Below are 59189 nucleotides of genomic sequence, written 5' to 3'. Positions count from 1 at the left end.
AAAAAAAAAAAGATAGATTTTTCTTTTATGCCAAAAAAAATCATGAGGATATAAAGTCAAGATCATGTTCCATTAAAATATTTTTGTAAATTTCCTACAGTAAATACATCAAAACCTAATTTTTTATAAGTAAAATATGCATTGCACTCATTTGGACGACTTTAATAAAAAGCTCCATATAAAAATTCTATATTTCAGAAAGTTATATCTCGGTCAGATATTGTCCTATCCTAACATACATCAAGGGAAGCTTATTTATTCAGCTTATAGATGATGTATAAATTCTCAATTTCTAAGAAAAGACCCTTATGACTGGTTTTGTGGTCCCAGGGTCACAAATATCTGATTTTATGAGATGTGCTCTCTTTTGTGTGATTGCGAAATCGAAAGTAAAAAAGTAAACCGCGCAAATATAAAAACATTTAAATACACGGCATCCTGAGCAGCTCATGATGCGGCAAAATTATAAAATATTAGAATGTTTAAAGGAATTAACACGAAAGCAATGGTCAGAGGAAACAGCCGAATCTTGGACATTTTGGCGATAAGAAATCTCCGCCTGACGCAATTTTGTAGGTCCAAAAAGAGGACATGTCTGGGGAAAAGAGGACGTATGGTCACCCTCTAGTTCTAGTTTAGTGAAGGGATAACATAATGCATATAAAGTCTCACAAGTAAACATTTGTCACAGTCTCACAGATAAATAGGCCTATTTGCTCTTTTGGAAATCAAACAGAAAAAATTTTGGTAAAATATCACCTTTTTTTCAAGTTTCAAGATTTTTACACAGCATGAAATGTAAATTCAATTCTGTTTTAAAATATTTTATTTTCTAAATATTATTTCACTATTTCTATATCTAAGCAGATAAATACCAGTCTGGTGTCCTCTGGTGGTGAGTGTTTCTTGTTGTAATCACAGGAACTGATGTGCAGTTTCCATCTGCTCCACTAGAGACAGAAGAGACTTCACTTTCAGATCATTGACAACATGAAAACACTTTCAGTTTCAGTTCAGATATTACAGATGACAGCTCTGTCACAGACTCTTCATATTACAAAACAAAACACAATTATTTATTGCCTCTATGCTGAATCTGTCAAATGTTTAAATGTAAATGTTTACAGTATCACACTTACTGTACAGGAATAATTCAATACTGTAGAAGTGAGCAGCTCGTATTGCTGACTTTAGACACAGACACCTTACAACAGACAGCAGTGATCTGCTGAAATCTCTCCTGCTTTTCAGCTTCTGTCAGTATCTGGGCAAGAAAACCTTCCTTATTTGAAGTAAACTGTTAAACTGAATTTCAGAACATGAGAAATATAACCGTAACACAATGTTGTTATACAGTATAATATCTCGAAATAGTAAGAATGCAAAAGATGAGAAGACAAAAAGCATGTCTCCTGCACAAGGTTTTTAATTTTTAATGTGATTCAACATGTATGACTGTATGGAGAAATTATTATCAAACATGAACACTGGATCTCACATGATTTGTTTCCATCAGATATAAAGAAATGTGTTGAATATTCAGCTTCAGACTGATTTGCATATTTCTCAGCCTGGCTACTGTTACTGAGTTCTGTCTAAAGGAGAAGTGGTGAATCTCTAATATGAGCTAAATTGTGTCGTTTTCACACACAGTTCTCCCTCCGTTTAGTGTAGAAGCGTCAGCTTGAGCTCTGTCTTCAACTCTCTTCTCTGGTAAGACACTTACACACAACACACTCAAACTCACACTCACTCCTGTAGCTTTCAGATTCTGAAACGTTAAGGTTTGAAACACGTTCAAGATAAGAATGACCTGTTTTTAAAATCTTTAGTATTGGTCTGTATTCTAGTAAATATTTTGAAATAAAAACAAATATGAAACTTTAATCTAGAAATGATTAGATTATATCAACAAAAGTGCTATAAATTCATACACCTTAAACAATTTTTTCATTCTATAAAATGTCTTCATTTGTTGTTTCTTCTGCTGTAAGGTGAATGTAAATGATGGAAACATTGGTGACGTTCCTCCTCACTGATCTCTGATACAAGGTCTCATTCTTAGATTATTCCTCTGTTTAACAAGATTAATTATTATTATGAAAGCACTTTCATGTGACCTTCATGAGATAAAGAGCAATAAGTTCTGCAGAAGTGTGTTCTGCTTGTATCCTCTGATCGTTTACTTCCTTCGATCTGTTTGTCTGTGTTTTAGGTGTTTTGTGTGGCTTTAATATCAATCTGCCGAATAAAGTAGAAGCTCTGAAAGGATCCTGTGTTTTCATCCCCTGCACATTTGATATTGATCAACGATATGAAGATGATCTCACTGACAGTGCAAAGAGAATGTGGGTTAAAGTTGAAAACCCTCCCGTTATAGTGTTTGACTCCAGCAGCCCCAACACTGGACTGTTAAAAGGAGAAATATTTGGCACTGCTACACAGAAAAACTGCACCACACGATTCGATAATGTTGATCAGAGACATAATGGGTCATATTACTTCAGAATCGAAACCAGTGGTAAATTGAAATATAACTACAGAGGACCTACATACTCTCAAGTTGAAATTGTCGTCTTAGGTGAGTGTCATATTGTTCATGCTGCTTCTATAGTGTGACTGGACATGAAAAAGACATCTACTGTACATTATATATCTTTATTATTTGATATATTAATCGATATGATCTGGTAATATTTGATGTCTCTGTCTGTGTTTCAGGATCTCCACCCAAACCTACGCTGATTGTCTTTAAGGATCAGCAGAAGGTGATGAAGAAGAAGGTGGAGGTGATTGAGGGAAGTTCAGTGAGTCTGCGCTGCTCTACTAAGATCTTCTGTCCGTCTCGTCCACCATCTCTCACATGGAGCTCGTCTCTCATCGAGAGCGTCACAGGACAACAGTATCAGAACAAACTGAGCTCATCTCTGATCTGAACTTCACTGTTTCTCACCGTCATCACAGAGTCACTTTCACCTGCACTGCAACACACCAGATACAGCAACAGAAAAAAACACACAAGCTGAAGCAGATCACAAAAAAAGAGTCCCTTCATCTACTCGTTCAGTGTAAGACAGGAATTATTTCAATCTGTGCTGAATGATCATCTATAATTAGTGCTGGAAATCATACAGTAATCGTCTGAATGATTTTCTCCTCCACTAGATGCTCCTAAAAACACATCGGTGAGGATAAATCCAGCTGGTTTAGTTCTGGAGGGTCGTTCAGTGACTCTGATCTGCAGCAGTGATGCAAACCCAGCAGTGAACTACACCTGGTACAGAGACACTGAGAGACCTCTGAATCCAGTTCAGACCGGACCAAACCTGACCATCAACAACACCGACCCGACACACAGCGGACGATACTACTGTACAGCTGAGAACAAACACGGCACACAGAACTCATCAGTGCTGCTGGACGTCCAGTGTGAGTGTTACGAGTCTTTACTAACTTTTACATTTAATTTACACACACACACACATTTTAAAATCTGGAATCTGAGGTAGCAAAAAAACGAAATACTGAGAAACTCTCCTTTAAAGTTGTCCAAATGAATTCTTAGCGATGCATATTACTAATACAAAATGTAATTTTGATATATGTAAAGTAGTAAATTTACAAAATATCTTCATGGAACATGTTTTTTACTTAATATCCTAATGAATTTTGGTATAAAAGAAAAATCTATCATTTTTTTACCCATACAATGTTTTTTGGCCATTGCTACAAATATATCACAGTGACTTAAGACTGCCTTTGTGGCTCCAAGTTCGTTCACACACACATATACATAAAACATTTATATATGTGAGTATGTGCGCACTGAACAAATTATTTTTATTTTATTGCCCCAATTTTTCATGAGCTGAACTCAAAGATCTAAGACTTTTTCTATGTACACAAAGGCCTATTTCCCTCAAATATTGTTCACAAATCTGTCTAAATCTGTGTTAGAGAGCACTTAACTCCTTTGCTGAGTGTGGCGGCGGAGGCGTGGTTCAGCGAGATCTGCGACGGGAGAGAGAGTGAGGAGACGAGCGGTGGTAAGTGGCTCAAGTGAGAAACAAGTAACACCTGCTTCTCGTTGCAGTGATTGGCGTGGGGAATCGGCATTTAAGCCGCCCGCGAACTGGCAGAGAGAGAGAGAGCTGAGGACTCGTGGGAGAAAGCAGCAGACGTGCGGGAGAGACCGTAAACCAGAATAGTGTTCAGTGAACGTGATTGATGCACATGTGGCGCAAGTTTTGTTTTCTTTTTGAGCTAATAAATATTCCCACGAGCCTCAGAACGCCGACTCCGTTCTCCTTCCTTCTCAGTTGATCTTGAGCTTAATATCTCTACACCGAGATAATCCATCCACTTCACAGGTGTGGCATATCAAGATGATGATTAGACAGCATGATTATTGCACTGGTGTGCCTTAGGCTGGACACAGTAAAAGACCAATCTAAAATGTCCAGTTTTATCACACAGCACAATGCAACAGATGTCGCAAGTTTTGAGGGAGCATGCTGACTGCAGGAATCTTCACCAGAGCTGTTGCCCATGAATTAAATGTTCATTTCTCTACCATAAGCCGTCTCCAAATGGTTTCAGAGAATTTGGCAGTATATCCAACCGGCCTCACAACCGCAGACCACGTGTAACCACACCAGCCCAGGACCTCCACATCCAGCATCTTCACCTCCAAGATCGTCTGAGACCAGGCACCTGGACAACTGTTGCAACAATCAGTTTGCATAACCTAAGGCACACCAGTGCAATAATCAGGCTGTCTAATCATCATCTTGATACAGTATGTCACACCTGAGAGGAGGATGGATTATCTCGGCGAAGAAGAAGTGCTCACTAACACAGATTTAGACAGATTTGTGAATGATATTTGAGACAAATAGGCCTTTTGTGTAGAAAAAGTCTTAGATCTTTGAGTTAAGCTCATGAAAAATGAGGGCAAAAAAAAAAAAGTGTATAATTTTGTTCAGTATAGCACCTATGTATACATTGGGGAAGTCGTAGCCTAACGGTTAGGCGGGAATTGTGGGTGGGGGGAGTGCATGTACAGTTCTCTCTCCACCTTCAATACCACGACTTAGGTGTCCTTGAGCAAGGCATCGAACCCCCAACTGCTCCCCGGGCGCCGCAGCATAAATGGCTGCCCACTGCTCCGGGTGTGTGCTCACAGTGTGTGTGCATTTCGAATGGGTTAAATGCAGAGCACGAATTCTGAGTATGGGTCACCATACTTGGCTGAATGTCACGTCACTTTCACTTTCACACATTAAATTACTTCAAGCACGAATTAATGGAGACGTTGAACAGTGTTCGTATCTCAACTTCACGTGCTGCACTATTTACCACCTGTGACTGTCACAGGATTGCGCTCATGCTCAATTCATCTTACTGACACATTTTTTGAGCAGTTGATGTGTGATCTCTCTTCAGTATTCGTGCCTAGTAATGTTAAAGTGAAGCAGTTTTACTTTTCTGTAGTTTTTCAATGGCTCTAGATCACACCGATGACATGAGCAGTCCAAGGCTGTGCATTTATTGCATGAACAGAGCAAAAAATTTAAGTGTCTAAATTATACACAAAGTTGCATTGAATGATAAATGTGTTTTAACAATGTCGTTAAACTGAATGTACAAAGGGAAGTGATTAAACTAACCACAGCATTAACATCAACCTTGAAATAAGAGTGTGAGGTTTATCTGATAATCAGATGCATAGAGTTTGTTGCATAGAGTTATTCTTCATTTGTGGTGGCAAGAAGTGTCCCTTTACTTTACAACAGTTGAAATAAACTTTAAATTCCAATAAATCAATGTAAAATATTATTAAATGTAAATCATCAAATTTTTATATTTTGTAGGGTAAACACAATTTGCGCTGTGTTAATAGTATTTTTGTTTTAAAATACATATTTAAATGAGTTTGAGTGATTGCACTGGTATCAAAATATGCCATACCTCAGATAGCTATCATGGAGTGTAATTGCAACAATATAAATAAAAACATATTTTGTTTTATTTAGGAGAAATATTGTCTCCCTCAAATTCATGTCTGTGGTGTTAGAACAATGGATGTCGCCCCTATAATAAAAGGGAGAATTCTATTTGAACTACTTCCTGTGTGTAAAGGTCATTGCAGATGCTGGTTGATCTGAGAGCTGCATGGGGAGCTCAGTCTTTCTTATAAATTTTCTAAAAGTTAGCTCAATTTCTGATAATTTCAAGTGCCATACTTTATTAGTGTCTGTGGTGTAATGCTGATAACTTGTAGATGTGACATATTTCAATACAAATTTTGATAAGTACATAATTATTAACATTTCCAAAATGTCCCCAGATCTTAAAATCATCATGACCTCTATTTCAGAAAAGTCTGGGTTTGGGCTGATTTGTCTGTGGTGTTGTGTCTTTCCTGGTAACAACACAGACTCTATAGTAACTTGCAATATGAAGACTGTGGTGTTACTTCAAAATGTATCTGAAATTTCTTTCCTTCAGAACCATTTTATCTTATAATTTAATGTTTTTAGACTGTAAAATGTTTTAATATTTTAGAATAAAGACTATAAAGGTACCGCAGACCATTTTTCCTTTCTCCTTAAACATTTCTTTTAAAAACTGAAATTAAAATGATTAGTGAAACTGAATCCTTAAAGTAACTTATTAATTATTACTAGGGATGCACCGAAATTTCGGCCACCGAAAATTTTCGGCCGAAAATGGCCTTTTCGGTTTTCGGCCGATAGACTTTTATCACCGAAACAACACGGCCGAAATGTTGTGATGACGCAAACAGAAACCGCGACCTGCACGTGCACCTGCATAGCGCAGACCACGAGCTCCACGCGATATTCACTTAACACCAGTGAGAACATTCTCTCTCTTCTTACACCTTTATTCGCAGCACTAAAACGTCTCCTAACAAAGAGATTAAGACGGACCACGAAGTAAAAACAAAGAAAAGTACAGTCTTATAGAGTCTGTTAGCACACGTCTCACTGAGATCTTTTCGGATCCTCTGCACTTCATCGCGAATGTGCTTGATCCGCGTTATAAAGACCATTACTTGGATGCGGAAATAAGGCAGCGCGCACGAGAAATGACCCAGGCCGCGCTGGATGCGGAGAACCCGCGTGGAGACGGAGAAGCGCCAAGTGCAGGAGACAGATCAGAGCGCAGAAAAAAGACTGGTCTCTGCACCAGATGAGTGGCATGCACCATCGCTGTCTGATATGTTCAGTGGAATTCTGCAAGAAAGTGCCTCAAGTAATAAGAATACGTTGGCTATTTTGTTCTTAGGCTACTATACACACACACACACACACACACACAAACATATATACATACATAATATCAGATTGTAGCCATATTTATGCTAGATTTTCTGCTAGATTTCTGCTTTAATTTGATAAAAATGTTTATTTATGCCCTGGCCCTATTTAAATACACTCTCTCAAATATTTCTCAAATGTCAGGCAGATGACAAGCTCAACTGCTCAACAGCTATATGGTTATCTGTCTGAAGTCCCCATCCCCAGAAGTGATAACAGTCTTGCCAACTGGAGAAGTAATGCACTTTCTAGTCCTACATAGAAAAATTTCAAATGCACTTCACCTAAATGCACTTTGTTTTTATGAGAGAACTGTTCATTTTAAAACCTTTCTGCAGGCCAGTAGGCCTGTTCATTATTATTAAATATACACGAGTGGGATACATTTTTAGTTTGAATTTTATTTTCTACTGTGCATTGTTGCAATGTGCTTAATAAATATTTGCATCATTTGTAATTATGTATTTTTATGTTTTTTTTTTTTAAATAAGTTATGTAATTGTAATTATTTCTGAAACTTTAATATTAATTTATGCAATTGCAATGTCTTAATTTTAGTAAAGTTAGTACACGGTCATAGCAATAAATGCAACGGTACTAATAATTGGCATATTTTCTTTCGGTGTTTCGGTTTTCGGCCTTGGTTTTCTCTTTTTCGGTTTTCGGTTTCGGTGAATCCCTAGAAGGTTGCATATCCCTGCTCATTTCAGAACAAAACAAAATTTTACTTTAAATATTGGTAACACCATAGACACAATTGGTCTTCGCCAGTGTTTGATTGAAATCATCTAAAAATCAAAATGTTCTTATGCTTCTATTTTAATTGATATAGAATATTAAACTAATTTTAAATGCTTAGCAATACATTTTATTAAAAACAAACAAGCATTTTTACAAATTCTGCCTCTCATTTTCCATCCCAATTGAGGAACGACCCTACTATAGCAAACTGACATCAGTCTTGTTTTCTTTCAGAATAGTCATTCGCCGATGGAGAGGGAAAGTTAAATACTATAGCATTTTATTTAATGAAAATGAAATAGATGTTTTCTCACTGAAAGAGAAGTAATCTTGCGCTCATAGACGTGCCAGATATCTGCAGCTAATCTGAATAAAAAGCAGAATGAACTGATTTAACGTTAAGGAGTGTGTCAGATACTTAGCCTAATCAACACAGGTGGACCATAATCAAGTGATCAATCCCATAGTATAAATATCGCTGACTTACCTCTATCCATTGGCGGTTTATCAGCATCCCTCCTCCACCCCATCTCCTCATTTTGAGTTCACTTTATAAATAGACGGGGAAGGGGGGGGTACTCTAGGTTCGGGCAATTCCCCAGACAGCATGCCAAATACGCATACCATACCTCAGCTAATTATATGTAAGCGTGAACTCGTGAAATACAATTTATTAATGATGCAGGGCTAATTGACATATGATTTATTACAGTACAGAAACTATAAAGTAAATTTTATAAGTTATTCTGTGCAGAAAATTTTAATAATTGTTTGTAGTACGTATATAAAATAATCATAAATTGCCACTAGGAAAAAAATAATGACGAAATGCACCTGGTGTAATAAAAATTTAGCTTATACTTAATTCTTTTTAAGCTCTTTTTTAAAATCTTGGCTTACATTAATTTCTTCATATGCTATAGCATCATTAAGCTAACATCTAACAAATGGACAAAAGTGTTTTTTTTTTCTTTCTGTAACCTATTATTCTCTAAACATTAAGGCTGCTGTGTAATTTGCCCCTTGACTAAGCAGTTAAAAAATCCTGTGAATGCACTTAAAGAACGCAGAATCAAACTGTTAAACGAATCAAACTGAATTGAATCATGAATTGAATTGAATCGTTATGAATTTCCAAAAATTGTGCTTGAATCGAATTGAAAACCTATGAATCATGAATCGAATCTTTTCACTGTCTACCCAAAGATTCACAGCCCTAATTACAAGTCTTTATTCATACAAATATTAAAAAAATTTAAGTCACTTGTTTTGCACAGTGAAGCATTACCAACCTCTATACTGCATATAACAGATTGTAAAATATGACTATATATTGTGTCTGGCTACATTCTTTTCTATTCATTTAGATGCTCCTAAAAACACGTTGGTGAGGATAAATCCAGCTGGTTTAGTTCTGGAGGGTCGTTCAGTGACTCTGATCTGCAGCAGTGATGCAAACCCAGCAGTGAACTACACCTGGTACAGAGACACTGAGAGACCTCTGAATCCAGTTCAGACCGGACCAAACCTGACCATCAACAACACCGACCCGACACACAGCGGACGATATTACTGTACAGCTGAGAACAAACACGGCACACAGAACTCATCAGTGCTGCTGGACGTCCAGTGTGAGTGTTAAAGGGGACATCAGATGCAAAAAAAATTCTTGCATATAAATGTGTCTTAGTAGTGTGAGGAAACATCCACCCTAAATTCATGTCCACCCTCCTACAGTTCTACGCTGTCTGCAGTTTTATCAACAATCAAGCAGCTGTAGAGATAGCAATGTTTCATGAGCAATACAGGTGTTTTGTAGCTGAATTTAAAAGTTCACATAAGACTCTTCAATTGAATCTGATAAACTTAATCTGATCCTTGATAACATTAATACAGTGAATATAGTGCCATTACAACAGTAACTGCAGCAAACACATAACAATGCTCTAGACAGCACTGAATGTAAAGTGTATAGTTTATAGTGAAGATAAATGTAAATTGCAATGCAAACAGAGATAATCATCTTTTAAAATTCTGGATGTTTAATGCCTACAAAAGAAGAGAAGATAAGAAGAAGAGAAAACTAGGGGTGCACGTAAAAGTCTGTGCATATATTAATCACGAATCTTCATTAATGCTTGCACAGGTTCGGAGCGATCCTCTCCATTAATATCCTCTGCCTCAATCAGGCTTAAATTAATAAGCAATATAGAGGACATCACTGTTTACAATATAACCAGAGCATATTCTGAGCTTGAGGGGCGGGAGGTTCAGATGCACTCGAGGAGGTTTAGCCAATCACAACACACTGAGCCAGCTGACCAATCTCAGCCCATCGAGTATTTCTGAGGGAGGGGCTTTATTATAGGAAATAAATTGAGGTGTTTGTCAGAGAAGGGACATATCGGTGTGGAATAATTTAAAGTATATGAAAAATAATGCGTAAAAAAAAAAAAAAAAACTGAAGGATGAACACGTTAGACTACACCCCACAAACACAATCAATCCTAGATAAAAAAAAAAACCTTTAAAGTTACAATATAGCATTTTGAAATGCACGATTTTGATATAAATTCTTTATAAAACTGCACTTAAACAATGAAATTGCAATCAGCAACTCTTCTGTAAAGCCAATGCAGTGATCAAACTCTGGGGAATGAGTCAATGTAATGCAAATATGTTCATAAATAATTTTAGTCATGACAACTTAATTATAATTTAATTTGTACCATAAACAAATCAGTATTATTGTGTTAACAGCTCAAAATAATAAAAATAAATTTGCACATAAAATGAAAATTGCCCTTGTTCCAAACCGGCATGACTTAGTTTTCTGAGAAAGATATTTTGAGAAATGTCTCGGTATCTTTTCATTCATACAATGGAAGTCAATTGGGTCCAAAGTTGTTCCCAACATTCTTCAAAATATCTTTTTGAAATAAAGTCATAAAGGTTTGGTGAGTAAATTACAGAATATACATTTTTGGGTGAAGACTTTTTATAACCGAGTACTACTGTAGTCAGAAGAGTAAAATGAGTTCTTCAGCACAATAATGTCACTTTCACCAGTGTGGTGTTTTGTAGACAGAACTAACCCTAACTTAATCATTCTGGCTTGTTCTTCTTTTCTACTTTAGCAAACTATTAGCTTACAGCCAGAAAGACCATGAGCAGTAATCATCTTGACATTAAATAAGAGAGAAAGACAAAAGTTAGTTGTTTCCTTAACAGTCCTCTTTGTTGTCTTTAAATACACATAAACATTTGTAATTCAAAACACTTTAAATCTCAAATTGATTCATAAACATGTTGGCAAAAAATACTACACACTGTATAGATCAAATAAACAATAAATAAATAAATAAATTATTGCAACCTTATCAACCTCAACCTGTACCAAATGTACAGGAATTAAAAAAATATAAGAAACTGATTCATAATATTAATAAAGCTATTTTAGTATCTCAGTGATGATGAATACTAATTATATGACACTTTAAATAATTAAATAGCAGCTTTATCATTACAGAAGAAATACAAATGTAACCCTTATTTGGTGTTGGGGAGGTTTTTGTCCACTAAAGGGTAATGTTGAGTTTTAATTTGGCCACAACTTTCTCTGTGTTTCAGCAAATGGAATGATTTTTGGTGACAAATCTTATTTTAATATGTATTTTGGGGAAATGTTTTGAACAATTTTAAAACATGTGGGAAAATTCACTACCCTTTAATTTTGTTTGTGGATTTAAACATCCACTAAATTAAACTGCTGTAAAAATGTATCATATATATATATATATATATATATATATATATATATATATATATATATATATATATATATATATATATATATATATATATATATATATATATCTGAAACATTTTTACAGCAGTGTAATTGCCATGTCCATAAATTATGTCACTGATTTGGGGAAGAAAAAAATTACTTGTTTTCAATATAAATAGTCATTGTGGAGTGTATTATTATTATTTTTTTACCTTTTATAACAGTCTTGGGCATGTCAAAGATTAGTAACAACATTGGCTTTGATGCATTGCTAGTTTTTGTGCAGCATTAGATTCTTATTTTTTCTCCCTCATTTATTGTTCGTGGCTGCTTTTGCCCCATTGACTTCCATTATAACGACATTTTGATTGCAAAGCCATGACACAATAAAATCATGCATTCTTGATGGTTGGTGGATTTCCCTGTTGGGAAGAGGAAAAATTTTAATTTTTACAGTTGATCGCTAGGTGGGACCATTTAGTTTAGCTTAGTTTCTGGCTTGTATATGGAGTTATATGGAGTATAACAGCATAACCCACAAGGGTTAATAAATACATTAAATATCTTGTTAGATCTCTTCTGTATCATAACGATTATATTTTCTCTTTCAGTTGCACCCAATATCTCCATCTCTTGCAGTCGAAGCAGTGTAACGGAGTGTGTGTGTGAGGCTCATGGGAATCCCTGTCCTACACTAGAGTGGCGTCTGTCTGGACGTGTGATCACTAACTCTACAGAAACCTCCATCAGTGAGGAGACGTTAGGAAGCACAGGAGTGAAGAGCGTCCTGAACATCCATCAGTCCCTCACAGACACGGACGTCCTGCAGTGTTTCAGCACAAACAAATACAGCAGCGCCAGTCAACAGTTTCAGGACGTCCTGGACTATTATTGTATGATTTTAAGAGTATAAAGCATAAAAAAACTTAAACTTCTAAATAAAATTAATTCTTTACCATATAAATGTTATCTGAAAAAAGTACTGCAATAACTAATTTAACTAAAATGAATAAAAAAAAAAAAACTATTTACATTTAAAGGAATATTACAAAAACACAAAAAAGTTACAAAATTACTCAAACGAAAGTAAAAAAGAAAAAATTATCTAAAGTTTTGTGTACTTTTTATTGCTATAGTAAATATTTTAACTTTAAACTTAATATCAAATCAGTGTTATTTCACCAAGATACCAAGTTTTTATTGATATATTTAATCACTTACATTTTTTATATTATCATATTAAATTGTGACGTTTTAGTTATTTTGCGTTTTGTAATTTCTAGTGTTTATTATGTATATATGTGTGTCTGTATATTTTTTATTATTGATTTTTATGTCAGTTTGAGTTATTTTAGTACATCAGTTTAAACTAAGTGAAATTTTTTCCTCAGAAACTTGCTGAAATAAAACATAGATTTAACAAAACTTTTTTTAATGGTTTTGGTTTTAGTTTTAGTTAGCTATAATAATCCTGAATCTTTTCATTATTCCTCCATCGACTTCTCAAACGCTGACCCGCCGTCAGGAGAGATCAGAAACACAGAGAACAACACCTCAACATCTGAGACAGAGCCCAAAAAACCAGACATGACAGCAACGATCATAGACACGTCCTCACCGGCATCAGAAGACGTGATTTATGAAAACACGAGCCATCGCTACAGACAGAAGGAAGCACTGGTCAGCGCAGATGATGCAGAAAAACAAGACTGAACCAAAACCTTTGAATCTTTGAGCAACAATTTAAGAGATCCTTCATCTAAAAATAACAATTACAAACCTACAGAACTTTCTTTCATCTGCGGAACATTAAAGAAGATATTTTAAGTGTTTATTCCTCATCGTTTTAACAGGAGAGATCACTCAAAAAGGCAAATTTGCTGTTAATGTCATCACCATCAGGCCATTAACGATGAAGATTACTTTTTTTATCTATTTTATTTTCTTGGTGATTTATAAGATGCAAAGCCGCAGCTACGGTCACTCTGAAAGGCAAAAAAAGCAACAAAAAAAAAAAAAAAGTTCTTATGAAGCGAAACGATTTTAGAGTTCTGTATAGTTTAGGGTGACCATATTATAGTGTTTCAAAAAGAGGAAAGTAGGGGAGGAGTTTGTGGGTGGGGCTTCATCTAACAGTATACAGGTGCTTCTCAATAAATTTGAATGTTGTGGAGAGGTTCCTTTATTTCCGTAATTCAACTCGAGTTGTGAAACTTGTGTATTAAATATATCCAATGGACACTGACTGAAGTAGTTTAAAGGGTTAGTTCACTCAAAAATCAAAATTATGTCATTGATAACTCACCCTAATGTTGTTCCAAACCCGTGAGACCTCCGTTCATCTTCAGAACACAGTTTACGATATTTTAGATTTAGTCCGAGAGCTCTCAGTCCCTCCATTGAAGCTGTGTGTACGGTATACTGTCCATGTCTACAAAGGTAAGAAAAACATCATCAAAGTAGTCCATGTGACATCAGAGGGTCAGATAGAATTTTTTGAAGCATCGAAAATACATTTTTGTCCAAAAATAGCAAAAACTACGACTTTATTCAGCATTGTCTGAATAAAGACAATCAGACTGAGATGATTCTGGCTCACATTTAACAAAAACCTCAACAATCTCAACAAATTAGAATACTAAGACCAATAAAAAATATTTTTACTGAACTGTTGCCCTTTTGGAAAGTATGTTCATTTATTGTACATGTACTCAATACTTGGTAGGAGCTCCTTTTGCTTTAATTACTGCCTCAATTCAGCGTGGCATGGAGGTGATCAGTTTGTGGCACTGCTGAGGTGGCCTGGAAGCCCAGGTTTCTTTGACAGTGGCCTTCAGCTCATATGCATTGTTTAATCCCTTGTTTCTCATTTTCCTCTTGACGATAATCCATAGTTTCTCTCTGGGGTTCAGGTCTTGTGAGTTTGCTGTACAGTCAATCACACCAACACCATGGTCATTTAACCAACTTTTGGTGCTTTTGGCAGTGTGGGCAGGTGCCAAATCCTGCTGGAAAATGAAATCAGCATCTTCAAAAAGCTGGTCAGCAGAAGGAAGCATGAGGTGCTCAAACATTTCTTGGTAAACTAGTGTGGTGACTTTGGTTTTCAAAAAACACAATGGACCAACACCAGCAGATGACATTGCACCCCAAATCATCACAGACTCCAGGATCTTGGTTTCCAAAATGAAATACAAAACTTGCATCTGAAAAGAGGACTTTGGACCATTGGACAACATTCCAGTTCTTCTTCTCCTGAGCCCAAGTAAGACGCCTCTGACATTGTCTGTGGTTCAGCAAAGTCCTTGACACGTCTCTGTGTGGTGGCTCTTGATGCCTTGACCCCAGCCTCAGTCCATTCCTTCACTAAAATTATTGAATTGATTTTGCTTGACAATCCTCATAAGGATACAGTTAAATCAGGACCACTACCATCAAGTATATTTATGACAATTATAATTGCATACAGTTAGTGTTGGCGGTATGGTTATGTTCTGGGCAACGCTCCACACGCCTTCCATGCAGCCATGCTTAGATAGAGTGGGGAGAGCAGCAAGACAAACCCTCCTGGGGTAAAGAACATAACCATTATAAGCAGACATAATTACAATTCACAATTACATGAGTTGTAAATTAATGTTATAGAGACTGCTTCCAATGAAGAGACTGTAAAGAAAGAACAAAGTTAGATTACAGGTTCAGTTGGTGGAGTTGGGGTTGGATGAGGGAGTTAATTGCAAGCAGCGATGCGATGGAAGAGACGCTGAAGAATGGGAATTTAAATAGAACGAATGTGATAAGTGTCAAGACTGGATTGGTACACGTCAGGAACAGCTGACTGTCGGCTAATGCAAGCGTGACTAACGTGGCCTGACTGAACTAACGTAATGCTGAATTTCTCTCGGTTGGTTGTGCATCTTTTTCTTCCACACTTTTTCCTTCCACTCAACTTTCTGTTAACATGCTTGGATACAGCACTCTGTGAACAGCCAGCTTCTTTGGCAATGAATGTTTGTGGCTTAACCTCCTTGCGAAGGGTACAAATGATTGTCTTCTGGACAACTGTCAGATCAGCAGTCTTCACCATGATTGTGTAACCTACTGAACGAAACTGAGACCATTTTGAAGGCTCAGGAAACCTTTACAAGTGTTTTGAGTTGATTAACTGATTGGCATGTCACCATACTAATTTGTTGAGATGTGAATTGGTCGGTTTTTGTTAAATGGGAGCCAAAATCATCACAATTAAAAGAACCAAAGACTTAAACTACTTCAGTCTGTGTGCATATGAATTTATAAATCTCAATTTCAATTTTTACCCTTATGACTGGTTTTGTGGTCCAAGGTCACAAATATCAGATTTTTAAAGATGTGCTGACTTTACACAGTGCTGTGATCTGAAATCGAAAGTGAAAGTAAACAGCGCCAATGCTCATTTAAAAACATTTAAATACACCGCATCGATGGACACTATCCCGGCTGAGCCCTGCCCGCAGAGCTCCTCAAAGATAGACCGTGATATATCAAAACAGCTAATAGATTCAGCACCCAAGGACGGGTTTCTGGAAAACAGCCAGGGAAGCCAGGACATCATATCACAGCCACCAGAAACACTAGACACAGCCCATCTCACCAGACACATTATCCCTCTCTCCCGCATCTCCACTTCTGTGCTTCTCACAGAAAATGGAGGAATTGGTGTATGCTGGTACTAAACTCTCCCACTCATTCGCTGCTAGCCCTCTGATACCAACAAAACAACGGCGGGCCCCCCACCACCAAAGCATGTGGGGCCTGTTCCTATGAGAGCTCTCCGACCACTGCCACAACGCCAGGGCTCAAACCCTCTGTGATAGCAGCTCTCAGTGATATTTGTCGGGTCCCCGCTATAATAGCAGCAACATTCACAAATGCTTACAGAACAAGCAGAACCCAGGGTGCCTGTAGCTTTCTCTATTTCAGTTTTATCACGTAATGGAAAGTCTAAGGCCTTCTCAAGCCGAGGGGCAAACTCATCTGTGGTCTATTATGCATCAAACTAAGATTGATGTAAAGACACAAAGCACTGCCATCAAGCTAGCACTTTTAAACATTCGCTCACTAAAAAATAAATCATTTCTAATCAATGACTTTATAACCACAAATCTGGATTTTATGTTTTTAAATGAAACATGGCTAGAAGACAGCAGCAGTGCAACAGTCCTAAATGAAGCAGCCCCTCCTAACTTCACTTACATGAGAGTCTGCAGGACTGTTAGGAGAGGTGGGGGTGTAGCTGCTCTATTTAAAGATGTCTATCAATGCAAGCAAGTGTCATTTGGTCAGTACTTGTCTTTTGGATATCTAGGGATTGTGCTGAAAGGTGCTCCACACATTCTGTTTATTATTATTTACAGGCCTCCAAAATACTCTCCAACCTTTGTTGAAGAGGTCACAGAAATGGTATCAATGATTTCCTCAGAGTTTGACTGTTTTGCTATTGCAGGGGATTTTAATATTCACATAGATAATGCAGAAAACAAAACTACAAAATAAATTATAATGGTTCTAAACACTTTTGACCTGATTCAGCATGTGCATGGACCCACACACAAAGGTGGACACACTCTGGATCTAATCATAAGTAGGGGTCTAAACATTTCATCCATTGTTATTAAGGACGTAGCACTATCTGATCACTTTATCTGATCACTTCTGTATTTTCTTTGATATATTGATCTCTGCTACCACTGAATCTAGATCTTTCTCTGTCAGAAGGAGATGCATAAACGAGAACACAAGCGTACTATTTATGGAGGCTATATCTTAAACACCAAGCATTTCTGCAGACTCTGTTGATATTCTCCTTGATTCCTTTAACTCAAAAGTTAAGAATGTTATTGATGATATTGCTCCAATAATAGTCAGTAAGAAGACAAACAGACAGAAATCAGTTTGGAGAAGATTGACAGCAGTTCAGACTATGAAAAGACAATGCATAAAAGCCGAGCGGATGTAACTTGAAATTCACTATAGCATCTATAAAGACAGCCTTCATGCTTTTAATGTGAAACTAGCCACAGCTAGACAGAATTTCGTCTCAAACCTTATAAACCGTAACTTAAAAAACACTCTTACTCTTTTTGCCACTGTGGAGAGACTGACAAACCCCCCAAGTCAGATTCCCAGTGAAATGCTCTCAGACAACAAATGCAATGAGTTTGCTTCTTTCTTTTCTGAGAAGATCATCAACATCAGGAAGGCGATTAGCACATCCTCAAGTAATGCAAAGGTCAGAAAGATTTGGCCACAATATCAAAAAGATACTATGTCTATTTTTGGAGCAATTGATATACAATTCTGGAAGACATAGTGCAGCACCTAAAATCATCAATTGACAAACTTCCCACATCCTTTTTCAAAAGTGTGCTTGACTGCTTAAAAGCAGATCTCTTAGAAGTGGTGAATGCCTCACTTCTTTCTGGGACATTTCCAAACTCCCTAAAAACTGCAGTTGTAAAGCCCCTCCTGAAAAAGACCAATCTTGATAACACCATTTTGAGCAATTTTAGATCAATATCTAATCTTCCTTTTATAGGTAAAATTATAGAAAAGGTGGTTTTTAATCAGATGAACAAATAGGAGAGCATAAGTCTAAGTGGACGTCCATGACATGCGGAGTCCCGCAAGGCTCAATTCTTGCACCGCTCTTGTTTAGCCTGTATATGCTTCCACTGAGTCAAATAATGAGAAAGAATCAAATTGCCGATCACAGCTATGCTGATGATACCCAGATTTACCTAGCCTTATCTCCAAATGACTACAGTCCTATTGACTCCATCTGCCAATGCATTGATGAAATTAATAGTTGGATGTACCAGAACATTCTGCAGTTAAACAAGGAAAAACGTTATTGAAAAGTTATTGCATTTGGAAACAAAGATAAAGTTTTCAAGTGAATGCATACCTTGACTCTAGGGGTCAAACAACTAAAAATCAAGTCAGGAATCTTGGTGTGATTCTGGAGACAGACCTTAGTTTCAGTAGTCATGTCAAAGCAGTAACTAAATCAGCATACTATCATCTCAAAAACATTGCAAGAATTAGATGTTTTGTTTCCAGTCAAGACTTGGAGAAACTTGTTCATGCCTTTATCACCAGCAAGGTGGACTATTGTAATGGGATTCTCACTGGCCATCCCAAAAAGACCATTAGGCAGCTGCAGCTCATCCAGAACGCTGCTGACTAGAACCAGAAGTGACCTAGGACTGAAATATATAGCAGATATGCACACTGAATATGAACCTAACAGACCACTCAGATCATTAGGATCGAGTCAGTTAGAAATACCAAGGGTTCACACAAAACAAGGGGAGCCTGCCTTTAGTTACTATGCTGCCCGCAGCTGGAATCAGCTTCCAGAAGAGATCAGATGTGCTAAAACACTAGTCACATTTAAATCTAGACTCAAAACTCAGCGAAACACGTTGTGGGACCACGCAGCAATGGTCAGCGTAAAGTGGTAAAACATCATTAAGGCTTTAAGTCAGCATTAAATGGAAATCCAGTTCTATTAAAAAAAAAATGTATATATATATTCTCTAAATATTATTCTGAACTTTTTAACTTGGATTCAAGTTTACAAGCAACAATGTTATAAATTTGCTCTTTTAATGCCGGAGTTTTGGACATTCAGCATTAATGAATAAAGAATTTTGCTCAGAATATATAGTTCACAATATTGTGGACGTTCGGCATTTATGAATAAAAAAAAATGCCATTCAGATATTTCAAGCTTACACAATTGTGGACATTTGGCATTTGAGTAAAGAATTTGATATTCAGAACTGTAAATTTTTACAAAAATATGGATTAACAAATAAAGTTTCCATTACAAAAAAAAGCATTCAAAAATAAATGTTATTAAAAAAAAACATTTCTATATCCAAGCGGATAAAATACCAGTCTGGTGTCCTCTGGTGGTGAGTGTTTCTTGTTGTAATCACAGGAACTGATGTGCAGTTTCCATCTGCTCCACTAGAGACAGAAGAGACTTCACTTTCAGATCATTGACAACATGAAAACACTTTCAGTTTCAGTTCAGATATTACAGATAACAGCTCCGTGACAGACTCTTACTATTACAAAACAAAACAATTATGTATTGCCACTATGCTGAATCTGTCAAATGTCTAAATGTAAATGTTTACAGTATCACACTTACTGTACAGGAATAATTAAATGCTGTAGAAGTGAGCAGCTCGTATTGCTGACTTTAGACACAGACACCTTACAAACAGACAGCAGTGTTCTGCTGAAATCTCTCCTGCTTTCAGCTTCTGTCAGTATCTTGGGCAAGAAAACCTTCCTTATTTGAAGTAAACTGTTAAAATGAATTCAGAACACGAGAAATATTACCATAACACAATGTTGATATACAGTATAATATCTCAAAGTAGTAAGAAATGCTAAAGATGCGAAAAAGAAAAAAACATGTTTCCTGCACATAGTGTTCTTGGATTTCATTTTGAATGTGATTCAACACGTATTCCTGAATATGGAGAATTATTATCAACATGAACACTGGATCTCACATGATTAGTTTCCATGAGATATAAAGAAATGTGTTGAATATTCAGCTTCAGACTGATTTGCATATTTCTCAGCCTGGCTACTGTTACTGAGTTCTGTCTAAAGGAGAAGTGGTGAATCTCTAATATGAGCTAAATTGTGTCGTTTTCACACACAGTTCTCCCTCCGTTCAGTGTAGAAGCGTCAGCTTGAGCTCTGTCTTCAACTCTCTTCTCTGGTAAGACATTTACACACAACACACTCAAACTCACACACAATAACCTTTTTTTAAAATCTTTAGAAAGTGTTCTGTATTCTCATGTAAATAATAAATTCTGAAACTTAAATCTAGAAATAATGAGTTTATACCAAAACAGCTATAAATTCACACAATTTTATATTTTTTCATCCTATCAATCAACAATGTCCCTCACACACATGTAGATGATCGATAGGTGCATAGGATACACAATCAAAAACAGCTCCAACATTTCTGCTTTTTTCATTCTATAAAATGTCTTCATTTGTTGTTTCTTCTGCTGTAAGGTGAATGTAAATGATGGAAACATTGGTGACGTTCCTCCTCACTGGATCTCTGATACAAGGTCTCATTCTTAGATTATTCCTCTGTTTAACAAGATTAATTATTATTATGAAAGCACTTTCATGTGACCTTCATGAGATAAAGAGCAATAAGTTCTGCAGAAGTGTGTTCTGCTTGTATTCTCTGATCGTTTACTTCCTTCGATCTGTTTGTCTGTGTTTTAGGTGTTTTGTGTGGCTTTAATATCAATCTGCCGAATAAAGTAGAAGCTCTGAACGGATCCTGTGTTTTCATCCCCTGCACATTTGATATTGATCAACGATATGAAGCTGACCTCACTGACAGTGCAAAGAGAGTGTGGGTTAAAGTCGGAGACCCTCACGTTATAGTGTTTGACTCCAGCAGACCCAACACTGGACAGTTAAAAGGAGAAATATTTGGCACTGCTACACAGAAAAACTGCACCACACGCTTCGATAATGTTGATCAGAGTCATGATGGGTCATATTACTTCAGAATCGAAACCAGTGGTAAATTGAAGCTTAGTTACAGAGGACCTACATACTCTCAAGTTGAAATTGTCGTCTTAGGTGAGTGTCATATTGTTCATGCTGCTTCTATAGTGTGACTGGACATGGAAAAAGAAATCTACTATTGTACAATATATACTTTCATAACTGGATATGATAATCAACATTATCCAGTAATATCTCTGTCTGTGTTTCAGGATCTCCACCCAAACCTACACTGAGCATCTTTCCGGATCAGCAGATGATTGAGGGAAGTTCAGTGAGTCTGCGCTGCTCTACTAAGATCTTCTGTCCGTCTCATCCATCATCTCTCACATGGAGCTCGTCTCTCATCGAGAGCGTCACAGGACGACAGTATCAGAGCCAAACTGAGCTCATCTCTGATCTGAACTTCACTGTTTCTCACCGTCATCACAGAGTCACTTTCACCTGCACTGCAACACACCAGATACAGCAGCAGAACACAACACAAGAGTCTCGTCTGCTACACGTTCAGTGTAAGACAGGAATTATTTCAATCTGTGCTGAATGATCATCTATAATTAATGCTGTAAATCATACAGTAATTGTCTGAATGATTTCTCCTCCACTAGATGCTCCTAAAAACACATCTGTGAGGATAAATCCAGCTGGTTTAGTTCTGGAGGGTCGTTCAGTGACTCTGATCTGCAGCAGTGATGCAAACCCAGCAGTGAACTACACCTGGTACAGAGAGACCGGGTCTCAGTTTGAGCTCCTCCAGACTGGATATAATCACACCTACATTGTGACAAACCCTACACACGGAGCATGGTATGGCTGTGAAGCTCAAAACCAGCATGGCCTCTGCAATGCTAAAATTCAGCTGGATGTTCAGTGTGAGTAAAAACACAGGCCGCAAATTAATTTAATATGATAAAATGACTATTACTTATGACATAAATAATGTGAATATAGAACAATAACAGTTTTCACAGCTGTGCACAGACTGTGAAAATGAAAAAAAAAGCTGTGAAATGGCTGTAGAACTGCGACAAACATCTTCATTTACAGAAAATGCATCCGAGAAGAGAGAAGGAGATTTAGTTCCACTTTTGTAAATGATTTTGTTACAGAACAACATGTTAAAGTTACACTACAGCATTTTGAAATGCAAGGTTTTTATATAAATCCTTTTTTAAACTGCACTTAAACCAGTGAAATTACAAGAAACAGTCAGCAGCTCTTCTATAAAGGCAATGCAGTGATCAAACACTCGGGGTATGAGTTGATCTTATTTTCTGTGGCAACCGACAGCATTAGATGCTGCACATTGAAGGGATATTTCACCCAAACAATTAAAATCACCAAATGATTTTCTCACCCTCGAGCTATCACAGGTGTATATGACTTTCTTCTTTCAGACCAATACACTCAGGGTTATATAAAAAAAATGTCCAATCTTTATATTGGCAGAGAATGGGTGTTATTTTTCAATATTCCAAAAGGAGTCCAATTAAGTGCATCCATCCATCATAGAAAGTGCCTCACACAGATCCAGGGGGTGAATAAAGGCCTACTGTAGTGAAGTGATGTGTCATTTTTTTTACTTTATACACAGTAATCTCTAGTTTCTGCTAACTGTCGTAAGCACATTCACAATAACACCATTCCAGTGGATGACGTAGGACGTAGTGTAAGGTTTCTTTTTAGGTGAATTATATCAATTAAAGACTTTTTATAACCGAGTACTACTGTAGTCAGAAGAGTAAAACAAGTTCTTCAGCACAATAATGTCACTTTCACCAGTGTGGTGTTTTGTAGACAGAACTAACCGTAGCTTAATAATTGTGGCCTGTTCCTCTTTTCTACTTTAGTACATGTTTAGCTTGAGGGTATGTTTTTTTCTTCTGTTTTTGTCATGAAAACATTTGTATTCATCATCAGTGAACTAAACTTAAATTGATGGAACTAACCCTGACTTAATAACTGTGGCTTGTTCCTCTTTTCTACTTTAGCAAACCATTAACTCAAGGTTATGTTTTTTGTTTGTTTGTTTGTTTTTGTCATGAACACATTTGAAATCCATCTACAGAGAACTGAAATTACATTTACAGAATAAATATGTTAATATAGCAACTTACTGAAATACTAAAATGTATTTTGTTGTTTCCTTATAATATACTGACAACCACCATAAAACACTGAATTATAAATTAAATCAAATTTAATTAAATAAGATTAATTGTATTTTTCCACTTCTAAAAACTGTGTATTTAACTGTATTTAACTGTAAAATCACATGAAATGTCCTGTTTGATTTATTATTTTTCACAGTAAGAGAACTTGCTGTTAACATGTTTTACACTGTAGAGACCATCAAGATCTTCTGTATCATAACGATTATATTTTCTCTTTCAGTTGCACCCAATATCTCCATCTCTTGCAGTCGAAGCAGTGTAACGGAGTGTGTGTGTGAGGCTCATGGGAATCCCTGTCCTACACTAGAGTGGCGTCTGTCTGGACGTGTGATCACTAACTCTACAGAAACCTCCATCAGTGAGGAGACGTTAGGAAGCACAGGAGTGAAGAGCGTCCTGAACATCCATCAGTCCCTCACAGACACGGACGTCCTGCAGTGTTTCAGCACAAACAAATACGGCAGCGCCAGTCAACAGTTTCGGGATGTCCTGAACTATTACTGTATGATTTTAAGAGTATAAAGCATAAAACAGGGTCATTATACTTATAAAAATTATATGAATACAACTTTTTTTTGGTTCTTAAACGTATTAATAAAATTAATTCTATAGCAAATAAATGTTAACTGAAAAAAGCACTGCAATAACTAATTTAATTAAAATGACTTTTAAAAAACTATTTACACTTAAACAAATAAATATTAGGCCAGTCCTCGCTGACCAGTGAATACGCTGCGGTCCGACTCTGTCCTGCAGGAGACACAGACACAGAGAACAACACCTCAACATCTGAGACAGAGCCCAAAAAACCAGACATGACAGCAACGATCAGAGACACGGCCTCACCGGCATCAGAAGACGTGATTTATGAAAACACGAGCCATCGCTACAGACAGAAGGAAGCACTGGTCAGCGCAGATGATGCTGAAAAACAAGACTGAACCAAAACCTTTGAATCTTTGAGCAACAATTTAAGAGATCCTTCATCTAAAAATAACAATTACAAACCTACAGAACTTTCTTTCATCTGTGGAACATTAAAGAAGATATTTTAAGTGTTTATTCCTCATCGTTTTAACAGGATAGATCACCCAAAAAGACAAATTTGCTGTAAATGTACTCACCCTCAGGATATTAACGATGGAGATTACTTTATTCTTCAGTAGAACAGTAATGAAGATTTTTTGTATCTATTTTATTTTATTGGTGATTCATAAGAAGCAAATCCGCAGCTACAGTCACTCTGAAAGGCAAAAAAAAAAGCAAGAAAGTTCTTATGAAGCGAAATGATCTGAACAAGAAGCTGAAGATTATTTACAACAGTATCACCTGTAATCCAGTCCAGCATGGTTTATTTTTAATATGTATTTTATTATACACCTATCACTTTTATTTCCTATTCAAATATTTATTTTTATTGCAATTTTTTACTTTTATTTTTTTCATTAAATTTTTTAATTATACATTTTGTTTTAAGACATGTACTTTAGCTTTATTAAAATGTCTCTGAAAAAGGAATAGCCTACACTCTCTAATAATAATATTAATTACTGAATAAGTCTAATCTAATATTAATATTAATATTAATTACTGAATATCTAAATGATACACCAAGAAAAAAACTAAACTGAAACTAATATAAAAGCAGGCGTGAGGAACTCTCAGTCTGATGTGTGTGGATGAAAAGTGTTTGTTGCCTATAGTTCTGTATAGTTTAGGGTGACCATATCATAGTGTTTCAAAAAGAGGAAAGTAGGGGGCGGAGTTTGTGGGCGGAGCTTCATCTATCAGTTCAGGTAGCATGTTTTTTTGTTTGTTTTCTTATTTAGATTTTATAATAAATAAAAAGAAATGAGTAGAAATAAAAGAAAAAGAATACGGAATGCAGTGTTAAAGAATCATATTTGAATAAAAATAGAACAGAAATAATAGATAATGCAAGTGTTAGAAGGTCATTATTTACAACAAATAAAAAGAAAATAAGAAATAATAGAGAAAGAATAGAGAATGCTATTGTTGGAGGCTCTTCTTTCTTTATAAATAAAACAAGTAGTTAGAAATAGAATAGAGAATACACATGTTAAAGGGATGTTTTAGAATAACTTCCCTCTAACTATTAGAATAGAGAGTGCTAGGGTCAAATGAAGAGGACAGAGATGTGCTTTCAGCCGTTTCTAGAAAATATTAAGGACTCAGCTGCTTGGATTGAGTTGGGCAGGTCATTCCACCAGGAGGGAACAGTTAATGTATAAGTCCATGAAAGTTTTATCATAGATGCTAAATGTTTCAATATAAGCATTTCAGTCAAATGTAATTTATGCAATATTTTCAAACCTTTAACCCATTTCAGACCGGATCACTTTTGCAAGTTACTTGCACCATTTATTTTTGGCAGTAGGGTTCCTTATGGGAGTTCTTGCTCCCAAATTAATTGAACAAACAAGAGCTTAAATAATTTAATAATTACTTAAAAATGTCTTTAAAAGCCAACAGTGGTAATTGTGTACATGTGGCAGTGGGATGTCTATCCTGTAGCTTGGTTATGAGGATGAGTGTTTCTCAGTGGACCTCAGTGAGGTCCATACCAACTGGGAATTGAAAGCCTTAGTGATCTGAAACAAAGAAACGACAACCAGAAGGTGCACAGTAATATGCTCATGCTTATAATGGGGAGGGAGGGAGGGCTGTGAGGCATTTGAGCATACTTACGGAGCAGCAGTGCCACGTATATATGTCCTGTGTCTAATTGGAGAATGGAAGTGATTGACAGCCTATGACTCCGTGGCCTGACTGAACTAACGCTGCCCTCGATTTGGGAAAATCAACCCATGGCAACAGGTTATAGACGGTTTCAACGGCAACAACATAAACAAATGTTACTGCGCATGAGCGCTTTTGTGGACCTAACTTAACTTCCGGTAGACTCCAAATAGAATCAATAACAACAGCCAAGTCCCTCTAGAGTAGATATTTTTTGATAACAAACTAAATGTTTGCTGCGTGGATCAGGCGGACTTAATGAAAATGCAATTCATTATTTGCCAACAGTAGATGTTTTAAAGCATAGACAAAAAGCGCGAGAAATAGAGGTTTCACCAGTAACAGCTGTAAACAAAGCAGAGCTACGCTCACACGCTGCTATCAGGCATATAACATGCAAGTCTTCCTTCAGAAATACAGCGATATAAAAACACGTGTGCCTCGTTTTGATATTTAAACATATAAATGTAAGGAATTATTATTATTAAACGTGCAGTAAGTAACGTTACTTATGTTTATTCAATGAAGCCTTTTTGAAAAAAGATCAGTTTTAAAATTGTGGCGAGTCTCCAAAAATAAATCAATGTATGGGAAACACATCCCACAGCACAACCACCTGAGCCCAACTTCAGTCTACTCATCACCTTGCCTTTAACTGCGTTTGTAGAAGGCATTCCAGCCAGACCGATATACACAACACAGACCGGAGGTTAACTTAGGTCCAGGCGCGTGCGCCCGATGAAACCGTCTATAAGAAGCTAAATTCTGAGTAAAAGACATGGACTTGGTAACCCTGCATCCAACAAGAGCTGCAGGAGTCAGATCTGACTAATCAAAGTTTGAGAATAAAGAGAGATGAATAGAATATTTGCTGCTCAACAGATCCTGAGCTCACTGACAGATGTGACCCTGCACCACAAACCAGTCTTTAATCGCTTGGGTATATTTTTAGCAACAGCAAACAATAAAAAAAAAAAGATAGATTTTTCTTTTATGCCAAAAATCATTAGGATATTAAGTCAAGATCATGTTTCATGAAAATATTTTGTAAATTTCCTACAGTAAATAAATCAAAACTTAATTTTTTATAAGTAATAATATGCATTTCACTTCATTTGGACAACTTTAATAACTATTTTCTCAACATTTAGATTTTTCTGCACGCTTAGATTCCATATTTTAAAAAAGTTATATCTCTGTCAAATATTGTCCTATCCTAACATACATCAATGGAAAACTTATTTATTCAGCTTACAGATGATGTATAAATCTCAATTTCGAAAATTTGACCCTTATGATTTTGTGGTCCAGGGTCACAAATATCTGATTTTGTAAGATGTGCTCTCTTTACACAGAGTGTGTGTGAGGCGAAATCGAAAGTGAAAGTAAACAGCGCAAATATAAAAAACATTTAAATACACAACATCCTGAGCAGTTCCTGAGGTGCCAAAATTATACAATATTAGAATGTTTAAAGGAGTGAACACGAAAGCAATGGTCAGAGAAAACAGCCGAATCCTGGACATTTTGGCGATTAAGAAATCTCCGCCTGAAGCAATTTTGTAGGTCCAAAAAGAGGACATGTCTGGAGAAAAGAGGACGTATGGTCATAGTATATAGTGAAGGAATAAACATAAAAATCTCACAAGTAAATATTAGACACAATCTCCCAAATAAATAGACCTATTTGCTCTTTTTGAATTCAAATATAAAAACTATTGGTAAAATATCACCAAGTTTCAAGATTTTTACCCAGTTAGAATTTAGAGTTCACAAAATTCTGGACGTTCGGCATTTATGAATAAAAATAAAATAAAATTGCCATTCAGATATTTCAAGCTTACACAATTGTGGACATTTGGCATTTGAGTAAAGAATTTGATATTCAGAACTGTAAATGTTACAAAATTATGGACGATCGGCATTTACAAATAATTTTTCCATAAAAAAAAAAAAGAAAACATTAAAATCACTATTTCTATATCTAAGAAGATAAAATACCAGTCTGGTGTCCTCTGGTGGTGAGTGTTTTTTGATCACAGGAACTGATGTGCAGTTTCCATCTGCTCCACTAGAGACAGAAGAGACTTCACTTTCAGATCATTGACAACATGAAAACACTTTCAGTTTCAGTTCAGATATTACAGATGACAGCTCTGTCACAGACTCTTCATATTACAAAACAAAATTATGTATTGCCTCTATGCTGAATCTGTCAAATCACTAAATGTAAATGTTTACAGTATCAAACTTACTGTACAGGAATAATTAAATGCTGTAGAAGTGAGCAGCTCGTATTGCTGACTTTAGACACAGACACCTTACAAACAGACAGCAGTGATCTGCTGAAATCTCTCCTGCTTTCAGCTTCTGTCAGTATCTTGGATTATTTGAAGTAAACTGTTAAACTAAATTCAGAACATGAGAAATATTACCATAACACAATGTTGATATACAGTATAATATCTCAAAGTAGTAAGAAATGCAAAAGATGTGAAAAAGAAAAAAGCATGTTTCCTGAACATAGTGTTCTTGGATTTAATTTTTTATGTGATTCAACATGTATTCCTGAATATGGAGAATTATTATCAACATGAACACTGGATCTCACATGATTTGTTTCCATCAGATATAAAGAAATGTGTTGAATATTCAGCTTCAGACTGATTTGCATATTTCTCAGCCTGGCTACTGTTACTGAGTTCTGTCTAAAGGAGAAGTGGTGAATCTCTAATATGAGCTAAATTGTGTCGTTTTCACACACAGTTCTCCCTCCGTTCAGTGTAGAAGCGTCAGCTTGAGCTCTGTCTTCAACTCTCTTCTCTGGTAAGACATTTACACACAAAACACTCAAACTCACAATTACTCCTGTAGCTTTCAGATCCTCAAACGTTAAAGTTTGAAACATGTTCAAGATAAGAATGACCTGTTTTTAAAATCTTTAGTAGTGTTCTGTATTCTCATATAAATATCTATGAATAAAAAAAACTTTAATCTATAATGAGTTTATACCAAAACAGCTATACATTCATACACAATAAAATATTTTTTCATCGTATCAATCAACAATGTCCCTCACACACCTGTAGATGATCGATAGGTGCATAGGATACACAATCAAAAACAGCTCCAACATTTCTGCTTTTCTCATTCTATAAAATGTCTTCATTTGTTGTTTCTTCTGCTGTAAGGTGAATGTAAATGATGGAAACATTGGTGACGTTCCTCCTCACTGGATCTCTGATACAAGGTCTCATTCTTAGATTATTCCTCTATTTAACAAGATTAATTATTATTATGAAAGCACTTTCATGTGACCTTCATGAGATAAAGAGCAATAAGTTCTGCAGAAGTGTGTTCTGCTTGTATCCTCTGATCGTTTACTTCCTTCGATCTGTTTGTTTGTGTTTTAGGTGTTTTGTGTGGCTTTAATATCAATCTGCCGAATAAAGTAGAAGCTCTGAACGGATCCTGTGTTTTCATCCCCTGCATATTTGATATTGAACAACAATATGAAGCTGACCTCACTGACAGTGCAAAGAGAATGTGGTTTAAAGTTGGAAGAAGTATAGCTGTGTTCGACTCCAGCAGCCCCAACACTGAACAGTTACAAGGAGAAATATTTGGCACTGCTACACAGAAAAGCTGCACCACACGCTTCGATAATGTTGATCAGAATCTTAATGGGTTATATTACTTCAGACTTGAAGCCAATGGTATACTGAAACATAGTTACAAAGGACCTACATACTCTGAAGTTGAAATTGTCGTCTTAGGTGAGTGTCATATTGTTCATGCTGCTTCTATAGTGTGACTGGACATGAAAATAAACCTACTACTGTACAATATATACCTTCATAACTGGATATGATAATCAATATTAACTTGTAATATCTCTGTCTGTGTTTCAGGATCTCCACCCAAACCTACACTGAGCATCTTTCCGGATCAGGAGGAGGTGATTGAGGGAAGTTCAGTGAGTCTGCGCTGCTCTACTAAGATCTTCTGTCCGTCTCGTCCACCATCTCTCACATGGAGCTCGTCTCTCATCGAGAGCGTCACAGGACGACAGTATCAGAGCCAAACTGAGCTCATCTCTGATCTGAACTTCACTGTTTCTCACCGTCATCACAGAGTCACTTTCACCTGCACTGCAACACACCAGATACAGAAGCAGAACACAACACAAGAGTCTCGTCTGCTAAACGTTCAGTGTAAGACAGGAATTATATCAATCTATTCTGACTTACCTATAATTAATTCTGTAAATTAAAGTAATCGCCTGAATGATTTTCTCCTCCACTAGATGCTCCTAAAAACACATCGGTGAGGATAAACCCAGCTGGTTTAGTTCTGGAGGGTCGTTCAGTGACTCTGATCTGCAGCAGTGATGCAAACCCAGCAGTGAAGTACACCTGGTACAGAGACACTGAGAGACCTCTGAATCCAGTTCAGACCGGACCAAACCTGGCCATCAACAACCCCGACCCGACACACAGCGGACGATACTACTGTACAGCTGAGAACAAACACGGCACACAGAACTCATCAGTGCTGCTGGACGTCCAGTGTGAGTATTAAAGGAGACATCAGATGCAAAATTCCCTTTTACATGGTGTTTGCATATAAATGTGTATTAGCAGTGTGAGGAAACAACCACCCTACAATGATAAAAATAATTTTTTTATCCCCCAAAACAGAAACAGTAGCAATTATCAAGCTGATTTGATTTTCTGATCAGTATGACATCATATCGCTCAAGCCCCACCCATGATCGCTGACAGACTGCCACATATTAGTAAATTTCTGCCCTCAGCCAGTTCTACGCTGTCTGCAATTTTCTCCATAATCAAGCAGCTGTAGAGATAGTAATGTACGGTGCCTGTAAGGTGACTTGATCAGTTTACTTAGTTTTGTCGTTGCCACGAAATAATAACTCATGGGAACGTGATATTAATTTGTGGGAACGTCATATAGAGCATCACAGTCCCGCCCACAGCTGTTGCCGGAAGTAAAAATTCTATGCAATTTCTGCATTGACATTTAGGGTATAAGCCATAAAAAAATTACCATACATGGTAGACTTGAAACCAGCTACGGCTGTACTAAGTGATAGTATATGCTCATATAAACGCAAAAGGATCATGGGGCCTTGTTTTGATATAAATGCCTTTTATTTGCGATGTCTTGGCTAAGTACTTCATTACCCACAATCCTGAACAATCCCACAATCCCACAGTGATGCATCTGATTGGTGGAGCTCGTGTAACCGTCTGGTTAAACCCCGCGAAGGTCCCTGAAGACTGAAGATAATTAATAAAAAAATAAAATAAAATAAAAACCTGTGTTGCGTTTTTGCACGGAAGACTTATCAGTGCAATCATGATCTCAATGGCTGCCACGAGAGTTTTGCAGGTAGATTGGTAACGTTAGTTAGCATTATCGTCAACTTAAGCTAGGCTACTGTAGACTTCATATGGTATGAGTCATATCAAGCATTTTATAATGCCACTGTCAAAACAATATTTAGCCTAGGCATACCTTTTTGTGCATTTACTGAACATTTGTGTAAGGGCAACGACATGTGTTCACGATTGCAATCAGGTAAAATGCACTGCACCATTGCTGACTTTATTGTTAACCACTTTCACACACGCACACAATATAAAATACACAATACATATATAAAACACTATTTATTTACACGATTAATACTGAAACAACTGTTATTACTGCACATTCACTATATAAAATAAAATTCACAGGAGTAGAAAGTTTGCGCGGGCGGCCGTCATCAGATTTGGAAGTCGCTCAAAAGGCTTGTTCGCGGTTGTGGCTTCAGTCGAATTCAATGAGGCGCGGTGGTTTATGGGATGAGTAGTTCCTGTGCTCGAAATGAAAATATGTACACAGTCTTGTACCTTTGACTTTTTTTTGATTTTGTCTTAATTTTTTCACTTGAAATTATATGTTATATGCTTATGAGTTCAGCCGTAGCTGGTTATCCTCACACATGCTCTAAAACTCTTAAGATACGGATTTTTCCGAAAGTCAATGGGAGAAATGAATGGGAAATTTACTTCCAGCACCAGAGCTCTCTCGGGCTGTGGGCGGGACTGTGATGGTCTATTATGTCATAGCCTCGAGATGCTATGTTGAGGGAATGACATGTTTTTCTTGCGGCCACGAGTTTAATGCGTAAACAAACCTGCGTGACCATAGCAACCCGGGATTATCAGAGATGGATTCATTCATATTTTATTTTGAATTACGAAATTATTATATTATTTATCCATATAAAATTTATGCATTTACATTGATATTTTATGTTAATGTCGAGCATTTACAGTACGCTGTTATTTACAAAAGTATTAAGAATGTTATGTAAAGAGATCAAAATTTAAGAAAAAAAAAAAAAGAATATAAACGGGAAAAAAAACAATAATAATAGGCAAATAATAATAATAATAATGTACACATATTACGGGGGAAAGACTATCAGTTAATGGACTTACAAGACTGGATGGATAAAAAAAGTTTTTATATTTTATTATGTACTTTATGTAATATTTATTTACGATAAACTGCATTGGAATGCTGACAATCGCATGTAATACAGCCCGTTAGCCAAAGCATATGGTTAATATAATAATAACTTAATTCAAAATAAAATATGAATGAATCCATCTCTGATAATCCCGGGTTGCTATGGTCACGCAGGTTTGTTTACGCATTAAACTCGTGGCCACGAGAACAACATTCCCTCAACATAGCATCTCGAGGCTACGACATAATAACGTTCCCACAAGTTAATATCACGTTCCCATTAGTTATTATTTCGTGGCCACGACAAAACTTAGTAAACCGAACAAGTCGCTTTACGGGCACCATAGTAATGCCTCGTAAGCAATGCAGGTGTTTTGTACCTGAAGGTAAAAGTGAACATAAGAGTTTTCATTTTCACCCGACATCAGAGCCACTTTACTATTCAAAAAAAAAAAAAAAAAAAAAAAAACACTGCATAATACTAAATACCACGACATCAAGCATGAGTACTTTTTAATCTGCTGAGAGTCCAGTGAAAGTACATGGAGATTTATAAAATAGAGAGGTTTAAACCCTCAGCTCTTGAAGTGTTAAATCACACAATCTATATTGCATGTCTTTTATTTCTTTCTCAGACGCTCCAAAAAACACATTGTTGTCAGTGTTTCCCTCCAGCTCAGTGATAGAGGGCAATCCAGTGACTCTGATCTGCAGCAGTGATGCAAACCCAGCAGTGAAGTACACCTGGTACAGAGACACTGAGAGACCTCTGAATCCAGTTCAGACCGGACCAAACCTGGCCATCAACAACACCGACCCGACACACAGCGGACGATACTACTGTACAGCTGAGAACAAACACGGCACAAAGACCTCATCAGTGCTGCTGGACGTCCAGTGTGAGTATTAAAGGAGACATCAGATGCAAAATTCTGTTTTACATGGTGTTTGCATATAAATCTATCTTAGCAGTGTGAGGAAACAACCACCCTACAATGATAAAAATAATTTTTTTTATCCCCCAAAACAAAAACAGTAGCAATTATCAAGCTGTTTTGATTTTCTGATCAGTATGACATCATATCGCTCAAGCCCCACCCATGATCGCTGACAGACTGCCACATATTAGTAAATTTCTGCCCTCAGCCAGTTCTACGCTGTCTGCAATTTTCTTCACAATTGAGCAGCTGTAGAGATAGTAATGTACGGTGCCTGTAAGGTGACTTGATCAGTTTACTTAGTTTTGTCGTTGCCACGAAATAATAACTCATGGGAACGTGATATTAATTTGTGGGAACGTCATATTAACTTGTGGGAACGTCATATAGAGCATCACAGTCCCGCCCACAGCTGTTGCCGGAAGTAAAAATTCAATGCAATTTCTGCATTGACATTTAGGGTATAAGCCATAAAAAAATTACCATACATGGTAGACTTGAAACCAGCTACGGCTGTACTAAGCGATAGCATATGCTCATATAAACGCAAAAGGATCATGGGGCACTAACCTTGTTTTGATATAAATGCCTTTTATTTGCGATGTCTTGGCTAAGTACTTCATTACCCACAATCCTGAACAATCCCACAATCCCACAGTGATGCATCTGATTGGTGGAGCTCGTGTAACCGTCTGGTTAAACCCCGCGAAGGGCCCTGAAGACTGAAGATAATTAATAAAAAAATAAAATAAAATAAAAACCTGTGTTGCGTTTTTGCACGGAAGACTTATTAGTGCAATCATGATCTCAATGGCTGCCACGAGAGTTTTGCAGGTAGATTGGTAACGTTAGTTAGCATTATCGTCAACTTAAGCTAGGCTACTGTAGACTTCATATGGTATGAGTCATATCAAGCATTTTATAATGCCACTGTCAAAACAATATTTAGCCTAGGCATACCTTTTTGTGCATTTACTGAACATTTGTGTAAGGGCAACGACATGTGTTCACGATTGCAATCAGGTAAAATGCACTGCACCATTGCTGACTTTATTGTTAACCACTTTCACACACGCACACAATATAAAATACACAATACATATATAAAACACTATTTATTTACACGATTAATACTGAAACAACTGTTATTACTGCACATTCACTATATAAAATAAAATTCACAGGAGTAGAAAGTTTGCGCGGGCGGCCGTCATCAGATTTGGAAGTCGCTCAAAAGGCTTGTTCGCGGTTGTGGCTTCAGTCGAATTCAATGAGGCGCGGTGGTTTATGGGATGAGTAGTTCCTGTGCTCGAAATGAAAATATGTACACAGTCTTGTACCTTTGACTTTTTTTTGATTTTGTCTTAATTTTTTCACTTGAAATTATATGTTATATGCTTATGAGTTCAGCCATAGCTGGTTATCCTCACACATGCTCTAAAACTCTTAAGATACGGATTTTTCCGAAAGTCAATGGGAGAAATGAATGGGAAATTTACTTCCAGCACCAGAGCTCTCTCGGGCTGTGGGCGGGACTGTGATGGTCTATTATGTCATAGCCTCGAGATGCTATGTTGAGGGAATGATATGTTTTTCTTGCGGCCACGAGTTTAATAAGTAAACAAACCTGCGTGACCATAGCAACCCGGGATTATCAGAGATGGATTCATTCATATTTTATTTGAATTACGAAATTATTATATTATTTATCCATATAAAATGTATGCATTTACATTGATATTTTATGTTAATGTCGAGCATTTACAGTACGCTGTTATTTACAAAAGTATTAAGAATGTTATGTAAAGAGATCAAAATTTAAGCAAAAAAAAAAAAGAATATAAACGGGAAAAAAAAACAATAATAATAGGCAAATAATAATAATAATGTACACATATTACGGGGGAAAGACTATCAGTTAATGGACTTACAAGACTGGATGGATAAAAAAAGTTTTTATATTTTATTATGTACTTTATGTAATATTTGTTTATGATAAACTTCATTGGAATGCTGACAATCGCATGTAATACAGCCCGTTAGCCAAAGCACATGGTTAATATAATAATAACTTCATTCAAAATAAAATATGAATGAATCCATCTCTGATAATCCCGGGTTGCTATGGTCACGCAGGTTTGTTTACGCATTAAACTCGTGGCCACGAGAACAACATTCCCTCAACATAGCATCTCGAGGCTACGACATAATAACGTTCCCACAAGTTAATATCACGTTCCCATGAGTTATTATTTCGTGGCCACGACAAAACTTAGTAAACCGAACAAGTCGCTTTACGGGCACCATAGTAATGCCTCGTAAGCAATGCAGGTGTTTTGTACCTGAAGGTAAAAGTGAACATAAGAGTTTTCATTTTCACCCGACATCAGAGCCACTTTACTATTCTAAAAAAAAACAAAAACAAAAACTGCATAATACTAAATACCACGACATTGAGCATGAGTACTTTTTAATCTGCTGAGAGTCCAGTGAAAGTACATGGTGATTTGTAAAATAGAGAGGTTTAAACCCTCAGCTCTTGAAGTGTTAAATCACACAATCTATATTGCATGTCTTTTATTTATTTCTCAGACGCTCCAAAAAACACATTGTTGTCAGTGTTTCCCTCCAGCTCAGTGATAGAGGGCAATCCAGTGACTGTGATCTGCAGCAGTGATGCAAACCCAGCAGTGAAGTACACCTGGTACAGAGACACTGAGAGACCTCTGAATCCAGTTCAGACCGGACCAAACCTGGCCATCAACAACACCGACCCGACACACAGCGGACGATACTACTGTACAGCTGAGAACAAACACGGCACACAGAACTCATCAGTGCTGCTGGACGTCCAGTGTGAGTATTAAAGGAGACATCAGATGCAAAATTCCCTTTTACATGGTGTTGTATATGCATTTGCATATAAATGTGTATTAGCAGTGTGAGGAAACAACCACCCTACATTTATTTCCACCCTCAGCCAGTTCTACGCTGTCTGCAATTTTCTCCACAATCGAGCAGCTGTAGAGATAGTAATGTCTCGTAAGCAATGCTGGTGTTTTGTACCTGAAGGTAAAAGTGAACATAAGAGTCTTTATTTTCTCCTGACATCAGAGCCACTGAGGACATGACTTTACTATTATTAGTTTTTTAAATGTCATAATAATAAAAGCGACGACATCCAGTGTGAGTACTTTTTAATCTACTGGACATCCAGTGTCCCTGGAGCACAAAAGTAGTCTTAAGTCTCTGGGGTATATTTGTAGCAATAGCCAAAAATACATTGTATGGATCAAAATCATACATTTTTCTTTTATGCCAAAAATCATTAGGATGTTAAGTAAAGATCATGTTGCATGAATTTTTTTTTGTACATTTCCTACCATAAATATATCAAAACTTTCATTAGTAATATCCATTGCCAAGAACTTCATTTGGACAACTTTTCTCAATATTTAGATTTTTTTGCACCCTCAGATTCCAGATTTTCAAATAGTTTTATCTTGGCCAAATATTGCCCGATCCTGATAAACCATACATCAATGGAAAGCTTATTTATCCAGCTTCAACTCTGAAAACTTTGAAAAACTGATACTAAAGAATAGCTTTGTGGTCCAGGATCACATTTGTAATCAGCTGCGAGTCCAGCGGAAGTACATGGTGATCTGCTGGACGTTAAGTGTGAGTCTAAAATAGAGAGGTTTAAACGTGCAGTTTAAACAACAAGTGTTAAATTACACATCTTTTTTTCAGATGCTCCAAAAAACACATCGTTGTCAGCGTTTCCCTTCAGCTCATTGATGAGGGGCAAACCAGTGACTCTGAACTGCAGCAGTGATGCAAACCCAGCAGTGAACTACACCTGGTACAGAGAGACAGGGTCTCAGTTTGAGCTCCTCCAGACTGGATATAATCACACCTACATTGTGACAAACCCTACACACGGAGCATGGTATGGCTGTAAAGCTCAAAACCAGCATGGCCACTGCAATGCTACAATTCAGCTGGATATTCAGTGTGAGTAAAAACACAGACCGTAAATAAATGTAATCTGATCCCTGATAACAAATACAGTGAATATAGTGCAATTACTTCAGTATCTGCAGCAAAAACATAAAAATGCTCTGACAGCACTAATAATGCTCTTACACAGCCAAAATATGACTTTCAGCACTGAAAAGACATGGTGACAATGGAAAACAGGTTGATGGTGATCGACTTTACAGTCAGCAATGTACAGGCTGTGAAAATGAAAAAGAAGAGCTGTGAAATGGGTGTAGCACTGTGTCAAACGTCTTCATTTACAGAAAATGCATCTGGGAAGACAGAAGAATATTTGGTTCCCCTTTTGTAAATGATTTTGTTACAGAGCAGCATATTAAAGTTACACTACAGCTACAGCATTTTGAAATGCAAGGTTTTGATATAAATCCTTTGTGAAACTGCACTTAAACCAGTGAAATTACAAGAAACTGTCAGCAGCTCTTCTATAAAGTCGAGTCGATCACCCCAAGATTTACTCACCCTCGAGCAATCCTAGGTGTATATGACTTTCTTCTTTCAGACCAATACACTCAGGGTTATATTAAAAAATGTCCTGGCTCTTCCAAGCTTTATAATGGCTGAGAATGGGTGTTATTTCTCAATAGTCCAAAAGAAGTCCAATAAAGTTCAAGGCCTCTTGTAGTGTGTTTTTGTAAGAAAAATATCCATATTTAAAACTTTATAAACCGTAATCTCTAGCTTCCGCTAACTGTTGTTCGCACATTCACAATAACACCATTCCGGCGGATGACGAAGAACATAGAGTAAGGATTTTAACCAATTAACATGGTTTTATCGTGACATGTTTAGTGTTTTATCATCCAAATTCTGAACATGTTTTACACTGTAGAGACCATCAAGATCTTCTGTATCATAACGATTATATTTTCTCTTTCAGTTGCACCCAATATCTCCATCTCTTGCAGTCGAAGCAGTGTAACGGAGTGTGTGTGTGAGGCTCATGGGAATCCCTGTCCTACACTAGAGTGGCGTCTCTCTGGACGTGTGATCACTAACTCTACAGAAACCTCCATCAGTGAGGAGACGTTAGGAAGCACAGGAGTGAAGAGCGTCCTGAACATCCATCAGTCCCTCACAGACACGGACGTCCTGCAGTGTTTCAGCACAAACAAATACAGCAGCGCCAGCCAACAGTTTCAGTTCGTCCCACTGCCACAAGACACACGTGAGGAACACAACAACAGCTTCATCTGATCAACATGAAAGAAAACAATTTATATCTTCATCCATGTGAAAAAGAAGTAGCTTAAAAACTGAAAAAACTCCTTTAGATAAATTATTATGTTCAGTATGTAATAATGTCAGTTTCACATCTGAAACCCCCTGAACTATGAAAGACCAACCTCTGAGCAACGAAACACTGTTTTGTAGGTTTCCATCATCAGTCGGTGCTGCTCGGAGCTGCTGTCGGAGCCTCAGTGATGATGATCGCTTGCTTCGTGATGCTCTGCTATAAACGGTGGGAACAAAACATGATCATCACAAACCTGGTGTAATATTTGATGAGATAAAGCTAAACTCAATAAACTAAAGTAAATAATTAGACACGTAATATTGATTTGAGTTGAAATATTTGAACTCAAAGTTTCCATGAACACAGCAGTTGCGAGTAAGCAGCAAGTTCAAACTAGACGGACATTTAAGGGAGACTGTGCAGTAAACCCACTTATTACAGAACATTTCACCACATAAATAATTAAGGCAATAAAAAATTAAAATGTTTTAAAATCTTACCAGTCTGCTAGTCATCTTATAATCCATTACAGCATACAAAACAATCATAGCAAAATGGCAGCAGCTGCGTTTGAACGAAACAAGAGTGAGTTTGCAATACCAGGATGACATAATTAAATAATTGTACACCATTTTGAATAGAGTTTTAATATTTGATTAGCTAAACAAACGCAAAGCTTTCACCAAGAAAAACTGTTCCTAGCAAGAGTACAGTGAAGTTACCTTTTTTTATATAGGGCTTTAAACAAAAAAGATGCTTTCAAAGCAACTGAACAACATTCATTAGGAAAACAGTGTGTCAATAATGCAAAATGACAGTTAAAGGCAGTTCATCATTGAATTCAGTGATGTCATCATTAAGCTCAGTTCAATTTAAATAGTATCTGTGCGATAATTTGCAATCAAGTCAAAGATATCGCTGTAAATGAAGTGTTGCCAACTAAGCAAGCCAGAGGCGACAGCGGCAAGGAACCGAAACTCCATCGGTGACAGAATGAGACAGAATAAGAGAGAAACAGACTAATATTAGCGTAGATGCCATTCCTCTTACTATGTAGCAAGTACATCGGGTGTTATGGGAAGGGTTCCCGGTTCTGGTTTACCTAATTAATGATGCCTAAGATCCTTTAATGGATTTGGGATTTGGATATTAGAAGCGTATTAGTGTGTTATGTGTAAGCCAGGTTAAAAGATGGGTCTTTAATCTAGATTTAAACTGCAAGAGTTTGACTGCCTCCCGAACAATATTAAATAGGTTATTCCTATTATTAAGGCACTAAATAGGAAGTCAAGTCAAGTCAATTCACCTTTATTTATATAGCGCTTTAAACAAAATACATTGCGTCAAAGCAACTGAACAACATTCATTAGGAAAACAGTGTGTCAATAATGCAAAATGACAGTTAAAGGCAGTTCATCATTGAATTCAGTTATGTCATCTCTGTTCAGTTTAAATAGTGTCTTTGCATTTATTTGCAATCAAGTCAAAGATATCGCTGTAGATGAAATGAACCCAACTAAGCAAGCCAGAGGTGACAGCGTTAATGAATCAAAACTCCATTGGTGACAGAGTGACAGATCTTCCACCCGCAGTTGATTTTGATATTGTAGGTATTATCAAATTACGTTTTGAGAATTTTGAGAGCGCAGCAAATGTGGAGGATTATAATGTAAAAAGAGCCTGTTCAAATACTGAGGTGCTAAACCATTCAGGGCTTTATAAGTAATAAGCAAGATTTATAAATCTATACCAGAGCCTGTGCAGTGTGGACAGAACAGGGCTAATATGGTCATATATGGTCCTGGTTCTAGTAAGAACTCTAGCTGCTGCATTTTGGACTAACTGTAGTTTGTTTATTAAGTGTGCAGAACAACCACCCAATAAAGCATTACAATAATCTAACCTTGAGGTCCTTAACACATGGATTAACCTTTCTGCATTTCACAATAAGCGCATGGGTCATAATTTAGACATATTTTTGAGATGGAAAAATGCAGTTCTACAAATGCTAGAAACGTGGCTTTCTAAGGAAAAATTCCTATCAAATAGCACACATAGGTTCCTAGCTGATGAGGAAGAATTGACACAGCAGCCATCAAGTCTTAGACAGCGTTCTAGGTCATTACATGGCAAGTTTTTAGGTCCAATAATTAACACCTCTGTTTTTTTAGAATTTAGCAGTAAAACATTACTTGTCATCCATATTGACTATGTATTCCGTTAGTTTTTCAAATTGGTATGTTACACCAGGCCACAAAGAAATATAGAGGTAAGTATCATCAGCATAACAGTGAAAGCTAACACCATGTTCCCTGATTATATCTCCTAAGGGAAACATGTAAAGCATGAAGAGTAACGGCCCTAGTACTGAGCCTTGAGGTTCTCCATATTGCATTTGTGATCAATATTGTACGTCTTCATTTACTGCTACAAATTGATGGTGGTCATATAAGTACGATTTAAACCATGCACTTCCATTAATGCCAACAAAGTTTATTAGTCTATGCAGAAGAATGTTGTGGTCAATAGTGTTGAATGCAGATCAAACTAAGATCAAATAGCACTAACAGCAGCGCAGACTGCTGTTACCCGGATGAGCCTGTGTTATCGGCATTTACCAGTTGTTATCTAGGGATAGCATACCTGTGTCGTGACTGACTAATCAGAATCAAGTATTTCACAGAGCCATGTAATAAAATACAAATAATTTTACTGAAATAACTAATTAAACTAAAACGAATAAAAATCAAATTTAACTCATAAATATTACAAAAACACAACAAATTGTATAAAACTAAAGTAAAATAGTATTAAAATAAAATTCTAAGTTTTAGTAATTTTGTGTATTTTTTTAATTGTATTGCCATTTAGTACAGTTAAATTAATTAAACTTTAAACTTGATATATTAAGTTATTTTAGTATCACTTTTTTAATATTTTAAATCAGTTTATTGTTATATTATCATATTAAATAATGTTTTAGTAATTTAGTTTTTGGTTATATATGTGTGTTAATTTGTCTATACAGTTTCTTTTTTATTATTTATTTTCATGTCAGTTTTAATTTCAGTTCTAAAGTGAAATCTAAGTGAAATCGTTTTTTCAGAAACATGCTGAAATAAAACATAGACTTAAGACTTCTTTTTAATTTTTTTGGTTGTAGTTTAAGTTAACTATAATAATCCTGTATCACACAGTGCTCTGATGAGACTTCACCTGTTTTTAGCTTCACCACAAGGAGGATTTGTGATTCTGATTTACATTTTATATAAGCATCAATTTTTCAAAGATCTAAAAATATGTTTTTCAGAAGAAGGAAAGAAAAATCTTCAGAAACCACACAAGATGAGACATCTGGATTCATTCTGACTCAAACAGTGAGTTATTCATTCTCAAAAACATTACAGTCAGTCGTTCAGCAGATCTTCACTCATTTTTACCGTTTCTTCTCCATCAGGCCGTTTCTCTGGATAATGACAGTGAGTCTGTTTACGCCAATAAAGGCATGCTGTCATCCACCCCACCGAGTGCACCTGAATCTCTTCTTTATTCCTCCATCGACTTCACAAATGCTGACCCGCTGTCAGGAGAGATCATGGGCCTTGCCTCGCTGACCAGTGAATACGCTGCAATCCGACGGCGTCCTGCAGGAGCCACAGACACAGAGAACAACGCCTCAACATCTGAGACAGAGCCCAAAAAAACACACATGACAGCAAAGATCACAGACACATCCTCACCGGCATCAGAAGACGTGATTTATGAAAACACAAACCATCGCTACAGACAGAAGTGCTAAGATTAATCTTTGAGAATCTAGAGAAGTCTATAAAAAAAGGGGTCAAAAGTTCATTCATGCATTTTTCTTACCAGATCAGCAATGGAAAATGTACTTGACCTCAGAGTGTTGTTTGTGTCACACATTTATTTTGTGAACACTGTCAGCTTCTTCTGGTGTCACACTTTAACACACAAACCCAGAAGGAGCTGCATAATTTATTTTTACAATTGTATTTTATTATACAGCAATGTATTTTATTTCCTATTCAAAATATATTTATTTTTATGTCTATTTTTACTTTTTTACTTTTTTTTTTTAATTAAATTTATAATTATCAGTTGTGTTTTAAGAGATGTGCATCAAATTTATCCAATGTTTCTGAAGAAGCAATAGTCTACAATCTCTATTAATAATACTGGGTGCTACTGGGGTTCCTCAAGGCTCAGTACTTGGACCACTTCTCTTCTCCATCTACATGACATCATTAGGATCTGTCATTCAGAAGCATGGCTTTTCCTATGCTATGCTGATGACACTCAATTCTACTTCTCATTCCAACCAGATGATCTGACGGTAGCTGCTTGCATTGCAGCCTTGTCTTACATTTCTAGCTGGATGAATGACCATCGCCTTCAGCTCAACCTTACTGAGACAGAAATGGTGGTGGTTCAAGCTAACCCATCTTTTCATCACAACTTCTCAATACAGCAGGGTTTGTCAACCATAACTCCTTCAAGGACAGCCAGAAACCTAGGAGTTATGATGGATCATCAGTTAAGCTTCACAGACCATATAACGACCCGGTCCTGCAGATTTGCCTTATACAACATTAGGAAGATTAGACCCTTCCTGTCAGAGCAAGCCACCCAACTTCTTGTCCAAGCTCTTGTTTTCTCCAGACCGTGGACTATTGTAATGCTTTTCTGGAGGATCTTCCTGCATGTACTATCAAACCTCTGCAACTGATCCAGAATGCAGCAGCGAGGGTTGTCTTCAATGAGCCAAAAACAGCTCACGTTACTCTTCTCCTCATCAGATTACATTGGCTACCAGTAGCCACATCAGATCCAAGGTACTGATGCTTGCCAAGACGACCACTGGCATGGCACCAATATACCTAAACTCAAACATAAGTTCAAACTTATGTGCCCTTGTGGTGCCATCCTTAAAAAAGGGGAAAACCTTGCTACAGGTTCTGTGCTAGACTAACTGAGACTTGTCGTGGCACTTGTATACTGTTGTTGTTCTCTCATTGGTCTGATTGCTTCTATTGTTCTCAGTTGTAAGTCGCTTTGGATAAAAGCGTCTGCTAAATGATTAAATGTAAATTATACACTTTTCAAGATTAAGACTGATATAACTTGATTCTATAAATGTTTTTATAAACATTTGACAGCTTTGACAAATATCTGTGAAAGCTATTTTCTAATTTAAATGATTCATTTCAAGTTTATTTGTATAGTGCTTTTCACAGTGCAAATCGCATTAAAGGAAAAATTTAAATTTGTTCATTATATTTAGTTTCTGTGAGGGCGTAATTTTAATATGCATTGTGATGTCATTGTTTTGATTAAATAAAGACAACAGTAAAATTAAGTGGTGCCAGTGATTATCTCTGACTTATGTCAACTTTTGGCTACTTTAAAATCTAATGGCAGGTGAAATTGCAGAACAATTTGTCTCAGAATACAGGCAACCCCTGTTATCATGTCACCAATCATCACAAAGACACTGCTAATGTGAGCTATTCAAAGGCTAAACGCACCGAAGAAGTGAAACACCCAAATTATAATTTTGGTAACCTGTTTCCTAAAAGAATTAGAGGAGAAGTGCAAAACAGGAAACATTCAGACGAATGAATGAGGGTTTAAACCACTTACCCGGGAGCACATATTAATGATCTTAAACCTGTTTTTATAGTTTATGTCTTATATACATGCAGGTACTTTCTTATTCACGTGTAGATTCATCCTGTGGTAATCATGAATGATTTTGATATTAACACATAAATATTCAAGAATCACATTTAGCTTAAATCCATCCTGACGGACTTTGAAGTTTATTAAATATCATAAACAGCTCATATGATCTGAATGGCTAAACTCGGTCTTTCTCTGCTGCCATCTAATGTTAGATACAAGGTTTTACACCTCAAACTCCAAGATTATATCGTTTGGACATGAGCAGTTTTCTTGAAACCGGAAGTTGTGTCCAAGCATTTTATTTAAATCTGCTAGGTTCAGATCCTGACCAAACCACACTTCAAAATGAACGAACACAAGCCAATTCGTTTACCACCAGTTCATGGAATAATATCCTTATGCTATATTTTAATGTACTGTACAGTCAATCAAAAATTAGCCTGTTTTCTGAAAGACTGTAAAGTTACATGTGCTTAAAGTTAAAGATAAGTTCAGAGCTACGGTATAAGCATCAAAATACAATTTAATTTGATGTGAAAGTAAATGTATATAAGTTTTTTTACCTTGAAATATCAGTTTCAGAATCACTCTGATGGTAAAGTGACTTCTAATAAGACGAATAAATGTTTCTTTTTCCAAACGTCTGCTCTGGGAGCAACGGTAGCTTAACGGTCGTCCTGGATCACGTGTGTCTTTATTACATAGCTTTATTACCAATCACATTACAGCCTTGACGTCATTAAATTTAAATTAGAGCTGTGCAACGCTCACTCGCCGTTTGCGTTTACGGATAGGAATGAATGAAACATGCCCTAAACTGAATCCCACTTAGTTCAATCTAAAAGTACTGTTGTTTCCTCTGAAAAGCTGTTTATTCAGTGGCATCCATTCCAAAAAATTTTTTTTAAAACGGCCTCGATCTCCTTTCCCATCTATACTGCCAAAGAGGAAGCATTTACGCTATATAAAATAATAATATAATAGCAATAATTTAAATAATTTCAATATATTTTACAAGAATTTCAAAACTGTTTATTTCAGTGTGCTGCTGTCTGTTTGTAATTATTTGTAAAAAAAAAAAAACAAAAAAAAAAAAAAAACTGTAATAACTATTGCCTAAACATTTGTTACATATATAAAGTGTATATGTACACACATACCTTTTTTTTTGTCTGTGCGCCTGCCTTTATATAAAATATGCAGGTCAAATTGATTTTTTTTTTATATCACAATGGAAATTAACCTCATAACCATAAGAGATTTGATACGCACCTCAGAGCAGCATTGAAACTTTCCAGGCATGTTCATTGAAGCACAAAAAAAAATGTAGGTGCCCCCCCCCCAACCAAAAAAAACCAACTACTTTTAATTAAACAATTGCTTTTGTACCCCAAAACTGTTACCACATTCCTGGCCAGGTTTCTAAAAATTGACACAGCAGCTGAACAACAGAGATGCTGAGATCCTTACTGTGTCGCAGGAGTGCAAAAGACAACGAGTACTGAAAACACAGTTTACTTTATACGGACTCTGAACGAGTCAAGTGGAATGGATTTTACTGACGGCGCTCTGAAAAAGTCCACAGATATATGCGCTGAACTAGAGATGATAAAAGTGGATGGGTCCAGTATCATTGGTCTTTAAAAGTGGTTGGGACTAGTCCTACAATCAAACAAATTTCAAGACCCAGAACATAAAACACTAAAAACCAAATCTGAATATTATTTCATGTTTGTGTTGATATTGGTTCATAGTATGGTGAAATGAAAGATGAAGACGACCAGGAACTTGGTCATAAACTTTTTTCAGTTTATTTTTACTTTATTTTTTAAACAACCGGTCAAGCACAGGATTTATCAAAGTACAGTTTTTCATTCAAGGACCTCAACCGTAACAACACATCATGGAGACAAATGTTGAGCAGAGGAAGGTCAAAACCCATGTCAGCCACTCCTGTGAAAATCTCATGTAAAAAGCAACCATGCACCGGTTACATTGAAAGAAATGTTTCAGTAGGGGACTTTTCTTTTTTTTTTTAAATCATTGTACAGCAAACCCAATGCAGCTCAATCCCCTCATCTGTACAAACATCACAAACGCTTGAGACTGTAAAGATCAGGTTGGCAGTAGAAGCTTCATTTGAAAGCGCAGTTTGGCTGAAAACAAAGAGTTGCCATTGTTAAGACATAAGGTGTTTGTTTCTCAGAAAAATGGCTGTTTTTCATGTCTGGAATGCTCAAAGAGGAGATTTTAGCGTACGTGTGCTTTCTCTACTGAGACTCATAACGTGCAAGAGAAAAATCATCTCAAATCATCTAAAGTAATCGCTCCACTACTGCCAAACGAGCCGAGGAAGACGTGCGGTTACTGCTGAACATGAATACTGTGTGCAAGATACAAAAGATGGACAACAGAGAGCAGACATGTCTTAGAAACGGTGGTCTAAAAATACAGTTTGGCAATAGACCACCAGGGGAGTGTAGAAAAATGTCCATTCATGAGATCCTCAAATAGTGTCGATTGATCGCGATGCTGTAAGACGTTTTATGAAGTTTTATATTCACCCGCTGGTGCAGTACAAGATTCATTAAATGCACTCGTTTTGTTTCATCTGACAAGCAAACGTAAATAAAAGTGCATCAGAAAGGTAAAAAGCAAACGCTAATAAGCCAGACAAGTTTCTAGAAGGAAGAAGCACAGGTTGTGCTGCATAGAAACTACCACAGTCAGAGATTGAAAGCTTTGTGAGGGACGGTTTCAGAGCACTTTAAACAGTACTCAGTACACCTAAAACACTCCACGCTTTTTACTTCACTTTTCGGTTTTCTTCAAAAAAAATATTGGAAGCACTCAATCATTTCCGGAAATAATGTTCTTAATCTTAACCAGCCGTCTGATTCATCCTCGCAAATATACATTTGTACATTTTTGGTATGTATATCATCTGAAAATGAATATATTTAAATAGCTAGAATATTTACAGACTGTTGAAACTATCTTACGCCTGTCTCCAGACAGAAATATCCTCATCCAACACTCGCAGAAAGAGTCTGACGCTAAACTCTGTCTCTCTGCTCTACAACAGAAACATTTACAAACATAAAACCAGGATGTCATAATTCAAAGAAATGTGGAAAAAAATGTCATTTTATATTTTTATATTTTTTAATTGAATTATTAGAAAATAAAAAATGTATATATATATATATTGCAATAATTATATATATATATATAATAACATTTCGTATTAATTTCTAAATACAAATGTATTTAATATTTGAAATGTTATAATATACAGTATTTATTTTTACAGTAATGTAAAAGCACTATTACAGTAATGAGAATTGACATTTGTAATAATTCTATGCATTAATAATGCATTCAATTTGGTGGCAGAAGTGCTTAATTGTCTTCGCTTTTAGGAACTATTTTAGTTCATTAAAAATAGGCTGCATTTTCTTTATGAATAGACTTTTTTCTCTTTTGATTTTGAGTGTTTCTGATTAAACTGGAGGATATACAGCTGAGCAAGTGACGACTTGGCAAAAAATGTTATAAAAGCAGATCAGATCTGTTACCGTTCACAGGCTTTTCCCTCCGAACGCAGCAAACTAAACAAGAATAAAGCACACAAAACACCAACTGAAAGAGTTTCCGGCTTGATTGCATGGTATCAGAACCATTCAAAGACCAACACACGCTCACAAAGAGAAGTCTGGAGTCGAGAAGGCTAAAATCCTCAGGAGACACAAAGGCAGCGTCTCTGGATTTCGGATGGCGATGAGAATATAAAAGAGAAATATCGTAAAATGCATTGCATATATAATCAGTGTTAATGATAGTCTTTATAAAAGAGGACATCTTTAAAAACATGATATGGAGGAATGGAGTGCGATGAGTGGTCGGTAAGAAAAGCTAAAGCAACACCTGTGTGTGTGTGTGATTGTGTGTGTGTGTGTGTGTGTGTGTGTGTGTGTGTGTGTGTGTGATTGTGTGTGTGTGTGTGTGTGTTTGTGTGTGTGTGTGAGAACGGCTGAAGACGCTCTGGAGGAGGAAGTGCTCGGAGGACGAGGACACACACTTCCTGTCGCTCCGGTCATTGGGTCAGAGTGCTGGAAGCCCTGAAGTAGGACAGGAACTTGAAGCACAGACTCACGACGAAGTACCAGATGTTCCTGGCCATCTGAGAGCGAGCGATGAAGACGCGCCAGATGAAGACCAGCAGCAGCGTGTTGAACGTGTATCGGATGTTTCTCAGCCTGTGAACAGAGGATCAAGAATTCAGTGAAACACTCAACACTCTTCCTGACCATCTTCTCTATGGACAGGCTGCAGTGTTTTTTTTTTATTAAAATATGATATAAAAAAATATTATAATTTGTATGATATTATATGTTAATGATAGAATCATGATAGTGACACGTTTTTATATATATGTTATTGATATAATCAATTATTAAAAAGTAATAATTCATATCTTTTAAATTAATGCAAAAATCAAGTTTTTTTTATAATTTCTGGTTTCAATACTTTTTTATTCTCCATTTTCATATATTTATAATATAATAATATATACTTTTTCTATTTGTTTCCAAAACATGCTATTTTGTCTTATTTTTCCAATTTATATTTGTGCAGATATATATATATATATATATATATATATATATATATATATATATATATATATATAAAACAGTAAAAAATAGTTTTAATCAGCAAGGATACATTAGATACATAAAATCTTTTAAAAGTGACCGTAAATACGGTCATAATACATTTATAACAATATAATTAATAATAATTTTTCTATTTCTGCATTTTGTCTCAATTTCTAATTTCTAATTTTTCTATAAATATCTTTTGTTATTAATATAATACAATATAGTATACTATATGACAGTAAGAATGATTTTAATCTACAAGAATGTATTAAATCCATAAAAAAATTTATATAGTGTATCATAACAAAAAAAAAAAAAAACACATTCTTCTACAGATATTTAATTTCTATATAATATACACTACCTTCCAAAAGTTTTGGTTAAGGAATGAATAAGTTTAAACTCTCAGCTGTAGAGCAGGTGTCTGGATTCAGTGTGTGTGTGTCAGGTGACGTACTTCCTCAGGTGCTGTCTGGCCGCCGGGATGTCAGACATGTCCTCGTTCAGAACGTACTTCTTGGTGCCGATACAGTAGTTCTCGATGTACTCGGGCCAGTTCAGCTGACGGACGTCAAAGTTGAAGGTCTGAAAGATCACGAGGATGAGTTCAGATGGTATCAGTGTGTGTGTGTGTGTGTCAGTGTGTGTGTGTGTGTGTGTGTGTGTGTTTGTCCGTGTGTGTGTGTTTGTCCGTGTGTGTGTGCGTGTGTGTGTGTGTGTGTGTGCGTGCGTGCCAGTGTGTTTGTGTGTGTGTCAGTGTGTGTGTGTGTGTGTGTGTGATTGTCAGTGTTTGTGTGTGTGTCAGTGTGTGTGTGTGTGTGTGTGTGTGTGATTGTCAGTGTTTGTGTGTGTGTCAGTGTGTGTGTGTGTGTGTGTGTGTGTCAGTGTGTGTGTGTGTGTGTGTGTGTGTGTGTGTCGTACCCTCCTGTCCTCGGCGCTCAGCTGGTTCATCAGCATGTTCATGTTGTCTGAGTTCCACTCCCAGTCCTGACTGCTGAAGTACTCCAGGAGACCGATGGCTTTGTGCAGACGGTTGAAAATACGCATCATCCTGAACGAACACAGACACGAACACTTAATGACAATCACATGTTCATAGATATCTGTTCAGATAGATTTTATTTCAGTAATATAACACATAATATATTATATTACCATAATATGTATTAATGATTAAATTACCGTATTTTCCGGACTATAAGTCGCACTTTTTTTCATAGTCTGGCTGGTCCTGCGACTTACAGTCAGGTGCGACTTATTTATCAAAATTAATTTGACATGAACTAAGAGAAAACATTACCGTCTCCAGCCACGAGAGGGCGCTCTATGCTGCTCAGTTCTCCTGTAGTCTACACTGAACACATAGAGCGCCCTCTCGTGGCTGGAGACGGTAATGTTTTCTCTTGGTTCTTGGATCTAAACAAATGTGACACAGTCCAGTCAGTGCGACTTATATATGTTTTTTTCCTCGTCATGACGTATTTTTGGACTGATGCGACTTATACTCAGGTGCGACTTCTAGTCCGAAAAATAAAAAAAAATCATATCAATAGTTATAAAATAATTACTGATATTTCTATTCATGTGTTAACAATACATGCATTTTTCACATTTCTATAGATAATTATCTCTATAATATAACAAAAATAATAATGTTTTAAACAACATAAGTTACAAATTTGAATAATCATAAATGTATATTAAGTATATGATTTATATATTAGCACAATATTGTTTTCTCATTTTCATAGATATTAGGTTTATAATATATGTTAATTATTAATACTAAGAATCATAATATAACATGAAAATATATGAAATTAATAATCTAATAACAATATTTCTATTTATATATTAATGATTTTAGTTTCTAATTTCTATAGATATTTCTGTTATTTCAATAATATAATATAATATAATATAATATAATATAATATAATATAATATAATATTAAAATTGACCAAAACATGCAATTTTTCTAATGATTTGTTTTTCTACAGATATTTAATTTTTACTTCTATAAAACAAAAATATGTTATAATTGAAAAGTTTGGGGTCAATAAGGTTTATTCAGAAAGGATGCATTATCAAAAGGCTTTCATAAATAAAATAAAAAAATGAATTTATCAATGAATCCTGAAAAAAAATCTCTGTTTCCACTAAAATATTGTGCAGCACAACTGTTTTCAACATTGATAATAATAATAATCATGTTTCTTGAGAAGTAAATAATCATATTAATCTGATTTGTGAAGATCTTGTGACACTGAAGACTGGAGGAATGATGCTGAAAATACAGCGGAGCATCACAGAAAATAAATTACAGTTTACAATATATTCACATACTGTAGAAAACAAAAAACACTGATAAGTCTTCCTAAACCCCAAACATTCGAGTGATTAGATGATAAGATATAACAGACGTGTTATGTGATCAGATCAGTAAAGGGTCACTGTTTGTGCTCACTGAGGTTTCTGTCCGGACAGTCGCAGGATCAGGTCGTAGAGGAGCGCGGGGAACTTGTGGCTCACGAGGGTCCAGTACTGGTTGATCAGGTAATTGGACGTGATGTTGGCGTTCGGCCGACGGAAAGCCTGCTCCAGAGGATTCCTCTTGAACGTGGACATCACGTGATGCTCTGGAAAGCAAACATTATGGTGTATAATACGAATGTTAAACCACTGTTTACTGAAGCATGAGTCACGGCTGGGAACCCATGATGATGCTGACAGCCTCACGCCGCACACATACAGTACAGTCTGATCCCAGAGAAACAACCTGAACTCATTGTGAGGAGTACCGCGACCCACAATGCACTGCACTCAAACTCTGTGCACTGCATTGTGTCCGGTGTGCAATTATAGTTTTTTTTAAACATCAGTCTAGACACCTGAGACAATAATACTCTTAATCTAACATTTACCATTGCATCCCATATTGCATTAAAAAATAGTATGTACACTGTTTTTTATTTTTTTTATTTTGGTATTTTCTATGATCCAGAAGTTATGCAACCTGGAATTAAACATGATGCAACAGCAACAATAATACTGTTTCAAACATTTATTGCATGCTATATTAAATGCTTTTTTAATTGGATTGTAAAATATAAACAATATACGAGATGTAAGTTTTAAAAAATTTCATTCAGTTTTTCTACTTCAAAATGTAAATGTGTTTCTTGCCACTTCTTTGAAATAAGTTGTGAATTTTAAAAGCTATTTTTGCATCTACTGTTTCTAACATGCATACTATGTTAAAAGCTTTTTTTAATGAAAAAATAAAATAAAAACAAACTGTAAAAAAAAAAAAAAATGTAAAATATGAGTGTTACAATACTATACAATTTCAGTCTTTCTAATTTTAAATTGCCTTGTTTAATTCAACAGGTTACTTCAACATCTTTGAAATTATTTTATTTATTTAAATTTTTTTATGTATTACAATAAAACAATCAAATACAATACCAACCATAACATGTGTTCAAACATTCATCATCGTACGCTGCATAATATTTCAAAAAAATATATACGTTTTCAAATGATTGAGAATTCAATGAACAGAAAAATACCATTTCAGTTTTTCTACTTATTAAAAACTAATTTATTTGTCAAATTTGTGAAAAATATGAATAAATGCTACAACACTGTAAATCCTACTCTAATTTCTTCATACATTCTGTATTCAATTTTTAACATGCACACACACACACACACACCTGAACTCGTTGTTGTTTGTGTGTGAGTACATGTGTGCAACACTGTAAGCAACAAAGAGCCTCGAACCCCTTTATTTCGGTGTAGTATCCAGTATATAGTATGCAGTAGCCATATACTCGCTCACACAGGTTAGAAAAGCATGCTACGCACCGATCTCGCCCCAGTGGAAAGGGTTAATGCCTCCGGTGGTGCAGTTGTACACAAGCACAGTTTTCGGTCTGAAATAAAAACACACACATTTCCCGCTTATGCAAATACATCCCCAGAGGGTTTTTCATGCTATTATTCTCCGTTTAATCTCCTGCTGATCTAACATAAGCAAATCATCCGGGTGAAGCTGACCTGTGCACCGCGGTGTACCAGCCGGCCGCCAGCGTCAGGTTTATCACCACATCTACAGGAATCAGATCGGCCACCGCGTCATTACTGGCTCTCATGGTGCGCAGGATGCCCTTCCCAGCCTGCACCGGGACACACACACACACACACACACACACACTGCTCTCAGAAGAGCCAAACTGAGGGAGGCTGAAACGGCTTCGTGACTTCAGGATATACAGACTAATTCAGAACAGATTGTTTTCATCACTTTCAATCTTCTGCGAGGTCAGAGAGTGATGCAAGGAGGTGAAAAATCATTTTTCTGGATGTTAAAACACCTTGTTGTTTATTCATTTCAATGCAACTTAAAAGCCATCATGATTCTGATTCAGTTTCACATTAAAACGGCTCTTTTAATCTTTAGCTCTGTTTAGTTCGTCCATCATAATTTAGCCCGACGTATAAAATAAATGTCAGAAAAATCTTTATTTTTTTTTTATGGAACAGTTACAATATAAAAGATACAAAAGCAAAAAATATAAAAAGAAAACTATATTTAAAAAAATGATTTATCATATTTGATCCATCAGGCTATAATGGCTCATTTATTCTGATATAGTGAGAATATACAGGGAAAAAAAACATGCTCAAAAAGAGCAAAAAAATGCAATTAGCTGCAGATGCTGATATTTACAGTATATGATGAAATTCTGATGCACAATTACACTAAAATACCTTTTATTTAATAAAAACATTAAACTATCAATCAGAGGACAGAATGCATGGAGCAGATGTGTGTGACAGGAGTTTTGATCATGCTCTTAGGAAGTCCTTTCACGTCAGTTTTAAAGGGGTTAAGATTAGGAATGGGACAACAAATCGATGCAGAATCGATTCATGGATCGATTCTTAGACTTTCAGAATGCATCACGATTCCTGTGTAATCGATTCTGAGCAAATGGTGCTCTAATCTGCACGCTTTAATGCTCATGAAGAAGAGTTTAAAAGAGTGCTTGTGCGTCCGGCTGACTCATGTCATGTTTCCCCTCAGTTGAGAATGCTGTTATGACGCGAGATTCATGTAAACACAGTACACCATTCAGAATTTTATGAATGATTATTTCAGGTTCAAGTGTGTGTAAGCATTAGGAAACAATCAGAGTACGGTTGTTTCTAAAGCATGCAGTCCATCAGCTGTTCAAAACTAAGCTCAGAATCGATTCGAGAAAGAATCACATTTCTCGATTATCGATGCATCGATTTATTTTCCCAGCCCTAGTTAAGATCGCTCGGAGGGGTCAGGACTTTCAGATCCGCTGTAGAACATCAAGAAGCAATACTTACAGCAATGAAAATGCCACTCGGTCCATTAAAGTTGTCTATCCAACCCTGTGAAACACAGAAAAAGACTCAGTGGCTATGCAGTTGCTCCTGGTGAGAGTCAAGAGTCAAAACCGAACCAGTGTTATTTTAGGATCAATGATATTCTATTATAGTTAATGTTCATTTGAATAAAATTTTATCTTTTCTGTTTTTAATATAATTGTAATTTTATATTTCATGTCTACACAATTTTTATTTAGTATTAGTTATTTTAGTACTTCAAATTGAACTACACAAAAAAAGATAAATGTTGCTTTGGCATCTACAAAAAAATGTTTTATATTTTTATCTTTTTTTGAACATATTTATTTCAGTTAATGAGTATTTTATTTGCAGTATATTTTTACTTCAGTTTTAAATTTTTGTTTATTTTTGTACATCGAGTTAACACAAATATTTGTTTTATTATATTTTTAAATATACATCTATATAGATTTTTTTTTTTTGTTATTTTAGTATAGAAGTTTATTTCATATAGAGAAAACATTTTTTTATAAATATCTAGTTTTTATTATTTATTTCAGTTTATATTTTTAGTAAACTAAGTTTTTTTTTATATATATGTCTATATAGTTATTATTTAGTTTTTCTAGTTTACTTCGTTTTAGTTATTACATTTTTTTTTTTTATGTTATCGTGGGGCAGCTAGCTAAAATAAAGTTTATATATACATACGTATCATTTTTTAGATATTATTTCAGTTAACATTAATTTCAAGTAAAGATTTGTTTTTCAATGGTTTTAGTGAATGATAATCAATCGTCTCTATGATATTCTGCTATGTAGAAATGTCTAAGTTTATGCGATCATTCGTCCAGGTTAGAACCCAAATCCTCTGTGTTAGCAGCCCAGATCTGTGACCATTAAGCCTCGTCACTCACGGGGAACGGCTCCTGCCAGCTGGCTCCCACGATGGACGGCCGTATGATGGCGATGTTGAGTCGGCCGCTCTCCTGCTGCACCACACACTCGGCCAGAGCTTTAGTGTAGGTGTAAGTGTTCGGCCGGTCACCGATCAGACGCGGTGTGAGGTCACAGACCATGCTGTCATCCATCCACCTGCACACACACACACACACACACACACACACACACACACACACACACACACACACACACACACACACACACACACAAACATCACTGCTCTGCTTCAGGGTCAGCACAGTGTGTCAGACAAAACATCCTGATGCTATCTGAAAAATCAGACGTGCAATCTCCAGTGGCATTGTCCCAGTGTTTTTAAAACTGGGATTCAAGGAAGAAAAAAACAAAACAAATAGTAAATTAAAATTATTAAATAATAATTTTTTTATTAAAATTAACAAATGATTAAATAATAAAATATATTCATATACTTAACATAGTTTGAAGAAAATGTAAATTAAGTAATACATTCATTAACTTAATAAAAAGAAAAAAAGATTAAAATAAATCATTAAATAATATGCAATAAACATATATTTAAATAAATAAATAACACTTCTAACAAGTACAGCACTATAGTGAATATAAAAAAGGCTAATCATTGAAATTAAAATATTTTCCAAATATGTTTATATTAATAATATTTACGTTAATTTAAAATTAATTAAAAAAAATGTTTTTAATTATTTGGTCTTTATACATCAAAACATAAACCTGCTTTATATTTTATGAATATTATATATATATATATATATATATATATATATATATATTATATATATATATATATATATATATTAGGGCCGGGACTCGATTAAAAAAATTAATCTAATTAATTAGAGGCTTTGTAATTAATTAATCGAAATTAATCGCATTTTAATCGCATATAAATATTTGATCTGAGAACAGTGAGAAGTAATTTTTTTCACATGGATTTATGGTATACCATTGAATAATGACTGAATACATAAGCTTAAGCAACAAAATATTGTTTATTTTTGTTCAACCAAGTCTAGCAGACCAGTGCCATTTTTGCCATGAAGTGTAGCAATAGCATATTTAGAAACAATTTAGAAATAGTACATTTCAGAAATTCAGGAAGCTTATAGGTGCTGGAACCTTCTGTAAAGAGTTTTTTTTAAGTAAAACACAATACTGTCAATTACATTCAGAACATTGGAAACACTGACTATTAGAAAACATCTCTCTGTTGCTTCAGAGGCCATAACATAGTAAGTCCAACTCTCAATAACCTTGGCCAAAACAATAAAGAGTTCAACATAAACTGTTGCACCAACAAAATAATACATAGTTCAACATAAAGTGTAAAGTCCACGCTAGCTGCTAAATGTTTTGCGTTGAGGTGATACTTGAGGCTCGATGTGTGCTGCGGTGATGTGCGAACGCTAGTTGGTGCTTCAGTATAATCGGTCCGTCGAAACTCATCCAGTGAGAAACGTTCCGCGGTGCAAAAATAAGTTATTAAAAACGCGGGAATTTTTTTTTGTGTAATTAATTAATCTTAGTTAACGCGTTATTTTTTGTGTAATTAATTAATCTCAATTAACGCGTTAAAGTCCCGCCCTAATTTTATATATATAATAATATATATAATATATATATATATATACACACACACACACATTTTAGTTTTTTGTTTTAATTTAAGGATGTAATTCTTAGTTATTTTAGTACATGCACACAACAAAATTATTCAAACTTTAACTAAATAAATAATATTTAATATATATATATATATATATATATATATATAATATATATATATATTATATATATATATATATATATATAATAGAAAATATATAAGTATAAACCAAAAATATCTTAGCATCTTAAGTATCACACTGATAATGCTAAAATAAGACAGTTGTTTGTTTTATTCTCTGCTTGCTTTTTTTCTTTTTTTTTGGTTTTGAGATGTTTTTCAGCATCCCATAATTCTGTTGAAAGACACGTCTGATATTGAACACACTCATCTCTAAGTGAACATGAGCTCATAGCTGTGGTTGATTTCTGGGTGAGTTAGAGATGATGATGATGATGATGATGATATATCACACTCACTCCAGAGAGTCGATGAGTTTCTTGGGCTCGACCGGAGGAGGTAGATGACCTCGTCGATGTGTCTGCGGTTGCAGTTGGCGTAGGCGGTGGAGATGTGGATGAAGGCCTGCAGCTGCTGCATCTGCTGCGCCAGAGAGAGGAGCTGCTGCGTGGAGATGACGTTCAGCTGCAGCGCATGCCTGCGCACACACACATACAGCACAGTGACAGACACTAAAATAATACATTTACAGTATTTTTCAAACTATAAGTCGCATCAGTCCAATATAAGTCATGACGAGGAAAAAAAAACATATATAAGTCGCATTCATTTAGAACCAAGAACCAAGAGAAAACATTACCATCTACAGCCACGAGAGGGCGCTCTATGTCCTCAGACTACAGGAGAACTGAGCAGCATAGAGCGCCCTCGCGGCTGGAGACGGTAATGTTTTCTATTGGTTCATGTCTCTTGTTCATTTTCTTGTTTGTGTTAAATTAATTTTGATAAAGAAGTCGCACCTGACTATAAGTCACAGGACAGACAAACTATGAAAAAAAGTGTGACTTATAGTCCGAAAATACGGTATGTGAGTTGAAATCAAATAAGGGTTAAAAAAACATAAGACAGATATATCCCTGCACTGCTTCAGGGTCAGGACTGCGTTTCAGACAAAATCAGCGCACTGATGCAATATAACTCGTCAGAAAAATAAATAAATAAATAAATGCTTATAAATATAAAAACAATAATAATTCAAATAAGTCATGAAAAAATGAAATAAGTTAACATATAATTGAATTTTAAAAAAAATATTAAATTAAATTAATGAAAAAAAATTAAGTGATTAAAATAAAATACATAAATGATGATCTAATGCCAGTCTAATAGAGGGCTAGTTAGAGTTAGTTAGACGAAAAAAGTAATTAATGTAATAGAAACAACTTATATATTTTAATTATTGGTGTAGACCCAAATATATAATGTTAAATAAAAATAATGTTTAAAAATAAAGAAAAAAAATATTACAGTGCAGTACTGCAAAGTATGCAAGGAAATTTGGCATAGACCCAAAATTTATAACTCTATTTTAAAATAAATAAATAAATATTTTATTAAAATAAAAAGAACTAAAAAAACATTATAAAAATACAGAAATAATACGCCTAACATAAACAGTATTATAGTGAGCAGAAAAGAAAGCA

At 35.9% G+C, this 59189-nt stretch overlaps 2 protein-coding genes and 1 pseudogene across 2 annotated transcripts; 2 read left to right on the top strand and 1 right to left on the bottom strand.

Annotated features, from left to right (window-relative positions):
- Nucleotides 1-2215: 2215 nt before the first annotated feature.
- Nucleotides 2216-12838, top strand: LOC113075886 (B-cell receptor CD22-like; the record flags this gene model as incomplete). The annotated part of the gene is made up of 4 exons (XM_026248545.1): nt 2216-2581; nt 3166-3429; nt 9452-9715; nt 12486-12838. Coding segments are annotated over 4 exons (1196 nt in total), but the record flags the coding sequence as incomplete, so codon positions are not given.
- Nucleotides 12839-20452: 7614 nt separating this feature from the next.
- Nucleotides 20453-43737, top strand: LOC113075885 (myelin-associated glycoprotein-like). The gene is made up of 12 exons (XM_026248544.1): nt 20453-20662; nt 20971-21029; nt 21193-21558; nt 30329-30631; nt 30724-30987; nt 33599-33862; nt 36494-36757; nt 37655-37918; nt 38844-39131; nt 39338-39425; nt 42511-42577; nt 42658-43737. Exons 2-12 carry the CDS (start codon nt 20981-20983, stop codon nt 42997-42999), a joined length of 2559 nt encoding a protein of 852 aa, XP_026104329.1. The 5' UTR covers nt 20453-20662; nt 20971-20980; the 3' UTR covers nt 43000-43737.
- A 4693-nt stretch (nt 43738-48430) lies between these two features.
- Nucleotides 48431-58248, bottom strand: LOC113075884 (fatty acyl-CoA reductase 1-like; annotated as a pseudogene).
- Between the last annotated feature and the right edge of the window lie 941 nt (nt 58249-59189).

This window comes from Carassius auratus, unplaced genomic scaffold (assembly GCF_003368295.1).
Source record: "Carassius auratus strain Wakin unplaced genomic scaffold, ASM336829v1 scaf_tig00017897, whole genome shotgun sequence".
NCBI classification, from domain to species: Eukaryota; Metazoa; Chordata; class Actinopteri; order Cypriniformes; family Cyprinidae; genus Carassius; species Carassius auratus.
Note: the sequence above shows the minus strand (reverse complement) of the source record. Positions and strands in the feature narration are given on the sequence as shown.

Excerpts from the sequence above, each read along its gene's own strand:
- LOC113075885 (XM_026248544.1), top strand. The coding sequence starts at position 20,981 with ATGATGGAAACATTGGTGACGTTCCTCCTCACTGGATCTCTGATACAA. Across the intron at positions 39,132-39,337 it reads CCCACTGCCACAAGACACAC|GTTTCCATCATCAGTCGGTG; the intron begins GTGAGGAACACA and ends ACTGTTTTGTAG. Across the intron at positions 39,426-42,510 it reads GTGATGCTCTGCTATAAACG|AAGAAGGAAAGAAAAATCTT; the intron begins GTGGGAACAAAA and ends TATGTTTTTCAG.